Source organism: Cibotium barometz, chromosome 15, assembly GCF_041138505.1.
Source record: "Cibotium barometz isolate CiBa-2024 chromosome 15, ASM4113850v1, whole genome shotgun sequence".
NCBI classification, from domain to species: domain Eukaryota; kingdom Viridiplantae; phylum Streptophyta; class Polypodiopsida; order Cyatheales; family Cibotiaceae; genus Cibotium; species Cibotium barometz.
The window spans coordinates 19,693,879-19,765,967 of record NC_141060.1 but is presented as its reverse complement, the minus strand read 5'-3'; the positions used below and the strand labels follow the sequence as shown (position 1 = coordinate 19,765,967).

The following is a 72,089-nucleotide window of genomic DNA, read 5'->3' as shown; positions in this document are numbered from 1 at the left end:
AACAATGTTATTACTCAATAAGGTGGAGACTTGTGGGAGAATCTTGCAGGGCCCACAATGTGATGGAGAAGCTAGCCATAGAGACATGGGAACCGAGAAGTGTGATGGAGAAGCTCGCGGCGGGAGATGGCTCATTGCAGCTTGTCAATCATTTAATGAGACGACTACTTTATCTCATGTAATAACAAATATGGGCTTGATACTAATTAGAATAATTAGTAAAATGATTGTGGATATGAGTATGAGTGGAGTTAATCATTGTAAATACCATGTGTATGAATTATAAATACCTTGGTATGGGAATAGAGTGGTTTGAGAGTAAAATATTATTGGATTGTATTGGGATGATAGAAATGAGTCATGTATTTAGGGTGGGCCAAATGTCTACATGGACTCAATAAGATACTTAAATAACATGGAGACCACATGCCAAGCACATGAAGGGCATGTGGACGAGTGTGAAGAAGTGTGGGATCAAGAGGAATCCTTCTAGAAATCCTAAGTAGAATATGGAGGATGTTGACATGTGGAAAAGAGAGGGTCCCTATGGGCTCCATGTGAGAGGACTCTTGACTTTTTCAATTTTAAAAGATTCATAAGCATATTTAGATGGAAACTCATCAAAATGTGTCCAAAAGGACAATTAATGGTGACCCATGTCCTTATGTCACCAGGGGTGAAGGAATCTACTGGCTAGAAATGTAACAGGGTGAGAGTTTCTTTATAAAAAAGGCCTCTCTTCTCCCTCTCAAGCACCTCATTTTTTTTCTCCTTGTAGCTATGCCATAGCCTTGTATCCAGCTCCTCCTATGCTTTTTCATCTCCCTTAAGCATTAGGCTCTCCTACTCTATTAGTCCTCTCCAATTGGAAGTCTCTTTTGCTTCATGAATCAAGCTTTTGCTTCCTTTCTCTATCTTTTGGCTCTTCGCTTTAGAGCTTAGTGTGCCCACATGAGTAGCTTGCTTCTAGATCTGTGATAAGAGGATACTCTACTCCCTTGGGCAACCTCAACCCACCATGCATCTTGGAAGTTACTTCTCTAGCGAGGGAAATCATTGCCTCTCCCCATAGCTACAGGCGGGTATAGACAGTTTTGGTGTACTGTTCACTAAAACAGTCATAACTTTGTGCTTGCTTCTCTATTTTTTACAAAACTTATATCAAAATATTTTTTTTTAAAGCTCTATCCACTGATGTTTTTAATACTTTGTTCAAAGTAGCACAGAAAAAGTTATGGCTGTCTAATCAGAGTAGACTGTGTATTTGGGACAGTTTTGACACTTCTCACTAAAATAGTCATAACTTTGTGCTCGCTTCTCCCATTTATATGAAACTTATATCCAAATATTTTTTTTTCTCTTACCACTAATGTTTTTGAGACTCTATTTTGAGTAGTACAAAAAAGGTTAAATGTCTATCTGATCAGAGCAGACTGTGTATTTGGGACAATTTCGACACTTCTTACTAAAACAATCATAACTTTGTGCTCGCTTCTCCGATTTCTATGAAATTTATATCAAAATCTTTGTTTTTTCAAGATCTATACATTTATATTTTTAATACTTTATTTTGAGTAGCACAGAAAGAGTTATAGCTATCTGATCAAAGCAGAATACTCACTTTGAAAAGTTTTATTAGTTTCTTTCTTTTGTTGAAAATGATGCAGCCCAACCATCCGATCCGTCCAAATGAGCCATATCAATATACCCCTTTCACTTCAATTTACATTGTATTGAGCCAAAATATATTCTTCCAGCAAAGACTTTTCCTCACTTTTGGAGCTGATCACTTGGCTCAAATTAATGCTTCCCTAGAGCCTTTCCTATTTCCTCTTCTTCTGGAGTACAATCTCACCTTCGATGTCTACGTATTTGTTTTGATCTAGGGAGATAGAGGGTTAGAGTTTTTTCTTATTGATTTCTTTGACACCGAGACCGCCTCCCCTTCTTCAACTTTTGGGTTTGAGATGTGAAAGTTAAACCCCCAACTTTGTGTCACATCTTTTAGTGGAGATGGCGGGCATATTTTGCTTAGAATCCTTTTATCATAACCTCACGATCTCGCTTGATTGAAAGAAGGGAAGATCATCTTTGAAAGAAAACTTTTATGGCTTCTACTCATCTTTTGGTGCAAGATGTTCAACATTCTAGTGTTCCAGGGATAGGAAGGAGAAGACTCAGGGAATTATCTCCGAGAGTTCAACTGAGCATGCCGCTTTTAACGGGTTGGTCTATGAAGGAGCGGGCTGAAATTCTTCCAAACTTCTTGAGGGCGTGGCCTTAACTTCGCATGAGGCTTTACCAGAAGACACCAAGAGTGATTGGGAAAACTTTATTGGGGCAATGAAGGAGAGATTTAGGACAGTGGAGTCACCAAATGCTTAACTATTGCAGCTGGATCAAATTTCCAAAAGGAAGGAGAGTCAATTTCTACCTTCGGTGAGGTATGAGGCCTTGTTCATTAAGTATCAATAGGCTACTTTACATGATGTTACTTCTTCTACACATCCCTCTAAAAATTCTTTGGCAATGGAGCACCTTAAGATGAGAAAGTTTGTCATGGCTTGGATCCTGGCTTGTATGGAAAAGTTCTTAGCAAGAATCCTAGTAATTTCAAAGAGGCGCTTCGCATTGCTCTGAAAAAGAAGGTTGCCCTTCAAATTGAGGTTGCGTTCCAACCTTCTACAAGTGTGCCAACTCCACCACCTCGGGTAGAGGTAGCCTCAACATCTCAGGTACCAGCTCCATCACTAGATAACAATATTGCACAACTTATGGCAGAATTTGCTGATTTGAAGTTGCACTTAGTCGATGCAAGGCCGCCTAAGGCTCCACGTATTGAGGATAAGCCTAGGAATAAAATCAATGTTATGTGCTCTGAATGTCAAGAAAAGGGACACTATTATCATGAATGTCCAAAATTGAGAAAAAGAGAGGATAAAAGTATAGCACTTCTGGAAGAAATATGTTCAGAAGAAGAAGAAGAAGAAACGTTGATGCCATTGATAGCAAGAAGGAATCCTAGAACTAGGAGTGTTGAAGAAGAAGAAGAAGAAGAAGAAGAAGAAGAGAAAGAGGAGAAACAAAAGAAGAAGAAAAAGTCGTCTAGGAGGAAAATTGGACAATCAAATTTTCCTCTTGGACAAGGATCTCTTAGTTGTGACCTTTTAGCAGACCTTAGGGAGGAGAAAACTACACAAATCACATTTGGGAAACTTTTGGCAGTCGCTCCAAAACTCAAGAAGAATGCGGTAAGTTAGCTAGCACAAGAGAGTCCAAGAAAAAGAAGAAGAAGAAGGATAATGGGATCCCTATGGCTAAAAAGGTAGACATAGATACGGGAGATGATGTTCCTGTGATTGATGTCATCATTGATGGACAAACAATTTCTAATGCATACATTGATGGAGGTGCATCAATAAATGTCATGAGTGAAGAAACAATGAAAGATGTTGATTTGAAGTTGTCTTCTGACAACTCTCCCTATCGCATCAAACTTGCTTATAATACTAGGGTGAAAATGCTAGGAGTGGTAAAGAATCTGGCAGTGGATGTATGTGGTATCTCTATGCCTACAACTTTTCAGGTTATTCCTACAAAGCCAGATGCTAGGGCTTACCCATTGATCTTGGGAAGGCCATGGCTTTGCCATATGAATGCAGTTCAGAAGTGGGAGATAGGTGATCTCATTCTTTAAGGAGAGAATAAGAAGGTCTGCTACAACATCAAGAGTTGCCACAAGAAAGTGGTAAGAGATGAATCTTCAACTTCTGAGAGTTCAAGTTAGAGTCATCCGATGATGAAGAGATAAGTGGCAGCTCCAAGGTGTCCATCTCAGAAGGAGAGGTGGAAGGAGTTGTGTTTGGCCTTTGCCTAGGCATCGATTGGGGGGACACTGAAAGAGAGGGAACCTTGGTGGAAGAATCTTCTTCAATCATGCTCAAGAAAGAGGAACTCGTCAATCTTCACCAACAAAATGAGCTTCTTCTTGATTAATGAGTCCATAACAAGTACTGAGGGAGAATTACTTGAAAATGTTGGATGGTTTTCCTAACCTTTTTGCAATAGCTACTCAAAAGTACACCAAGTTACCTTAGTAGAGCACAAAATTGTTCTCAAACCCCAAAGCGAGCCAGTGGTGCAACGGCTGAGCCGATTGGGAGTGGTGCAAGAAGAGGTGCTCAAGAATGAAGTAACTAGCTTACTTCAAGCTGGTTTTATTTTTCCAATAGAAAATTTAGAGTGGATTTCTGCAGTGGTGGTCACTCCCAAGAAGGGTGGAAAATGGCGTGTTTGTGTGGATCTTCACCCTTTAAATGCATATACAAAGAGGGATTATTTTCCTCTACCCTTTTAAAGATGAGATCTTGGACCAAGTTACAGGCCATAAATTGTATTCAATATGTGATGGATACTCTAGATACTTTTAAATTCAAATTTGGGAGGAAGATCAAAGGAAGACCTCATTTGTTACACCCTGGGAAGTGTATGCCTATAGGGTGATGCCATTTGGCTTAACCAATGCACCAGCAACTTTTCAATGGTTCATGAGTCGGGTATTTGCACCTTACTTGGGAAAGTTTATAAGAGTCGTTTTGGATGCTTTTTGTATTTATTCAAGCCGTGTGGATCACTTGGAAAAGTTGAGAATGGCCTTGCAAAGTGTTGATGATACAAAGGGTTGTCTCAATCCTGGAAAATGCCGCTTGGTGCACGAAAGAAGGTGGTTCTTTTGGGACATGTTATCTCAGAGGAAGGCATAGAGATGGACCCTCAAAAGGTACAAGAAATTATGGACCCTCCACCACCTTCCAATATGTAAGGGAGGTAAGGAGGATTTTGCGTAAAACAAAGTATTACTAACGCTTTGTTGACATGTTTTCTGAGAAGATGTATCCTATAAATTTGTTGACAAAGAAAAATGTTTCCTTCCAATGGGGACTAGAGCAAAATCAGGCCTTTTGTTTGCTTAAAGAATGCATGAGTCAAGGTCTGATTATGTAACCTCCTAGGTGGGGGGATGGCTTTTATGTGAATCCAAGTGTGTCATCACATTCAGTGGGTGCTATATTCTTGTAAAAGGGTGATCAAGGATGCATGAAACTAGTATATTATGCAAGTCGACAACTCACTGATGTCGAGGAGAGATATGGTGAAATAGAGAAAGGAGGTTTGTCTCTTTGGTCTTTGCAGTGAATCCTGCAGGAAAGTTTGCAAAGTGGCTTTGTGAGCTTCAAGAATTCTCTTTGACTTAGTGCAAAAGTTTATGCCCAGCTGAAAGGGATGCATCATTCGGATGGCGTACTTAATTGAACAGCTAAATAAGTATGTCAATCTGAGTATCGAGCATAAATATTTATCAATGTTGACATCATCTCCATTCTCCCCTGTTTATAAAGCATTACTTCTTATGAACTTATGTTTTGCTAGCATGATAGATCGATGAAGAAACTAGTACGATTTTTGCATGCACATGCCATGGAGAGACTAACCTTGAAGGGATCACCAAGAAAGTGCATAGCAAAGTTTGCTTGGGCTGATCTCCCAACATCATTGATACCCAAATAGCTTCACAATGAGGGTGGCATTTCTTCATGGAATATTCATAGTAGATAGCTTGTGGAGTTAATTTTCTAATTAGTAGATTGGTTCTTGTGTGACCAAGGGTGGTTTATGGTCACCACCATTATTGGAGCATATTCCTATGGCCGTGGAGTGTTCCAAGGTGGTTGGCTTTCAATTGCACCATTACTTGTACCTTGGCTTGTGGCTTTCAATTGGACCATTACTTGTCCCTTGGCTTGTGGCTCTCAAAATCTAAGTTGAAGGTAATGCTTTGAGATAAAATTATATAAGAGACTAATCTTATACGTTAGTAAGAACATAGTTTAGTAAGCATACAAGAGACTAATCTTAACTACTCTTATATAAGAGACTAATCTTATATGTTAGTAAGCACATAGTTTAGTAAACATATATATGTGTGTGTAAGCACATAGTAAGCTTTTATATATATATATATATATATATACACACACACACACACACACACACACACACACATGTAAGCTTTCATGTACATATGTAAGCATCTATATAATAAGTAGGTTTACTCTGGTGGTGTGTCTCTCATGTTGGTGGTTACTTTAGTAGTGTGTCTCTCACGTTGGTGGTTACTTTGGTAGTGTGTCTGTGTGTAAGCACATAGTAAGCTTATATATATATATATATATATATATATATATACACACACACACACACACACACACACACACACACACACACATGTAAGCTTTCATGTACATATGTAAGCATCTATATAATAAGTAAGTTTACTCTGGTGGTGTGTCTCTCATGTTGGTGGTTACTTTAGTAGTGTGTCTCTCACGTTGGTGGTTACTTTGGTAGTGTGTCTCCTCCATCAAGAAGGATGCATGGACATAGAAGAAGGAGAGAAGTTTGATCCACAAGAACATAGTTTAGTAAACATATGTATATGTGTGTAAGCACATAGTAAGCTTTTATATATATATATATATATATATATATATATATATATATATATACACACACACACACACACACACACACACACACACACACACACACATGTAAGCTTTCATGTACATATGTAAGCATCTATATAATAAGTAAGTTTACTCTGGTGGTGTGTCTCTCATGTTGGTGGTTACTTTAGTAGTGTGTCTCTCATGTTGGTGGTTACTTTGGTAGTGTGTCTCTTCCATCAAGAAGGATGCATGGACATAGAAGGAGAGAAGATTGATCCACAAGCATTTTTTGCAACTAAAGCTTCATTTTGGAGTTGCCACCTAAGATTAATCCAATGTATACTATTGGTCCAAGCGGTCTATATCTTGGAGGGGCTAATGGTCATCATTTTTTTGCAAGTATGTGTTCTCTTAGCATTGTTTTTTTATCATTTATTTATGATGAATCAATAGTATGTATGTCATTGTATGTATGTGGGACCTTGTATGTGTGGTCTCAAGAGTAGTAGTATGTGGGACCTTGTATATGTGTGGTTTCTCGAGATGAGAGTAGTATGTGGGACCTTGTATGTGTGGTCTAGAGAGTACGTGCGTGAGAGTATATGTGTGTGATCTTCTATGTATGGGAGAGTACTCACATGTGTGAGACCTTGTAGATGTATCTTGTGACCATTTTTTACAGATGGTTGTTGGAAATCTTTACTAAGAAGGATGACATAGTGTTTGATATGCTTGCAAGATGCGAATGCATGGCATGATTATGTGAATTTATGATGTGTTTCTATGTTTGTGTTAAAAAACACAAGGAAATTTATAATAAGTCTCTCAAGGAGCAAGATCCAAAGTGGTAACACATGCAAACTCAAGAGAAATAATCGTCCAAGCCCTAGCACAAGCAAATTGTTTGGATTGTTAGTCATGTGGACAATGTCTTTTTGGGATTGTTAGTCATGGATTGTTAGTCATGTGGACAATGTCTTTTTGGGATTGTTAGTCATGGATGATTAGAGCCGTGGAAGTGCCCCAGTGTTGTCAATGTTCATTAAAACACATGTCATCTTAAATATGCTTATCATGTATGTTATGAGAATTCTATGTTGTTTTGCTTTTAAGTTACAACTACAAGACTGGTATTATGATTTATGGTTGATCATATTACATTTATGGATCATTGTTAATCATATTGCATGAATATATTGATCATATTATGTTTATGGAACTTTTCTTTAAACGGTGTAAAATTAAATAGTAAGTTGTAATACACTAACCATTTATCTAGTTTTGAAATATAATGATCATAAATAGTCTCCTCATCATGTATGTTATATGCCTTTTTCTCTTTATTAGATTTTTTTATCTCAAATTCTAGTTCACTTATATATTCTTTTGCATATAATGGAATGGGTGCGATGAGCTTTTTAAGCACACAGAAATATGAAAGATCCATAAACTCACCATTTTCACTAGAAAATCACATTTGCTTCGAAGCAAGTAACTTCTCAAAGAAGTTTGGTCAAACATATGGAGACTACACAAGGTGGTCACATTGTTACATGTGCTAATAATGCCTCTTACCCATCAAAGGTATTAGCAAGATAGTTATTACTACTATATAAGTGGTGAGAACTATCTCAAAGGTATTGGTGAGATAGTTCTCACTACTATAAGTAGTGAGGATATTTGTCTTCAAAATATACGTTTTGTTCTAAGTATTCAAAAGAATCTATTTTTTGTGCCCACTCTAGAAAGGGGGATCTTAATGTTGAATTTGTTAGATAATAAATGCATTGTCCTGACAAAGAATAGGATAAACATATTATGCTTACTGGATCTTTAACCACAAGTGGTTTGTACAAATTGGACATGTATAATAAGTGTGATATTGCTTGTTGGGCAAACACTTCTAATGTAATTGTGGCATGCTAGGTTTGGCCACACGTTTATTGGTGGTTTGATGCTTTTGCAACAACATAGGATGTTGGAGAATCTTCCTCAACTTGATGATATGTTTGTGAAGGATGCATCCTTGGCAAACTTTCTCACCAACCTTTCCCAAAAAATGTAGCAAATAGAGCTAATCACAAATTGCAACTCATACATAGCGATGTCTGTGGTCCAATGAGGAATTATTTGGGAGGAAACTTATACTTTGTTACATTCATTGATGATTATAGCAAGTACAATTGGTCTTATCCTATGAAAGAAAAATCAAAGAAAAATTAGAGGTATTTTCTCATCTTTAACACTTTGTTGCTATGATTGAAAATGAAATTGGCGTAAAATCTCAAACTCTCCATTTAGAGAGAATGGGGGGAAATATATGTCTAATATATTCAAAGTTTTTTGGCTCAAAAAGGCATTAAGCAGAAGTGTACAACTCCTTATACACCACAACAAAATAGGTTCCCCACTAAAGTGGACATTGAAGATGAAGATGAAGATTCTTCCTAACCATGACCTGTGCTAGGGGGTGGGTGGCTAGGCTTGTGAGATTTCATAAACTCTTGTAAGTCAGGGATTTCCTTAGGATTTATAGTAGGATATTCAATATGGGCGGCATCAAAATTGTAGTGTACATTGGTTAACATGGATTCTAAGTGTTTGTAAATATTAGAGTATAGCTTTAGAATTCCAAAAGGATGATACAAGGTAGACTCACATAAGTTAAGATAATGGTGAGTATTATAAACTTCGAGCCACCCATGACTTATAATCCACTGATAGCTATGCGCTACCACCTCGTAGTTGGCCGGTGTCTCAGGAATGTCATCTGAAACAAACAAGTCTAATTTTTTGACACTGTTGTCCAAAATCTCAAAATTTTGGATTACCCGACACCAACTACAAAGGCTTAACACAATAGGATGTAATGGGTAAGATTAGTTAGGACTATGTCCCCCCGCAAAATTCCCATTATTATTGTAGGGTCAGCATCGCGTTTAGTATTCTGCTTAATAAGGGTTAGTTCACCTAGGCCTAGGTATTCAAATAGATTTATATCGTACTCAAGTAAAGAGAGGGTTAGTGTTCAGTATTCATCCAGACCCTCCATTGTTTCTTGCATAAATTGTTGATAAAAATCGATGTTTTGTAGGGAGGCTAGCTAGGGTATTCTTTCCTCATCTTCCAAATGCCTTCTTTTGCTTGGGCTTGATGGTTTTGCACTTTGTGGTCTTTTGTTAGTATCAGTTTGGGTTGCTCGTTCATGCTCTTGAGCCGTTGCTGCCTCAATGCCTTGTGTTTCCTCAACCTATACTGGAATTGATGCTACTTATTCGGGCTCCAACTCAGCCCGCATTTTCTTCTTTGTCTTCTTCTTTCTCCATTTCCTTAACTCCTTCATAATGGCATGGGTCTCCACTAGGATAGCTTGACCCTCCTGCATTTCTTCAGTTGTTAGTGGTGGTTCCTCTGGCAGTAGTTATAGTTTATCTACTGGTTCAGGTTCTAGGAGAGGCCTTTTTGTCACATGATTAAGGACTTGCGTTAGCAGGTACGGGTTGCAAATTTTGGACTGGTGAGCCTTCATAGTTCTCCATCTCTCTATAAATATAATAGGCCCAGTCCTCCTCCTTCTCTTCATGTACCATTCAAAGGAACCCTGTTGTATCTATCCACCGACTTGACCTGCATTATCAGTGACACAACCCTGCATGCTTTCTCTATAGCCTCATCCCATTCTCATACTCTGCCCCATTGGAGTTATAAGAACTCTTCTTTAGCACTGCGTCCAGAGGCATTTTTGTTGAATGCGTGGGCGCGGGCATGGACTTTGACTGCTGGTGGGAGGTGTAAAGCGTCATGTATGAGTTCTTCTGTGATCAGGAGCTGCTCTGTAGTGCCGTCACCCTTCGTGAGAGAGCCCCGTTTGGTGCCTTTGTCATAGGTCTTTATATATTCAGCGCAGAGCTCCGTGTCGATGCTCCTTGGAAGTATTTGCATCATTCTCCCCAAGCCCACCTTCTCCAGACCTTTGCCTCTTCCAGAATTTGGAGGCACTTTGGGCTGTGGTAATGCAGTGCGACCTTTCCATGGGCCATAAGGGCTTCTTTGCTGGATGATGGCCCCATGGAAGGCTTGGGCATATGGGCCCAAAAAATTCAGTTTGGGTACCCGCACATTGGTTTCTTCTTTCTACTTGCTGGAGAGCCTGTAGCACTGGCTTGAGTGGCAGCTGGGGTCTGTACAGCTTCTGATTGAGGCTGACATCTGTACATGTGTATCAGTCTCCCAATTGGTGGGGTAGGTACCATTTCTTTTTTCTCTTTTTCTTTTTCTTTTTTAAATTTTGTTTAATGGTGAGAAGTGTGTTAGTGTAGGAGTAATCACAAGGTGTGTTAATTGACAAATGAAAGCTATGACATGAAAGTGTAGGGTCTAAGTAGCTTCGTGAACCTATAGGTCATGAGAAGTTGTCCTGTGAATGGTGGTTTTGTGAGATGAGATTCCATGAAAAGTGGTTACGTGAACTCAAGTTCCCGTGAAAGGTGGTTTCGTGAGATTAGGTTTCGTGAAACTATAGTTACGTGAAAGTGGTTACATGAACTGAGGTTCCGTGAAACTACAATTACGTGAACTCAAGTTCCATGAAAGGTGGTTTCATGAGATTAGGTTTTGTGAAACCAGAGTTACGTGAACTATGGTTTTGTGAGATTAGGTTTTGTGAAACCAGAGTTACGTGAACTATGGTTTTGTGAGATCATGTTCCATGAGACTATAGTTTCGTGAACTGTGGTTTCATGGTGAAAAGTGGTTATGTGAGATGAGGTTTTTGAGACTACAATTTCATGAACTATGGTTTCATAAAAAGTGGTTACATAAACTCAGGTTCCATGAAAAATGGTTTCGTGAGATCAAGTTCCATGAAACTACAGTTACGTGAACTGTGGTTTCGTGAAAGTGCAGGTATGGTAGTCCCATGAAACTACAGTTACGTGAACAGTGGTTTCATGAAAGTGCAGGTATGGTAGTCCCGTGAAACTTCAGTGAAGCGTGAAGGTGCAAAATTTTGTTATTGTATCGGTTTTCTCTTTTTTTGTTATTAAGGACTATGATGCATGCAAGTGATGATACCGCAAGGAAAATATACCATCGAATCGGGTGTTATTTATGTACAAAAATTGTTATCGAGAAGATATTGATCATAAACATCAAAAGCAAAATAAAAAAGGAAAAAGAATTCGAAAAAGGAAATGAGAAATGAACCAAGCTTCCACCTTTATAGATGACAATCGATTATAACTAGAAAATCCGGGAAGGACGATGCGTGATGATCGAAAGCAGGAGCTCAAGCGAGTAGCGATAGACACAAAATGCGAAATGACGAGAAAGGAAAGAAATTTTGATTTTATAATGCAGCCTTCAAATAGGGCGGCTGCCTTAATGAAGAAAGACATGGCATCTTTTGATTGGCCCGTGAGAAATGATCGTTACGATGTGAACCTTTTTGAACTAGTTCACGACGTGAAATTTTTAGTGTTGGCTCATGGCGTGAACATTTTTGGATCAGTTCACAACATGAAATTTTTTAGATTATGAATGTGCAAGATTGATACCTTCTATTTTTTCCTTCATGCTCAGTCATTCAAACATGCACGTAATGAGTGAATGATACCCAGTTTACCTTATACCCATTGTGCAACAAATGGATACCTTCATTTTTTATTGCCATGAAAACCAAGGTGACACCTTGGCACTTCTGGGTAAGTGTTGCTCTGCACACGTTTTAGTTTTGTGTGGGAATTTTTGATTCTTCCTTTCACCCAACTGAATAATGTTATTACTGGGTCCTGTGGTTGGGGGCTTTACTGAACTTCTTTGTTTCTACCTTTAGGGCCATTGTTCAGTTCTATGACCAAAGTGGTTACTGACATTGCTTTAGCGATTCCCAACCCATTTTGTTGAGTTATCTTCTTCCTCCACACCAAGGTTGGCGCAATTCCCGCATTGGTTGGGAGTTGATGATGTATGCTTTTACTACTCTTTCCTTTGTTATCGGAACTTCTTGTGATGGTGGACACTAAGTGGGGTTTGGGTACCCATATTGCCTTGGTAGTATCCTTGTACTCGTAGTAAGTCTTTTCGGACCCATTGCTTATGGAAAGCTTGTGGCCTATTGGTATGCCTGGAGTCCTGCTAATCTGTTTGTGTAAGCCAAGTCTGACTTTTGATTTCTTTGTGGATTTTTCTTACTGTCCTCAAATTATTATTCTTCTCCTTCTTGTGGGGTTGGTTTTTGAGTTGAACCTTGGGCACCCACTTCTGTGTACCCTACAATTTTAGGTATTGTTTGTGTAGGCTTTGTGGGACTGATGCTTGTTTTATTTTATGAGTTGATGTTACTGTATTTGGTGTCGTTTTTTAATCAATCATGATCTGTTTCCCTATGTTTGTAAGGCTCCATAAGAGTACGGACATGACCTTGCTGCCCTCGTTCAACAACACTGTCCTCTTCTCCCATTGGATATTACATTTGCTAGCGTAGATCCAGGATCGTCCTAGAATCATTTCCTCTTCCATGGAACCTGTAGGCATGACAATCACTTTCCCAACCAAGGAATTATTTCTGATGGAAATGTTAACACTTAAAAACCCCTCAGCTTTCATAGTTATCAAGTGTACACTACGTACTTGTGCCTCAGTGGGTTCAAGGTGTGGTCATCTAAGGCCTCCCATGTCTCATATGAGATCAAATTATGACTTGATCCCGTATCTATTAGTGCAATGCTTGTTGCATGGTCTTCAGTAGAGAGTTTCACCCTAAGTCATACTGGCTCAATGTTCAATTCCTCTTTGTTTGAGAGAGTCAAGGAAGCCATGTTGACGTGTAACATCCTCTTCTAGAGTAATTGTTTAGCTTTGGCCTCCCTTGCCTTAGCCTCTTCTTGAGCTTGCTGGATTTTTTCCTTTGCAACTGTTTTTGTTATTTTAAGAGATGTTCTTACGAGAGCATCTCTTGGGTCAATGGTCCATAATATTTTTTGAGCTTAGTTCCATTGACGTAACCCTCCATCTGTATGTCGTCAATTGTCTCAATTCTAACCGACCCCTGAGGTGTGATCTCAGACACCCGGAAGGGTCCTAGGCCTCGATATTTGAGTTTCTTTTTCCTTGTGCTTCCTACACCATACATGAGGACAAGGTCCCCCATTTCCAATTCTTTTTATTTCAAATTTTCATCGAACCAATGCTTCCTGCGTAGTTTCTCGACCATGAGTCCATGCGATGCTATTAGCCTGGTCGTCTCATCAAGCTTCTCTAAGTCAATTAGCCTTTCAACTAATGCATTCTCTGTCAAACATTCTTGCACTGCAATCCTTAGGCTCAGAATTAGGTATTCCATAGGCATTACTGCCTCAACACCATAAGCTAGATAGAAAGGAGTGTGTCCCGTCGCTACCTTATAAAATGTTCGATATGCCCATAGGGCTACTGTCAGCTTATGTTCCTAGTCCGTCGTCTGACTTGCTTCCAAGGTTTTTGTCAAGATAGTACACAAAATTTTGTTTGTGCCCTGTGCTTGACCATTAGCCTGTGTGGTGGATAATAAGGTGATGATTTCCGATGGACCACTAAGAATCCCGCAAGTAAATGATCGATCACCTCATTAATAAAATGTGAGCCACGATCACTAACTAATTCTAATGGGCAGCCGAACCTCAAGATAATCTGCTCATATAAGAATTTTGCTGTTGTTTGTGCATCAGCTTGCTTCAAGGCTCTGGCTTCTGCCCATTTGGTGAAATAATCAGTGGCCGCCACAATCACATATCAGGCTTGTGATGGGTGTCTCTAGTGGGACTAATAGGTCCAACAAAATCTACTCCCCATTTTTCGAAGAGTTGTCTTACAATAATAGGGGTGAGTGGCATCTTGTCCCTTTGTTGTGGGATAGCAAAACGCTGACATTCTTCGTACCTTTTGAAAATCTACTCCCCATTTTTTGAAGAGTTGTCTTACAATAATAGGGGTGAGCGGCATCTTGTCCCTTTATTGTGGGATAGCGAAACGTTGACATTCTTTGCACCTTTTGAAAAATTCTATGTCGTCTCCAAATAACGTAGGCCACCATAATCCTGCTTGAAGTATCTTACGAGCCATGATCTCTCCAACAAATGCCCATCTGCTATCCCTGAATGAGCTTCATCCAACATCGTGTGACGAACTCATCTTCTCTCACACATCTTCTTAGCACATTATCTTTACCTATCTTATATAGTTCTCCCACAATCAATTGATAAGGTGCAGCAAGCTTGATAAGCCACCGCATTTTATCTTTGTTCAAAGGTATTTCCTGGCAGAAAACATGAGCTAGATAATCCGATATCTCCTCACTCCATTCGGGTACCATGTCCAATTTGAACAAACAAGCATCTGGGAGATCATCTTCGACACCAGTTGTTGCTGATTCCCCATTTGGAATTCTTGACATATGATTGGCTAACACATGCTATGTTCCTTTTGTTACCGTGACTGTAAAGTTGAATTCCAACAATAATAGCAACCATCGTGTGATTCTTCCCATGGTGCAAGGCTTATTCACTAAGTACAATAAGGCTTGATGGTCCACGAAGAATACGAATTTGTTGACCAATAGGTAATGTTGATACTTCTTTACAGCGTAAACCATGGCCAATCCTTCTCTCTCTATGGTGGTGTAGTTCACCTCTGCATCATTTAATTGACAACTAGTGAAGTAGATTGGATAGTCCAATTTGAACTCACCAAGCTGGGTAGTACGCATCCAATAGCAAAGTTTGATGCATCAATATATTTATGCATATAAAATATAAGGTCCCAATTGGGGGGTCATAGAATCGGTGCGTTAGCCAATGCCTGCTTCAATCGATCCTATGCTTCCTGGCATTCCTTAGTCCATTCAAAGACAATGAGTAACTTGTACAATGGTCTGGTGATTTCAGCATAGAAAATTATGAAGCGACAGCAATACCCTACGTGGCCCATAAATCTTTGCACACCTTTGTAATTAGTGGGAGGTGACAGCTCCAATATCAACTTGACCTTACTATCATCCGTGGATATTCCGCTCTTTGAGACAATGTGTCCCAATATCACACCATGTTTGGCCCAAAATTGACACTTAAAGGGTTCACGGATATACGATATAATCATCGCTCGAACACCTTCCTTAAGCAAGCCAGATGGTCCGCCCATCGAGAGTGTCCACACAGATCATCAATGAATACCTCTAACCACTTCTGCAAGTAGTCTTCGAAGGCTATGCACATCAATCATTGGAATGTTGCTAGGGCATTGGTAGTGAGACCGAAGGGCATAACCTTGTATGAAAATGTCCCCCACATTGTATTGAAAGCTGTCTTATGCTGGTCTTCTAGTGCTATGGACACCTGATTATAGTTGGAGAATCCATCCAAGAAGCTATAAGCTTCTTCACCAGCCACTCTCTCCAAAACATGTTCTGTATAGGGTAATGGATAATGGTCTTTCCTAGTAGCTGCGTTGACCTTTTTAAGATCAACACATACCCTAAGTTTTCCATTCTTTTTTGACACTATTACGACGATTGGTGACAACCAATCCGTGTGTTCTATCTCATAGATGAAATATGCAGCAATGAGCTTGTCTATTTCTTCCTTCATATGGTATGGTTTCTGCCTAGTTGGTCTTGATCCTTCCATGATTGGAATCGTATGCTACACTACCTCAAGCGGTACCCCCTTCATCTCCTTGTAATTCCAAGCGAAACAATCCTTAAATTCCTTAAGGAGGGAAATAAGCTCATCTTCTTCAGCCGAAGCCAAGTCCTTAGCAATGCATACGGGTCTGGCTTCCTCCCCTGGTCCCGCAATATCAACTTCCTTAACTTCCACCGGGCCATCGTATGATGTGGATAGCCCATCCTCCTTAACCCTTGTTGCCATCAATCGGACCACTTTCCGTTCGTCAACAACAGTGTAGGTTTGTTTTAGCCATGACTTTTCTAGTCTCACATTCAGCTTCTGCCAAAGCTTTATTACGTTTTCAATGTGCAGCTTTTGTAAGCTTAGGTGTTTCTGGCTTTTGAAGGGTGACTGCCTCTTTGTGTCTTCCTTCCAGCGATATCTTAACTCCTCACCCCAATCCTTAGAAAACTCATCGTGTACCTTAGTGGCTTCGAGGTATCTGAGCCACTGGGCATCCATGGGTTTTCTTCGTAATAGGGCATTTTGTCAGGCGATATATCGTTTCTGTTTTCTCCATCTTCTGAGGCGTTGAGCATTGGTACGGCCTTGTGTTATGGTCCCTTCTATGCTAGATTCTTCCTCTTCTGATTCTTCCTCAATGGTTTGCCAATTAACCATATAGACAGAGGTCATCGGGATAGTTCCAGAATCCAGCTTTCACTGAAGTCCGGAGGAGGAAGTGATGCATACATTTCCGTTTCCTCTTCCTCCTTGGAATTTTCCACCGTGGGCTGGCATATTTGTACAGTTGTGGTCCGTTTTGTGGAGATAGAATCATTACCTTCCATGGGATGTGCTTTCCATGTTCTCACATCTATCTTCAAAATTTGTGAATCCCTATGCACATACACGTGATCTAATGCCCAATCATGCACCAATTTGGATTCCCTCATGAAGGGTCTCCCCAATATTATGTCATATGAGTCAGGTTGGCATAGGAAGTCCATTACCACAAATGTATAATGGTAGCGAAACGTAAAGAGTTTGAGTTTCACATTCTCTAAGAGTCTAATGGGCTTTGAAGATGTTTCGTTTGCCATTTTAACAATTAGATCTACCCTTTTTAGATCGGGTTTTCCCCAGTTCTCCCAACAACGTTTTGTAATGATGCTAACCCGACCCACCATCCAAGATAGCCAGTGCCTGGTATCCGTCGCCATGATGAATCGAGATTGTAGCATTTGTGTTGTTGCTTTTGTAATAACGTCCCAATTGATTAACTGGTATCTTGACGACTCGGGTTTTCCTTGTGTGTGTTAAAGTTCTTTCTGCCAGAGGTGGCAGAACCTTCTCTATAGTCTCAGCTGGATTTAGTCCACCTTTTACCCATTCCTTTATGTCTGCCCATAGGGTTGGTGAACTGCGTAATAGTTGCCCCAATGGCATTTGTACAAGCGTGGACAATATAGCCTGCCCCGCGAGACTTTTGATATCTCTAGGTTTTGTTGTTACTCTCTTCCACTCTCCTTTCATTTCCCTTAGATTACCTTATTCATTATCTATTCAACTAGACAACACAGAGATTACCACATTTTTATTCATTATTCTTTTCTTAAGGACTTGGGTTAGAGACAAGCCCTTGAGCACCTCCCATGGGTATTCCATCGTCTTGCAAGTGCCTAGACTAGAGAACACCTCATTAGTGGCTTAACAATGGTTCCATTTGTAGAGACTAGTTTGCAAGGAGGGGTCTTCATCAAAATGGTTCCATTTGTAGAGACTAGTTTGCAAGGAGGGGTCTTCATCAAAAGGTTGATCATCACATTGACATAGTGTATTGGTTACGAGAGGAGGATCATTCAAGGCCAAGACACTAGTTGGTGCTAGTTTCTTTCCTTGCACCTATCTCTTTATTGTTTTACAACTACATAGAATAATGATTTGTATTATTGGGTCAAAAACATGGAAGCTATTTTTCGAATAGGCTTTATAGCATAAGAGGCCAGGAGTTACACTTTGTTTGGGAGGGCTCCTTGGCTTGGAGAGATCACCATTCAAAGGTAAGGCAAAGGTCAAGGGTAACACGAAAGGAAAGCACCTAGTTACTTAGCATGGATCTTGCAGTAGTAGGGAAGGGCCACTACCATTCCTTCATGGGGAAAGTTTTGGCTATTTGGGTTGGAAATAATCCTTATGACTACTAGAGATATGGTTGCTTCCCTATGTGAGTCTTTTGGGATAAGACCTCAATGATGGTGTGGCTCTGCAGAAGCAGCAAGAAGGTGATGGATCAAACACTGGTTCATATTACAATTGTGGTGAGCTTAGAGAGGTGGCGCACTCTGAGAGGTGACTATGTGGAAGACATATACAACTAAGGAAATGCAACAAAGCACTCAGGCAGCATCATCTCGGCAAAGCTTCGAGAGGCGGCGGCACTGCAGCAGCAAGGCATCTTGCCTCAGTCGAGCAGAAGAAAAAGAGGAGGCATGCTAGGAGTAGAACGGCTGCATGTTTTTTTCTTCTCACGCAACGGTTTCACATTCATGTGGATCATATGGCCTTGATATTGTTGGTTTGGTAGGAAAGTTCTCTCAGGCTGGATGCTCTTGATGTAGGAATTTAATTTTTCCATTCATCATCTAGGTAACCAACATGCAGTTTGTGGAATTTGTTGTCTCATATCGAGGTAGATTCCTACCATTAAGCATACACTTTTTCATCTTCGCCACACAAAAGCATGATTCTTGCACTCTTCAATACCATTTTGTTACAGAGTGTGAGTGATAGTGAGTTGCAGTTGTACACTCCTTCAATGGTAGCAAATACCTCTATTTCTACATCAACAATACCATTTTGTTACAAAGTGTGAATGATAGTAAGTTGCAATTGTACACTTCTTCAATGGTAACAAACACCTCTATTTCTACAACATGATTGGATTCTTCTTTGGTGTCATTCTTAGCATCTGCTCGCTTTTTCTTATATTCTTCTTTGGTGTCATTCTTAGCATCTGCTCTCTTTTTCTTATATTCTTTAGCTATGTGTCTTTCCTACCATTAAGCATACACTTTTTCATCGCCACACAAAAGCATGATTCTTGCACTCTTCAGTACCATTTTGTTACAGAGTGTGAGTGATAGTGAGTTGCAGTTGTACACTCCTTCAATGGTAGCAAACACCTCTATTTCTACATCAACAATACCATTTTGTTACAGTGTGAATGATAGTAAGTTGCAGTTGTACACTTCTTCAATGGTAACAAACATCTCTATTTCTTCAACATGATTGGATTCTTCTTTGGTGTCATTCTTAGCATCTGCTCGCTTTTTCTTATATTCTTTAGTTATGTGTCTTTCCTTATTTTACAATAAAAGTATTTAACCATTTTCTTTTTATTTGTTGAGTTAGAATCCTTACCCTTCTTCTTTGTATTAATGGAGAAAGACTAGTCTCACCTCCATTGTAACTTTGCATCCTCATCCCAAAGTAATGAGCCAAAATCCTTAAATGTGAAAAGAGTTGGCCTGACACCAACATTCAAAGATGTAACAAAACTATTATACTTAGGCAGCAATACCCTTAGAGACATCAAACAAGCGAGATTCGATGGCCACCTATTCATGAAGATCTTTGATTCCATTTTCCTTCATATTTAGCTTCTCTTATTAAAGCTGATTTTCAAGATTCTGAATCCAAGAGGGATTTGTGGTCTAGTACTAGCTTCGCCACAAAGCTCATGCTTCAACAGTTGTGTGAAGATATGCTAAACCATGGTCAACATGCTATCTTCCACGTTAGTGATGATAGTATAGAGAGTGTGAGGTCCCACTGCCCCCTCTGCGCACCGAAATTCCCGGTTGTAGGAGCAGCAGAAGTAGCTTCCTCTTACGCGAGGTAGGGTTTCCCACTCGGGGCCTCACCCTCGAATGTCCGGGCACGAGACTAATCTGGTGGTGATTCCAAAACCAAAACCGAGAAAATTTCCCTTGCCCGGAAAACGGGGACAATTCCACCTTTTTGAATTTCTTAACGAATTTTCTAACGGGGTCAAGAGATTAAACTAACCTTCATCTGATTAAACCAGATAGAAGGAAACTATTACAGACTTAACTTGAAGAAATCAACGTTTTTTTCCTAATTGAATCAGGCACAGCTGCCGTTGATCTATTCATTTGAAAAGTCTTCAGGCTTTTATTTAACTACTCGAGTTCTAAGCGTATTCCTATTAATCAATTCTATTATTAAAACTCTACTGATTCCAACCTAACCCCATCCGGCCCATGGGTTAGCCACCTCCCAACCACTGGAATTGGTAGAACCAGACAAGTACTCACCCACCCATAATTGAATGCCTTTCTTAACTTTTGCTTTAGAATACAGATACGCACACACTCCCCTTTAAACTTTAACTTATAAAACAATCCATTGACAAACAATTATTGGTTACAGATGTCATAACTCAAAATTTCCATCCAATCCTTGTTCTTCTCAACAAAAACAGTATCACTCTAGACTCTCCGTTGAGACCAGCTGGTCAGCCCAACGAGATCCAGTAAACAGATTACAATAAACATTGGTCCATCATACAATATCTTCCTCGACATACGCATGGGTGTCCTCGGCACCGCGAGCCCATGCATCACCTGGTCAAAACCCTCCAGGATCCTCCTTAGGTGTCCTGGCACTTCACTCAGGGACCGCTTCGTCGGCCCTCGTCCATCGTACTGAAGCGCACCATTTTAACCATACCGAGGCTGGTCAAGACCTGGGCAGGATTTGCCGCATGAGCTGTCCTTTGAACACTCCCCGCTAGCTGTTGCAACCGAACATCCCTTAGAAAAACACATATACCAAATGCTCCCTCCAGCATTCTGGCGTAAGACAATCCTTTAAGAAAACAGGGTTTCTATGCAAGTTTTCAGTTTTGATTTTCAGTTTTCAGTTTTCAGTTTTGATTTTCTTTTAAAAACAATGAGTATATCTTAAATCCGCGTCCCCAAAACTTCTTGATCGTAGGTCTGAATTCCAAAACAGAATTCCTCGAATCCTGTAACCTTGATTCTCATATCAATTTAAAGGGTCTCAACTTGGTTTCAGATTTGGTGGAAGCTTTGAGTGAATTTTCCTCAACCGGTCACATCGTCTTTCCTTGAAACTGACGAAAGAGTTTGGTCTTGGTCATAGTCTGATTCAGGTTTCGAGTCTGATAAGGTTCTTCCTGAACTATCTTTCTAAAAAGGGGGTGATATTTCAATTACTATCTTACTGAATTTCATTAATTGAATATTCACTTAACTGATTTTAAAACTAATCATGAATTTTGATGAGGAATAAATTAATCATTTATCTGAAATTCCGACTTCGATAAATTTTTTGAATTTTGTCATTACAATCCGAGTGAATATAAAATGATAAAAATTTCTCTCTTAGAGTATTTACTTACTTATATCCAACTTCAATGGAAAAAACACTTTTATATAAAAGAAAAATCCTTTTATGTATCTATTTATGCATAAAATCAATTTAATAGGAATAACACTATTAAAATAAAAAATTTTCTTTTATGCATCCATCCATGCATAGAATTTAAATCTAATGAAAGTAACACTTTTATAATAAAAAAAAATTCTTTTATGCATCTTTCCACGCATAGAAATTAAATCTAATGAAAATAACACTTTCATAATAAAAAAAATTCTGCTATGCATCTTTCCATGCATAGAAATGAAATCTAATGAAAATAACACTTTTATAATAAAAAATTTTCTTTTATGCATCTTTCCATGCATAGAAATTAAATCTAATGAAAATAACACTTTTATAATAAAAAAATTTCTTTCATCCATCTTTCCATGCATAGAAATTAAATCTAATAAAAATAACACTTTTATAATAAAAAATAATATCCAATATGCATCTTTCTATGCATAGAAATTGAATCTAATGAAAATAACACTTTTATAATAAAAAATTTTCTTTTATCCATCTTTCCATGCATAGAAATTAAATCTAATGAAAATAACACTTTTATAATAATAAAGATATCCAATATGCATCTTTCTATGCATAGAAATTGAATCTAATGAAAATAACACTTTTGTAATAAAAGAAAATCCTTTTATGCATCTATTTATGCATAAAATAGGAATAACACTTTTACAATAAAAAGAATTTCTTTTAGAATGCACAAACGGTGGGGATTATTCTTTTTGAATAACATAAAGATAAAACTTATTTCCACAAAATTTAAGAAAAATTTACCATAACCTCCTTTGTATGGCTGACCATTTCTCAATTTTTACATTCTAAATTTACTTTAAAATTTATCCCAAGATGAAATAAAGCACTCTAATCTAATCAATTTCTCACTTCTAAAGAGTAATCAATAGAAAAAGTTTAACTCAATTTATTTGTTACTCATTTTAGGATAAAGAAAGGCTGAAATTCTTAATGAAGAGAAGGGAGAAGCCTTTTCATCAAGGCTTAACATCCATATTCAAATTAAAAGCAAAGAATTCAAAAAAACCATAGATTAGAATTTTTTTAAAAAGTAGAATTATTAACTTACATGGAGTTTTGTGAGATTTCCTTTGGCTTGAGGGATTGAGGGTTCTACTCTTGTTTGGATCAAGAGTGGCCACCAATTCTTTGTAGAGGAATTAGTCAAAAACAAGTGATTTATCAAGTGAATTCAATGTTTTTGGCTCTCGAGAGGAGTAGAGTAACAATGCATAAACACTATTAAGCTTTTACAAAGGGGGAGGCTTCTATTTATAGGAAAAAGTGAGCATCAAACCAAGCAAACTGATTCTAGAACTTTCCAGATCATTTTGATCGATTTTTGACCATTTTTGGGTCAGTTTAGCTTACTTTTTGGAACTAGACTTGAATTAGGTCATGAGGGGGAATCCCCATTTTGAGGTATCAAAAATTCATTTTTTTAATATTTCCTTTGGTCCTTAGTCCACTCTTCATCTTATGTGAGTATTTACTCATTTTTGGGGGGGGATTTTCTTTATTTCTTCAATTTATCTCCTCTCTATATTTGGATTAATCTGATTGGCCCCTCAGAACCTTAATCTAAAATTTTTAAAAAATCTGGACCCTTAGGCTAAGGTCTTTTTAGCAGATTATAATTTACTTCTAATGCACCTTAGGAAATTCTTTTTAAACTTCTGTTTTGGGGGAATTTATTTTAATAAGAAAGGATATTTTTCCATCCAAAGATATCTAAAAACTGAGTTATCTCTCTCTAGAATATTTTCTCTCTCTAGGCCAAAACAGGTAGAAACAAGATCTTTTATTATTCTGAAAAAGAGATTGATTATAGGAGAAGATACTGGACATCTTGAGGGGCTGGGGAGGAATCTTACATTCTCTCCCACTTGAAAAATTGCGAGATGTCCTCACCTCGCAAACTAGGGGTAATCCCGCATCAGTTCAGCTTCTTTCTCCCAGATGGCGTCTTCAAAAAGATAGAACTTCCATTTGACTAAGAATTCTCTCAGAATTGTGTTCCTGAGAACCTTCTCTCGAACATCAAGGATTTCTTCAGGTTGGAGTTCCATCAGCCCTTGGGTTGAAGAAGTTAAGAGTTCATCATTAAGCACATGATTCGGGCTCGGTACATACTTATTAAGTAGGCTGACATGAAATGCATTATGTACTTTGAGATGAGGAGGCAGAAGAAGTTCATAGGCTAAGTCACCTACTTTCTTTGTAATCAGATATGGCCCACAGTGTCTGGGGGATAACTTCTTATACTTCAAGAGATAGAGAACTTCTTGTACTTCAAGAGATAGAGAACTTCTTTTGGGGCGTACACAAATGAAGACCATATCTGTTTCTTCAAACTTTCTGTCTGACCTCTTCTTATTTGCATACTGCTTCTGTTTATCCTGGGCAGCTCTTAAATCTTTGCGGATTGACTGCATCTGCTGCTCCATGTCGTCAAGCATCTGTCTGGACATCTTGACCCTAATCAATGGGCGAACCAAGTTAATGGTGTTAGGCAGTCTTGTCCATACAGAGCTTTGAAAGGGCTCATCCTGATGCTTCGGTGATAAGAGGCATTGTAGGCGAACTCGACTAGGTGCACATAGCTTTGCCACTTCTTGGGTTCCCTGCCACAGCATGACCGAAGTATATCTTCGATTATTTGGTTCACCCTTTCAGTTTGACCATCGGTCTCGGGGTGGTAAGCTGTGCTAAGATCTAAGAAAGTTCATAGTGCTTCAAAAAATGCAGTCCAGAATCTTGACGTGAACTTTGGATCTCGGTCACTTACTATTCTCCTGGGTAGGCCATGCAATCTGAAGATTTCCTTGAGAAACAATCTGGCCACATCCACTGCAGTGTAGGTTTCTTTTACTGGAATCAAATGGGCAACTTTGGTTAGTCTATCAACTACCACAAAAATGGAGTTGTAACCTGATTGCACTGAAGGTAGTCCAGTAATAAAATCCATACTGATACATTTCCACTTCATCTGGGGGATGTCTAATGAATGTAACTTCCCAGGCATTTTTACTCTTTCTGCTTTGACTTTCTGAAAATTCAGGCATTGACGTACATGATTAAGTACATCCCTTTTTAGTCCAGGCCAAAAGAAGCTTTTCTTCACAGACATGTAGGTCTTGATGAAACCTGGATGTCCTGCAATAAGGCTGTCATGGGCTTCATTCAGAATTTGACCCTTAGTTCCCTCATCATTGGGAATGCATAGCCTACTATTATAATACATAATTCCATCAACCAGGCTGTACCCTTGAACTCGGTTCAACTCCTGAGGAGTTTTGCTTTCCTGCATAAGTAGGGTAGCAATAAGGCCAAAGAATCTATCCTGCATGATCTTCTCTCTTGCTTCATTAATTAATGGATTTGACACCACTGTGATTGCAAGCAAGGAGTTTTTTCTGCTCTGAGGGCATCTGCTACCACATTTTCTTTGCCTGGGCGATACTTGATTTCAAAATCAAATTCCTTCACGGTTTGCATCCACCTTCTTCGGTGCATGTTAAGATCCTTCTGAGTGAAGATCCACTTTAAGCTCTGATGATCTGTCATCAAAGTGAATCTTTGACCCAGTAGGTAATGTCTCCACAACTTCAGAGCATATACTACTGAAAGTAGCTCCAGGTCGTGGACATGTATAATTTCTCTCATGCGTTCTGAGTTTTCGGGATTCATAGGCCACTGCATGACCTTCCTGCGCATGAGTGCACCTCCTAGGGCAAAACCATTGGCATCAGTTACTACCTCAAAGGGTAGAGAGAAATCTGGCAATTTCAGAACGGGATTGGTTACCAAGGCAGTCTTTAGTTTATCAAAAGCGCTCTGACACCTGGTAGACCATTGAAACGGGATATTCTTCATGAGAAGATTAGTCAGGGGGAAGCTATGAGAGCATACTTAGGTATAAAAATTCTACACCAACCAGTTAGTCCCAAGAATCCTCTGACTTCTTTCACTGTCTTTGGTTCAGGCAAATCTCTGACTGCTTGGACTTTTGCGGAATCTGGAGAAATCCCGTCTTTGGATACCAAAAATCCCACATATTCAACATGGTCGACAGAGAAAGTGCATTTGCTCTTTTTAGCAAAGAGTTGGTGCTTCCTTAGAATCTCAAGAACTTTTCGGACGTGAGCTTCATGGTCAGCTGCATTCTTTGAGTAAATCATAATATCATCAAACAAAACAAGAACAAAATCATCCAAGTATTCTCTGAGAATGTCTTGCATTAGGCGATTGAATGTAGCTAGGACATTTGTCAATCCAAATGGCATGACGGTAAATTCATAGTGTCTATAATAACGAGTATTGATGGCTGTCTTCGGGATATCTTGCTCATTAATTCTGATCTGATAATACCCTGATTTGAGATCTATCTTTGTGAAGATCTGGGCTCTACTTAGCCTGTCTATAAGCTCATCAATTCTGGGGATAGGATACTTATTCTTAACTGTCAGCTGATTGAGACCTCTGTAATCCACACAGAGTCTTAGCGTTCCATCATTCTTTTTCTGAAGTGAACGGGCGCTCCCCAAGGTGAAACATTGGGTCTTACAAATCCTTGTTCTAACAGCTGCCTAAGATGTTCCTTGAGTTCAATGGCTTCAGGGACTAGCATTCTGTACGTGCGTGTCACATGATTTACTTCCCGAATAATCGGAGGCATCTCGGTTAGCTCTGTTGGGAATAAATCATCATATTTACTTAACCATTCTGGTTCTTTAGCTTTTAACTTTGTGTCTACTGGATTCATTTTGACAACAAAAATGAGCTATTTCTTTCTAAGTCCTTTCAGTAACTTAGAAGCTTTTACTAATTGCAGACTTGGGGATCCTGAAATTTCGGTTCCTTGAACTTTGTTTCCATGAAGGTCACGGAAGGAAATGGTCCTATTGTGACAGTGAATGTCGGTTTGATTTTTGTGGAGCCAATCCATTCCAAGGATCTCATCGAAAACTCCCAAAGGTAGGACTCTGAACTGACAGTCAGTTATATTCCCATTTAGATTGAACTGAATACGATCTGTCGCATGGTGAGTGAAAAGGATCTTCCCACTGGCCAATTCAACTTGCATAGGTTTCCCTGATTTCTGATTTAAGACTAGCTTACGCAAGCATCCAGGGGAAATAAATGAATGAGTACTGCCCTTTTATAATTAAAAAAATTCTTTTATGCATCTTTCCATGCATAGAAATTAAATCTAATGAAAATAACACTTTTATAAAAATAAATAAATTCTTTTATGCATCTTTCCATGCATAGAAATTAAATCTAATGAAAATAACACTTTTATAATAAAAAAAATTCTTTTATGCATCTTTCCATGCATAGAAATTAAATCTAATGAAAATAACACTTTTATAATAAAAAATTTTCTTTTATGCATCATTCCATGCATAAAAATTAAATCTAATGAAAATAACACTTTTATAATAAAAAATTTTCTTATATCCATCTTTCCATGCATAGAAATTAAATCTAATGAAAATAACACTTTTATAATAAAAAAATATCCAATATGTATCTTTCTATGCATAGAAATTGAATCTAATGTGAAAATAACACTTTTATAATTAAAAAAAATTCTTTTATCCATCTTTCCATGCATAGAAATTAAATCTAATGAAAATAACACTTTTATAATAGTAAAAATATCCAATATGCATCTTTCTATGCATAAAAATTGAATCTAATGAAAATAACGCTTTTATAATAAAAGAAAATCCTTTTATGCATCTATTTATGCATAAAATAGGAATAACACTTTTAAAATAAAAAGAAATTCTTTTAGAATGCACAAACGGTGGGGATTATTCTTTTTGAATAACATAAAGATAAAACTTATTTCCACAAAATTTAAGAAAAATTTGCCATGACCTCCTTTGTATGGCTGATCATTTCTCAATTTTTACATTCTAAATTTACTTTAAAATTTATCCCAAGATGAAATAAAGCACTCTAATCTAATCAATTTCTCACTTCTAAAGAGTAATCAATAGGAAAAGTTTAACTCAATTTATTTGTTACTCATTTCAGGATAAAGAAAGGCTGAAATTCTTAATGAAGAGAAGGGGGAAGCCTTTTCATCAAGGCTTAACATCCATATTCACATTAAAAGCAAAGAATTCAAAAAAACCATAGATTAGAATTTAAAAAAAAGTAGAATTATTAACTTACCTTTGGCTTGAGGGATTGAGGGTTCTACTCTTGTTTGGATCAAGAGTGGACACCAATTCTTTGTAGAGGAATTAGTCAAAAACAAGTGAATTATCAAGTGAATTCAATGTTTTTGGCTCTAGGAAGGAGCAAAGTAACAGTGCATAAACACTATTAAGCTTTTACAAAGGGAGAGGCTTCTATTTATAGGAAAAAGTGAGCATCAAACCAAGCAAACTGATTCTAGAATTTTCCAGATCAGTTTGGTCAGTTTAGCTTACTTTTTGGAACTAGACTTGAATTAGGAGAGAGGAGAGATGAAATATCTCATTTTATTGATTTAAAATGGAAAGCAATGATGAGAAAAAAGGCACCTCTTTCATGAGAGGGAATCCCCATTTTGAGGTGCCAAAAATTCATTTTTTTAATATTTCCTTTGGTCCTTAGTCCACTCTTCATCTTATGTGAGTATTTACTCATTTTTGGAGGGGTTTTTCTTTATTTCTTCAATTTATCTCCTCCTTACATTTGGATTAATCTGATTGGCCCCTCAGAACCTTAATCTAAAATTTTCAAAAAATCTGGACCCTTAAGCTAAGGTCTTTTTAGCAGATTATAATTTACTTCTAATGCACCTTAGGAAATTCTTTTTAAACTTCTGTTTCGGGGGAATTTATTTTAATAAGAAAGGATATTTTTTCATCCAAAGATATCTAAAAATTGAGTTATCTCTCTCTAGAATATTTTCTCTCTCTAGGCCAAAACAGGTAGAAACAAGATCTTCTAAATCCCTTCTTCTCCAAGCTTGGACAACGTTGGTAGCAGGTGGTATAGGGTTTTTGGTCTCTATCCCTTATTGGTGGGGGGTGAACGTTAACACCAATGACGGCATCCCAAAGCTCATAAAAGGAAAGAATAGCCTTAAGCTTGAACTTCTAGAGGGAATAATTGGTGCCATTAAGATTTCCATTAGCACCGAATGGTGGTTGACGGGTTCTTACAGAAGATGCCATTTCTTTAAGGTACTGGTAGACATTAATTAACAAAGAAGTTTTATATCGACTAGCTGGAGCTTTGATACCATGTAGGAGGAGATAATGTGTGATATATACAAGAGAATACTCACAAGATGTAGGATCTTTCACACAACAAAACTTTAAAACTTAAATTGCACAATAAAAGAGATAAAGAAGAATACTATATTATTATAGTGATATAATAATATAATAGATAGCAAAACCCCAAACTTGTGTGCTCTTGTGAAGGAGCTTCGATTACCGATCTAGAACTACTAAGACAGAGGCTATATGCTAGCAAAAGGTAGGGAATAAACTCACTGATATACTATGTAGAGAAAGAAGCTAGCCATGTTTCTATATAGGCATGTACACGAGGTGTGGCCATGACATGTCCGCGTAGGTATGCAGTCATAGTCAATGTCACCGTCCATGGTGTAAACTCGTCCATCCGGGCTCATCTACCCCATAATGTCAAGATAGGGTATCCAAGAGTAAAGTCTACCTACTCTATATGTGGACCATTATGAGACAACGGTCCAGTATAGCATAGAGCTTATTTGGTAGTGTGCCAAATCTAATACAAGCCATCTCTAAACCATCTGGCCTCCTAGGTCACCTTCACATGTGAATACGGGGATGCTAGGCACCTGGGCTGCTCATGGCCACTCCTTATAAATATGAGCTAGCCGGTGCCTGGGCAAAACAATGTGAGGGTATAGCAACACCTTCCCGGTTCTTCTTCTTCTCTTTGTGGCTTTCTTCTGTCCTCTGCACGGTTTCTTGACTTTCTTTTACTTCTCTTTTTATTTTGTTTTCGGTGCTTGTCTTTTTTTAGTTGCTTCTTCTTCTTGTTCGCTCTTCTCTTGTTTCTTCTCCTTAGTTTATATTTATTTTCTTCTAAGTGCATGACACTCAAATTAAGCTCCAAGTGAAAAAATAATTGTCAAATTTAATTATCAGATCACCTTCACAAAAATCAACCCTAGTCACACACACGCATGCACACACAACCAAAATGCGCACTTATACAAACATGCATAAGAAGGGAGAGGCTGTCAGGGCGAGAAGCGAGAAGCAGAGTACAGCAATGCTGCAATCGTCTTTCGGTACTATTTACTAGCAACAGTGGGTGAGCGACTTCACGGAAATGCTTATACCAGCAGCCTCGCAATCCAGGTTAGTTCTCCTAAACGTACATGTGTGCGCACATGTGTGTGTGTGTGTATTTTTCTGCCCCTCATGCTCTTTTGTGATTTGACTGCACCCGCGCGCTTACACTGTTTCTGCGGGTGTGGGCATGGATCTTTCTACCCATCAATACTCTCGTGTGATTACACACACGTGCGTCCGTGTGACATGTGTGTGCGTGCGTGTGACATGTGTGTGCTGTCTTTTCTGATTGAAATCGCCCTTGCCAAAACAAATTAAACATTTATCATAGTTGTGTGTAAGTATTATCACTGTTTGTGTAAGCATATGAGGGCAAACATCTCTAGTTTAAGTTTATGCTGCAGAGAAGGCATGAGGCCCTCTCATTTGTTGGCACCCTTGTTCGAGGTCGCCCTCGGCTCAAATCCAAACTTAACTTGCAACCTATGCCTAATCATCAAAGAATATTACAACTAATGTCTTGTACTTGCCATTTGTGCTTTTTTTTTTTTCGCTGCTTTTACGGACGTTGAACATTTTACTTGAAGTTTATCACAAATAAATCCTCTTATCTGTCAAGAAAATTCTGAGTGAGTGGGTTTTTTTCTCGGTTGTAAAGTTGCTATGCCTCAATTTGCCAAGCATCCCTATCTGGAAAGAATGCTACCATTGGAGGCCTCAATTTTTGATATATGTCTTTTTTTTTGCAGCCCTCATTTTCAACTGGACCTTTCTCTAAAGCCTAAAATTGTTGTAGTGCCCATCAAAGCCTTCCATTTTCAACACTGTCAGGGGCTCTTAAGGCCGTCACTTGTGAATTGCAGTAAGAAGACAAAGCCAAGGATCGAATGGATATGGGGCCACCATATTTTAAAATGTGGAAGGAGAGTTGAAGGCATGAATAGACAAAGAAGATGCATTGTTGCAGCGGTTGCCCTTTCGAGAGTGGCGTCGATTGCCACCTGCAGTGCAAGCAACACAGTGGACTATCATGGTGCAGCTTTGTCAGCAAGCATTCCTGCAAGTAATGACAATATGTGGGTTGGCACGAATGCACCTTCTTCACTCTCTAGTAGTGGCTCATTCAATATGGCCTTCACTCTAGCATGCCAGGAGGAAGGGCCATCAGGGAGTTCTCTTGAAAAGCATGACCTTGCATTGTTCGCGGGAACAGTCCAGAATGGAGCTTCTTGTACGGCTGCAACGGTAGCGGGAGTTTCCATAGAAATGGGGAAGTTGGCTAAAGAGGAAGCTGAGAAGCGGAGGCGAGAGGAAATGGAGAGATTGAGAAGGAAGAAAATAAGCGAGGCTAATAAGGGAAGAGCTCCTTGGAACAAAGGAAGAAAGGGTAAGCTATGATTACTTTATCTCATCATTCCCCTATGTATTGCAATTTATGCCTTTTCGATGCTTGGACTTTTGGTGGTCTTACTCATAAGATAGTACTCTCAATAACATATACTATTATGTTGGTCTCAATCCTATAGGTGGTCTGAAGGCACTTGACGGAGGACCTGTCACACGGTTGAAAGTAAGTAACAATAGGGAAATACTTGTACACAAGCATTAGATTTTTTTAAATTGGTTGTGGGTTATATAACTATATATTTAGATGTTGGGGTGAGAGTTCATGCCCCCTCGTGGGCAGAATGGTATGATAGTCACTCAGGCAGCAAGTGTCTGCCCATAGCATTAGAAAAATTTAAAGCTTCCCCCTCCCACCGCCTACCCTTTATAGCATTAGAAAAATTTAAAGCATCCCCCCTCCACCCCCCCTCCCCCTTTCAAAATAGGAAAGGGGGGGGGGGGGTTGTGACACCTTTTAAGTAGTCTTAAATTTGGTGTTTTTGAAGGATATTGAATTAATCAGCCCCGAGAAACGAGAGCATCTGAGACGACAGCGGATTAGCGATGCAAATAGGGGAAGAATCCCTTGGAACAAAGGGGGGCAACACTCTCAAGGTGCTAAAGGTTCGGAAGTAGTAGTATACTGTAATGGCATCTTTGCGAATATATTTAGCAAATTTCTCCGGGTATGTTCACAGAGACAAAACAACGCATCAGGGTAAGGGTTATTGAAGTGATGAAAGATCCCAAGGTGAGCAAACAAGGGAAATTGAGCATTATTTGTGAGCATTAACTTTCAGTTGGGTAATTGTTTTTTCATTGGCTTCAATAGATACGTGAGAAGCTACGAATTCAGGCCAAGGCAGTCAAATTTTGGTATGTATAGCAGAACTCACCTTTTAGTAGTATGATGTTTTTTCATAACATAGATATGCCCACATGTTTATCTTTCTATCTACTGAAGTAGTTATCTTTCAAGTCATAACCACGTAGATGGCATGATGAGTATTTTACAAACTGAGTGAACATGCTATCACCCTTACCATGTGACATGTTTTGCCAGAACATCACATATATATCTTGCATGCATTCATATATTGTAGTGTAGACATAACCATTGCTTGAGATCACATGCATGAAAATGATTAAGCAAAATGGTGTAGAGTCACATTTGTGCATTCATGTTACCAAATGATCTCATCTTCTATTACATCTATCCAACCTATCGAGTTTCACTCTTGTACACAACTTCTCAAAAGACTAGTGGCCGACCTACAATATGATCAACTTTGGTACTATATATAGACAAGTTCGGTAGCCTCCTATGATCTATCTCATAATGAGATCATCAGTTGAGATCTATCTTCATTGTGTTGTGCGCCCTTGCTAGTGCATGACATCCATTGTCCTAGAGTTTATCTAGATCACCATGAAAGTCACTTGCTGGAGCACACTGTTGGGCAGATGCCATCGGTTTGCAAACGGTAATTCAGTATTGTTCTTCATCTCTCTTGTAATTTAGTTTGCAAACGGTAATTCAGTATTGTTCTTCATCTCTCTTGTAATTTAGTTTGCAACGGTAATTCAGTATTGTTCTTCATCTCTCTTGCATTAAGTTCTTCGTCTTGTGGAAGGTTCGTCTGTTTGTGTGAATGGCAAGTTGTATTTCCTTACACTTCTGTCCTTAGCTAATGAAACTGGGATCATGGGAAGAGACAAGTCGTCTTGTCTGAATGGTGGACACTGCAACCACCCAAGTTGATGTTTGCAACTCTAGTCGTCGTGCGATGCTGCTAATTAATGATGGGATTGTCCTTATGCATGATGGGATTGCCTAAATGACGTCCAATGCTCCTTGTTCAAAGAAACCCCGTCAGTGGAAGCTCCCCCCGCTTCTCAGTAGCCCTTCCCTTCCCTTCCCGCCCTCAAAAAAAAAACCTTCACCGTGTTGCACCCCTTTTCCTCCAATTCCATAGACCTTGCCCTTGATGTTATTTGCTAATACAAAAGCATGTTGATTGATGCTAATTAAGATGCACAAACTAAATACACACATAGAGGAGCTAAATTCACCTAATGTCATGAATGTGCTGATTGCGTGAATAATCTGGGAGTGTGATTTGGGCGTTTGGGTTGATCGCTCCTTGGCTGCCCAAAAGGTTCCAATTCAGCTAATGAACTTGTCCATGAGTCAGTTGATGCTTGGAGATGTCATCACTTGTTTTTGGTCTTGCATCGGCTGAACAACTTCGGGTTCTGAAAGCTCTCCCACTTGTGAGACCCTTCGTGGTGGACAATTTGTCCGACTACTAGGAAAGCTCCCTCTTTCTCAGTTTCAACCATGGGTGCACATACCACTACTATGGGTTTGAACAAGGCTTTTGCCTTTGCCTTAAGTACTTCAAAGTCTTCAGTGCATCTCTATAGCTGCTTGCCAATCCTTGCAGGCCTTGCATTTTCCCTCATTCTGTCTGTATTGGGATACATGGTCTTCTTATTCATGATGGTATTATTGCTCATGGACCTTAAGTTTTCATTGGTACCAATTAAATATGGAAACCACGAAGAGCAAAACATTGACTCCTTGCATTATGTACAATGAAGACAAATATACACGTGAATCTGTCCTTTTGTACGAAAGGTAACCAAAAGGTAGATCTCTACAGATTTCAGTCCCAATGCCACTATTAGATACTAGTGCTCTTGGCCACGATCACTGCAGATCTGATTTCGGCTCTTCCATGCCTTGAGTCAAATGCTCTTTTGCTGAAGGACTTCCAGGCATATGTGAGATATAAACAAACTTTGAACACTGTTTATATCAGTTTTGTGAGGCATTTCAAAATCGGCTCGTAAGAAATACGTTTTCAACGGTATTGTACTTTTTATTCTTATAAAAGTGTTGCAAACATATAAAACTTGTAGTAAAAGACCATACAAAAACATGAAATTATGGTCCATCATCCATGGAAAATGGCAATGCATGCCGCATGTTGTATAATAGAAAACAAGTATCACAAATGTGCCATTGTCTGGGCCATTGTTTGGATTCTAGACTTTAAATGTCAAAGATCAAACTGAACTAGTCACTACAATTGTATGTATGGTAATTTTACACAAATGTAATACATTTGGCTACAATATTCGGGCTGCCATGTAGTGTAATGGCCTGTAGCTGAAATCTACTACTTTGAAGAGAATTCAAGACTCCATCCTGCTTGAGATTCTCCACCTTGTCTTCTTCTCCTTCATGAGTAGTCTCACTATCCGAGTCGTTAAATGACTTGCTATTAGATTTGCGGATGTGACTTTTATACTTTTCTCTCCAGTCGCAGCATGGAATTGTGTCACTAGCAGGGACCATAATCTTTTTGTACATGGTATATATGTCTCTCCTTTCAAGGATTTTCTTTGATTTGCTGATGTCGATCTTATTTGGATTAACTTGTCAAGGCTCTATGGGATGTTCCTCTTTTCTATCAAATGGAGATTGCAACAGAAAAGCGCAAGCCATTCCAATTGCGTAGTGGAGACACTTGCTGTTGCATGCGCGGAAGCCTTACTGTACTTGATCCAGCCCTAAGCCTACTGATTAGGAACACTAATGCAAAACGCAATGGTATAGATTGTCACATGCACCATGCACTAAGGTGCAGTGTGACACACTAGCTCATCAACAGAGCTATACTTATACAGATGTTTAGGTGCTAGTACCCTTTTTAGGATTAATTGTCGTATGTCGTGGCCCTAGTCTGGGACATGTCAAGCACGAGCTACGTAGGTGAGTCTCCCAACCTTAGCCCACATGGAGAACAAGCATTTAGGTCATTTGAGGTTAGGCATGGTAAAAGTCAGTCTTTCAAATGCATATACAAAGCATGTCAGAGCATTTCATGACATGGATGCATGGGCCACTCGTTGGACAGCCCATGGGGCATTTTATATGCGTTAGCATTTAATGCTAGGCGGCATAAGCCCCTTGTCAAGCCATCATGGAGGAGGTTCCGCATTTTTTCAGCATTTATTGCAGTCAGCCAGCAACAAATGCCAGTTGGCCAGCATTAGTTGCTAGCCAAGCCACTTAAGCTGCATTTATTGCTTCACAACAGCAGGTCGTGGGGTTATATAGCAGGTCGACTGCAGCATGGTTCAACCGACCAGCAACCTAGTGGCATATAAAAGCAGCCCCTCCTTCATTGCATAAATCCATCTCATAAAATCATTATTCTCTTATAGAACACAATGCAGATATGTATGCTTGAAGACCTTGGTCTTTGCAAGCATAAATCACAGCCAAGCACCTAGTGCTTCAGTCCAAAGGCAGCCCCGAAGTTTGCTTCAGCAATCAGCGTTCAGTAGTGCATCTCCCTCAACAGATCTGGGTGTGCATAAGGGTATCCGAAGTGGCTTCATACTGCTTGATGGTTTAGCAGACGTCCGGTCTACAACGTCCTTGCGTTTGGTAGTCTCAGATAGTTCTCTGCATTGTAACAGTTCTGCAAAGTAATATAAGCAAATACTCTTGCTTGCAGGGGGAGCCCTTCAGTGAGTAAATTGGTGTTGTCTCTGCATCTTCTTCTCTCTCTCTCCAGCTCTACCTCATGTGTATAAAGATTGCTTCATGCTTACTTTATAAGGAAGGTCTTGCTATGCGTTACACAATCTAGCCAATTGCATGTTACATAGACAATAGAGAGAGGAGAGAGATGAAGTGTATTTTTAGTATATTTTCAGTTGCATGTTACATTGGTTATGACCCAGCTTGACTACCTAAGTGAGAGCAAAACCGTGAATGGTAAAACTGAGATCAGGGAAAACCACTTAGCCATTCACCATGTCAAGAGAAGAAGAAAGAAGTTACCAAGAAGGCATCGCTGAAGAAGAAAGTGTCCACGAAGACACCACTACAGAAGAAAGTGTCCCCAAAGACACAAGAAAAGAAGAAACGCTTCTATAAACTACAACTATAATCCTTCAAGAGCTAATGGAACAAAACATGTTATGAAACTGGCATTCAATACCACCGACGGGCGGTAGACAAAAACTTCACCACACACAAGCACTTAAAGACAGTTTAAATCACTTATTCTTGACGAGAGAGAGAGAGAGAAAATAGAGAGAGGATGTAGATAGGGGGAGCTAGATTGCTCCTACACAAGAGAAGTGGTGGCCCCAAACCGCTCTGGCGTCCCCACAGGTATTTCTTTGCTCTTCACAAAGTTGGGATTCAACTTCATCAGTCTCACTCCAAGAATCTTTGGCTAGGAGCGGTCCCGCACATGCGCTAGCGCCAAGGGCTTGTGAGTGAAGGCTTCTTTGGCCTCCTCTCAAACTCACATTGTGGTTATGACTAGAGTCCTCCCCCATGCTTCACTTATATAGAGCCAGCTTAGGCTTACTTTTGTTAGAATATGCAGCGGAGATGAAGACAAAATCTGAGAACACAAGAGCAAGTGCACTGCAGAAAAATACAGCAATAGAGGAGGAGAGAGAGAGAGGCATGTAACTCTGCTATATATACACAAGAAAATCTCGAATACTGAATGAATACATGTGTGGGCCAAGGGGCCATATAAACAAGGGGCCATTTTATATGGCCCCTATGGTCCAGTCGGCCTGCAACAAGGACAGCCGACAGCAGCAAACATAACACCCGACTTGCATAAATGACAGTCGGCCAGCTCCAGTCTGTCGGTCACCACACGTGTGGAGTCAGCCAGCTATAGAGAAAGATAAGGAGCAACAGAACCAGTCGACTATCACCTGGACCACTCAGGACAGTCTCCCACACCTGGTAAAAATAGGGAAAAATATGGAGTGGGAAAAAATGAGAAAACACCTAAATCGGGCGGGCACACCCACAGCAGAGGCCCAAGTTTTGCCAACCTGAAACAAAACACCATGACTTCTTCTTGGTCCCTTTGCCCTTGTTATTATTTGTCAACTTGGCGGTCATGTGGAGCACATTGGAGTGACGAAGGCTGCCTTGTCAAAGGAGTTTGAGATGTCCGACTTAGGCTTACTCCACTTCTTTCTAGGATTGGAGATTTGGCAGTCCCAAAGGGGTTTTTTTGTCTCTCAGCAGCGGTATGTTCATGAGTTACTTGAGGCCTTTGGGATGGAGAATTGCAAGCCTATTACGTGGCTGATGGACCCAAACACAAAGTTGATAGTAAATGATCCTTGTGAGCCAGTTGATGCCTCTCTGTATCATCGAAAGCTGGTTGGTTCATTGATCTGGCTGCTGAACACCAGATTGGACTTGAGCTTTTCAGTGGGGCTGTTGAGCTCATTCATGCAGATGCCGTTGAAGTCTCATTGGGACGCAGGATTGCAGATCTTGCGGTATCTGCAGAGTACGAAGGATCTTGGACTCATCTACACAGGAGGGGGATTGATGGATGGAGTCCAACTCCAAGGTTGGAGTGACTCAGATTGGGGAGGAGATCCAGACACGAGGAGATCTACATCAAGCTACAATTTCACCCTCGGCTCAGGAGCAGTTTCTTGGAGCAGTAAGAGGCAGCCAACTATTGCCTTATCATCGACAGAGGCAGAGTACCAGGCTGCTTGTGGTGCTGCTTGCGAGGTTGTGTGGCTGTGGAGGTTGCTTGGTGAGATTGGGTTTCCACAGAAGGAGCCCACAGTCATCCAGTGCGATAACGAGAGCTGTATAGCTATTGCTCGGAACCCGGTATTCCATGCCCAGACCAAGTACATAAAGATACAATATCACTTTGTACGTGAGAAGATCTTGGCTGGTGACATCTTGCTTCTTTATTGTTGGACAGAGGACAATGCGGCGGACCTCTTCACGAAGTCTCTACCTCAGGCTATGCTCCGGCGGCACTCCATCTCACTGGGGTTGGTTCCACATCCAGGAGCTGAGAGGGGGTGTTAGCAGTCATCTCTTGCCTGTATATTTACACCAGGGTCTCTGTTGTGGGTGTGTCCGCCTGATTTAGGTGTTTTCTCATTTTTCCCCACTCTCCATATTTTTTCCTATTTTTACTAGGTGTGGGAGGCTGTCCTGAGTGGTCCAGGTGATAGCCGACTAGTTCTGCTGCTCCTTATCTTTCTCTGTAGAAGCTGGTCGACTCCACACGTGTGGTGGCCAACAGACTGGAGGTGGCCGACTATCATGTATGCAAGTCGGGTGTTATGTTTGCTAATGTTGGTTGTCCTTATTGCAAGCTGTCTGGACCATAGAGGCCATATAAAATGGCCCCTTGTCCCACACATGTATTCATTCAGTATTCGAGTGCAAATGGAACGTCCAAGTTTTGCCAACCTGAAACAAAACACCACAAAGAAAGATAAACACAAAACAAGTGTCATCAAAAACCAAGCATCCACTCCATGCAATATACATGTCTCCAAGTGATGTCCCAATTGCTCCAAAATATGGCTATCCACATGGGACCCATACTTAGCAGTATCATGACAGACAAATACATGCAAGATACTCCACATGTACAAATATTTCCATACACAGTGGTACAAAATTTGCACTATTCCAAGCTAGCATTTAATAACACAAAAGATACACCAAAGTGTGTACAAATATAAGTACATCCATGACCATATGGTAAAGATCAGCATCTCAGTCTTTTTCCAACCATACCCAAGTGATAAAGATACGAAAAATCATGTGACTAGTACACATATCATAGAAGTCTCACAAGCAGATGTACTGTCAACTCTCAATACCTCGGGTGAACCATAAAGAGATCACCAAGCGACTCCTAGATCCTATCTGAGTGCCTTGACAAGGGAGGAGAGGAACCCCCCTCTTGAACAACAAGCAACGCTCCCGACCCACACTCTACTGCTGATGGAGCATCCGGCAATGCTCCATCCCGGCAACAAAACCTTGAAACTGACCTTCAATACCACTAACGGGCGGTAGACAAAAACTTCACCACACAAGCACTTAAAGACGGTTTAAATCACTTAAACTTGGAGAGAGAGAGAGAGAGAGAGAGAGAAAATAGAGAGGATGTAGACAGGGGGAGCTAGATTGCTCTTACACAAGAGAAGTGGTGGCCCCAAACCGCTCTGGCAGCATTGGAGATATTTCTTTACTCTTCACGAAGTTGGGATACAACTTTATCGGTCTCGCTCCAAGTATCCTTGGCTAGGAGCACTCCTGCATACACACTAGCGCCCAAGGCCCGCGAGTGAAGGCTTCTTTGGCCTCCTCCTCTTAGACCCATGCTGTGGTTATGACTAGAGCCCTCTCCCATGTCTCATTTATATAGAGCCGGCTTAGGCTTGCTTTAAAGCAAGTTTTGCTTTTAAAAAGCAATTGAAAAGCAGCTTATTAACTTTTTATGCAATAATTTAACCACTTTGAATTTGAAGATGCTGTAAGAGACGAAGTTGCTCCTCTCAACGAGCTCTTCACGATGTCGTGAACAGATCTTCATTCTGACAATCTTGAAAATTAGGGTTAGGGTTATGGTTTCTGCCGAGGCAAAACATGCATTGTGGTGACAAGTTACTTAGGCTACTTCATCAAGAAGCAAACTCGTGTTGGGCTGTGTTATGGCATTTGTATATGGATAATCCGGCATCTCCCGTGGGGAGAGTAAGGCCCTCAAAGCTTGTACATTATATTATTCTCCTTGATAAATAAAATACTGGTCCCATAGTTTCCAGAAACGCCGTTTCTGGCCCATCGAAACGTTTCGGAAACGTTTCCGTTTCCAGAAACGGCGTTTCCAAGGCCCTGTTTTTCCAGGGTTTAGAAACCCGCGTGCTGTTTTTCGCCGCCATTCTGCGCGCTTATTTCCGCCATTCTGGTCTATCATTTGAGTCTTTGACATTGAACTTGAGCAAAGATGTATTTTTCAAGCTTTTGTAATGTTTTTATTAATTATATATGTATGTATTAAACCCTAAAACCGAAACTCCGTTTCCTCGTTTCTTCCTGAAGGCCGAAACTCCGAAACTCCGTTTCCCGCCGTGCTCCGCACCCCCGTTTTCGAAACTCGTGGAAACTATGACTGGTCCCCTGGGCACCGCGAGTTTCATTTGATGCACACACATGATGTTATATACGGAAGCTTCGGAGAAGAATCGGTAACTTCAATACTTAGAATTCAGCACTCTTTTCGCGACGGAAATTAACGCACAAATTGAAAGGAGAAGTGCAGAAAATAGAGAGAGAGAGGGAAAGGTGGAGAGGACACAGTATTGGGTCCCAATTACCCTCTGTAGGGTCCCCACCACGGATGGTGTATTTGCTTTATTAGAATGATGAGAAATCTGAAAGAAAATACCCTGCCCTTGAATCCTTCACCCGTTTGCTTAGCACTCTCTTGGCTTTGTCTAGCCTCTTATGCTTGAGCTCTTGGTGGAGAATGAGATGAACAATTGGGATTACGGACTCTCCTATCTATACTACCCCAATCATGAGCAGTCGGCCAGCATTAAAGCACTCCCACGAGGTTCCAGCATTTAGTGCTGAAATAAATCACATAAAATGCTGCGTTTTTTTCCTAACTGGCTGGGCATCATGCGCCTGCTTCCAGAGGGCTGGGCAGAGCTTTTGCCCACAATCCAAGGGCTGGGCAGCCTGTATGGGCCCCATACTTTCCCTACAGCCATATAAAGGCTGTAATCTCTGGAAATTGCCTTAATCTTGTCCTAGGGCTGTCCTATAGCCCCTCCATGGCTGGTGGGTTCAGCCCGGGCCTTCCTGGCCCTCATGGGGGTGGTTCTACACCATTCCCATGCCCACACTAAGATCCGGGGTAGCCCTATGGGCTGGCCCCTTGTCCTAACCACTATCTACTCAGTGATCTGGCATCCGGTACCATACCAGATACACAGAACCATTGACATCATTCTAGAGGGAGACTCACAGCGCGGACTGGCACTGTTTCGTGTGCAGGACAGTGCACACCTAACCTTGGACTCATGTGCAGGACAATGCACACCTGACCTTGGACGACTGAGATGGATCCCTGGCTGACTCGTCCCGGACTGGGCTCACATGGGACCAGTTCACCATCCCAGGTCCTGCATCTTCTGTACAGAAATGTCTACGTGGCATCCAAGTGATGCACATGACATCCCCTTCTGCTTAACTTGACGGAAGCTGCATAGCCTCCAAATAATCCGTCAAAAACACCGGATAGTCTTCGAAAAACTCTTTGTCGAGCCATACCGCTTCATGAGTTCCTCGGTCCTGAAACTTTGGGAGGAACTGTCGTAGTCTTCGGCTTGAGCCATGCTTGAAACGGTGCAGGGGGATCTGTTCTGGAACCATAATTTCTGCTTCATCCACAATGTCTGGTTCCACTTCGTCTTTGACCTCTGAAGGGGGTGGACCTGCATATGGCTTTAACCAACTGACATGAAATACATCGTGCATAGTCCAACTCGGAGGTAGCTTTAACCGCATAGACACCTCATTAATCTTTTTCCGGATGGGAAAAGGTCCCTGTCATTCTGTTCGCCTCCGAAGTCGTGGTTAACAACAACGACTGGAAAGGTCTTCCAAACGCTGCCTCATATGGAGTCCTGCCAGTAGCTGAAGAAAAAGAGTCATTCAAAACAGCTTGAACTAAAGGCAAATACGATTCCCACTTACCTTGCTGATCGTGGACATAACACTTCTGCACATCAAAGGCCAACTGGTTGTATATCTCTGTCTGGCCATCTGTCTATGGGTGGAATGCACTGGAAAAATTCAACTTAGTACCAAAATTATCAAACAATGGCCTCCAAAAATAACTGGTAAACTTGGCATCTCGGTCTGACACTATGGTTCTAGGAATCCCGCCAATCGGGTACCAATGCTGAATGAACAACTGGGCAACATCCTCGGCGGTCACATTGGCCCTGCAAGGAATAAGCATAACAAATTTGCTAAACCTATCAACATTAGTTAAGCACTGCGTATTACGCTTACTCGAACTGGGAGGCAGATTCGTGACAAAATCCATCGAAATATCTTGGAAAGGACCCTCAGGAATTGGCAAGGGCTGTAACAACCCTATCTTCTTTCCACGAGGAGCTTTCACCTTTTGACAAATGTCATAGCGTTGTACATATGTAAACACATCACGCCTCATCTTTGGCCAATAGTATTGCCATTCTAATTTCTCCAGAGTCGAATTCATGCCCCCTATGACCACCAGTAATGGTGTCATAGGCATCATGGAGAAGAGCTACTCGGAATGACTTCATGACACATAGTCGGCCTTTGTAGAAAAGCCAACCATCGTGTATCAGAAAATGGCATGGTCCTGTGGCATTCAATGCCTGTTCCCATCGTGTACCGAATTCCTCAGAATCCGCGTACATGTGCTTCGTGTTATCTAGTCCTGTACCAACAAGATCAAGTCTAGTGGTCTGAACTGTAGACACTTGTCCCTTCCTGCTCAAAGCATCGGCCACTGGATTGGCCTTTTCTAGAAGGTACTCAATCATACCACCGAACTGTTGGAATATCTGACTCCAGCGGTGTTGTCGATCACTCCACTGTGCACTTGGTATCATCTGAATCCAGCGCAATGCGTGATGGTCAGTGCAAACCTCGAAGTCACGGCCATACAGGAAATGTTTCCAATGTTTCAAGGCCTGTATAACTGCTAGGAGTTCACGATCATAGACTGAGTAGTTCTTCTCGGCAGGCAGTAACTTACGAGACATGTAAGCTACTGGATGACCATTCTGTTGCAATACACCTCCAATTGTGATGTTACTCACATTGGTGATCACCTGAAATGGGTCATCCCACGAGGCAAGTGCTAAACAAGGCGCTTCTGATAAAGCCACCTTGAGGTTCTGGAATGCCTTCAATGCTCGTGGAGTCATTCGAATCTTTTGCCTTCTTGTTTTCACTCCCTTTAGCAGATCGGTGAGAGCTGCCGAGAGGTCAGAAAACTTGTCGATGTGGGTGGAATATGCCTAGCATATACTCACAAATGATCTGATGTCATAGGCTGTCTGAGGTACTTCCCAGTTGACAATCTCGGCCACTTTAGCCGGATCAAGTCGAATGCCTTCAGCACTAATTATATATCCCAAGTAATGCACCTGGAACAGATAAAATTTCGACTTCTTTTCATTGACGTAGAGCTCGTTGCTTTCCAGCAACTTAAGGACTTTCTCCACATCAATGTCATGCTGCTCAACCGTAGCTGAAAATATTAGTATGTCGTCCAGAAATATAAACACACACTTTCCAATCAACTTCCGGAAAACACGCATCATCATGCGGTTAAATGTAGCTGGGGCGTTCGTCAAGCCAAATGGCATGACCACAAATTCATAGTGGGCCCGTTCCGTATGGAAGGCTGTCTTGGGGATGTCCCCCTCCACAATCCGCACCTGGTGGTACCCACTCTTTAAATCCAGTTTCGAGAACACCTTTGCTCCATTCAGCCTCTCGAGAATATAGTTAATTCGAGGTATCGAGAATGTGCTCTTGATAGTCAGCTTGTTGAGTGCACGATAATCGACACACAAACGGGAAGACCCATCCTTTTTCTTGACAAATAAGATCGGTGCTGCAAATGCCGACACGCTGGGGCTGATGAAGCCAGCTTGCAACAATTCTTGGAGTTGGCGGTCCAACTCTGATTCCATTGCCTTAGCAAGGCGATACGGAAACTTGCTCGAGGGTTCCGAGCCTACGAGGAGGTCAATGTTGTGGTCCTCCGGATTGGATGGGGGGAGCTGGGGAGGGAGGTTGTCCCGAAGAAAAATCTTCTGGAACTTTTCATGGAGAACCGAGTACTTCTCGGAAGCACTGGCCACCGTGTGGGCTGTCTGGATGTAAATCATCGCACACTGTGCGCCTTTCCTGATTGCTCGCTTAGCCTGTAAGTGGCTTATGAGCGGAAAGTTCGGAATTCCTGACTCACACTTAATGGTCACTGGGGCGTTTGACACATTCCGATTGATCTGGAACGTGTGCTTGTCTCACTTGACACCAGGGAGAAACTTGTGAAACCACTGAATACCCAAAATTATGTCCCCTCCTACAAGAGGGGCAACCATAAAGTCACGCACAAACTCAATGCCCTGAATCACTAACTTAGTACTTAGAGCTTCATACTTGACGCTCGTTGTCATGCCTGTGCTAAAACCCTCAACCTGTTTGTCCACCGAAGTCAGATCGAAACGGGCACGCCTAGCGGCCTGTTCCGTGACCACATCCTCCGTGCTGCCGCTGTCAAACAAGACGACGACTCTCTGGCCACCTATGTAGCCAAAGGGCTTGAGCAATTCGTTGCGCTCATACTCTTGGTCATGGGCGCCCTTGTGCTTATCTTCGAGCTCCCGGCTAATAATTGCTCCAACTGAAGCACCGGGGTTTGAAGAACTAGGGTTAGCGGCTGGGGTCTGTGTGGGAGCTGAGCTCACCACGGAAGCTGTGGAGGTGGCGGCGGCCTTTGGAGGCTTCTTCGGACAATCCTGAGAAGTATGTCCTTTTGTATGACAAAAGAAACATCTACCCTCCTCCTTGTAATGAGAAAGTTTCTCAGCACTTAACTTGCCACCTGTCTTACTTGCCTTTGCTTTTTGGTCTGGAGTAAGCTTAGACGCATTGTTCGAGTTCTTGGAGCCAGAGGCTCCCGGGCTTTGTCCTGGGGAAGACCCCGTCTGGTTCTGGCTTTTGTCCCCCGAGGCGGTAGCCCTGGGAGAAGCCGGCTGGGAAGTCTTGGGCTCGCCACCATTATGTTTCATTTTTGCACCCTGCGCAAGCGAGAGTGCGTCCTCAAAGGTGGCTGGCCTAAACATACGCACCTCCCATTGGATTTGCGTTTCCAGGCCATACAAAAACTACCTTCTTGTCCGTATCAGATAAGCCTAATTGTAGACATAAAGTCAAAATTTTATTGGCAAACTGAAGGACTGGTTGCGCGTTCTGACGCGCTCCCCTGAACTCATCTTCGAGTCGCTCAAGGTAGTGGGGCGGTAGAAACCGCTGCTTAAGGTCGCGGACGAACTCGTCCCACACATAAGCTGCCATACCTGCTCTGGTGTGGGCATCCCGGCATGAGCCCACTGAGTCCACCAAGGAATGGCCTCACCTTCCAAGTACCAATTGGCTAAGATCACTCTGTCAGTATCTGTTTTCCTAACTGCGGCAAAGTAAGCTTCAAATTGATGTAACCATGAATAAAGAGTTGTGGGATCGAGTTTACCATTATACTTACTAAAGTTCATTTTCTCGAGAAAATGATTCGAGGCCGCCGTCGGTGTCAATCTGGCATCCAAAGCTCTGAGGTAACGCTCGTGTTCCACGCGTCGTATGGCGTCGTCTTCTCGTTGTCGGATCTCCAATGCACGCATCTGCAACTCAAGCAAGGAGCTTGGCTGCAGCTGTGACTCCGCGAGAGGGTCCCTATGTCGAGGATCTGGTATCTGGTGTACGGAAGGAGAGGGAGGAGGAGATGGAAAACGCGACGCTGGAGAGCGGGTACGCTCCTCCAGAGCCAAGATCTGCGCCTTCTGCTCATCCAACTTGGCTGTCTGTTCTGCGATTGCTTGCATCATCTGTTGGAACATGTATGTGACACTCAAGCCTGGTGCCCTAGCTGGGCTGCCTGGTGCACTCTGGTCCCATGGTTCTTGGTCTCTCTCGTTGTCGAAGCTCGCCATAGCAGGAAAATGCAATTCCTTTCCGGAACGCAATCTAACCATCCACTATCAACGTGACGCTGGAGAGCGGGTACGCTCCTCCAGAGCCAAGATCTGCGCCTTCTGCTCATCCAACTTGGCTGTCTGTTCTGCGATTGCTCGCATCATCTGCTGGAACATGTCTGTGACACTCAAGCCTGGTGCCCTAGCTGGGCTGCTTGGTACACTCTGGTCCCACGGTTCTTGGTCTCTCTCGTCGTCGAAGCTCGCCATAGGAGGAAAATGCAATTCCTTTCCGGAACGCAATCTAACCATCCACTATCTGTGTGGGAGGCTTCCGGAGGCTTCCGGAGGCTAAAAACCAACCGTCCTTCAAGGGACAGGAGTCACTCCGAAAGGCACTGGCGTCTAAAAACCAACCACACGAGCGAGAAAAAATTCTGGTTTCTTTGCTGAATCTTTGTACTTGAAGTAGGCTCCGATACCACTGTTATATACAGAAGCTTCGGAGAAGAATCGGTAACTTCAATACTCAGAATTCAGCACTCTTTTCGCGATAGAAATTAACGCACAAACTGAAAGGAGAAGTGTAGAAAATAGAGAGAGAGAGAGGGAGAGGTGGAGAGGACACAGTATTGGGTCCCAATTACCCTCTGTAGGGCACCCACCACGGATGGTGTATTTGCTTTATTAGAATGATGAGAAATCTGAAAGAAAATACAGCAATCTTGGACCTTTTCTTGGTTGGGAATACCCTGCCCTTGAATCCTTCACCCCTTTGCTTAGCACTCTCTTGGCTTTGTCTAGCCTCTTATGCTTGAGCTCTTGGTGGAGAATGAGATTAACAATTGGGATTATGGACTCTCCTATTTATACTACCCAATCATGAGCAGTCGGCCAGCATTAAAGCAGTTGGCCAGCATAAAATACTCCCACGAGGTTCCAGCATTTAATGCTGAGATAAATCACATAAAATGCTGCATCTGCTTCCAGAGGGCTGGGCAGAGCTTTTGCCCACGATCCAAGGGCTGGGCAGCCTGTATGGGCTGCCCCATACTTGCCCTACAGCCATATAAAGGCTGTAATCTCCTGGAAATTGCCTTAATCTTGCCCTAGGGCTGTCCTACAGCCCCTCCATGGCTGGTGGGTTCAGCCTGGGCCTTCCTGGCCCTCATGGGGGTGGTTCTACACCATTCCCATGCCCACACTAAGATCCGGGGTAGCCCTATGGGCTGGCCCCTTGTCCTAACCACTATCTACTTAGTGATCCGGCATCCGGTACCATACCAGATACACAGAACCACTGACATCATTCTAGAGGGAGACTCACAGCGCGGACTGGCACTGTTTCATGTGCAGGACAGTGCACACCTGACCTTGGACTCATGTGCAGGACAATGCACACCTGACCTCGGACGACTGAGATGGATCCCTGGCTGACTCGTCCCGGACTGGGCTCACATGGGACCAATTCACCATCCCAGGTCTTGCACCTTCTGTACAGAAATGTCTACGTGGCATCCAAGTGCGGGATGCACGTGACACACGAGCTATTCGGTACAAAATTGCAAAACACAACCTTATGAGAAAAAACGCAAACTTGAAAACGCTGATGATGATTGGGTTCTTCACGATGGATCTTAACGCCCTTGTGAAAGAAAAAATTGCAGCCTTTCTACCGTCAAAAACTTCATGCATTGATACCAGTTTAACATGGGTGTTGGGGAAGCGTGTTTATGATTGATTCATTGCATAGAGAATATTTCAATTATCACTTGGATCAATATTACAATGATCTGATACAGTAGCCCTTACAAACACATGAATCCGGCCATGTATTGGACCTTTGAGCTGGCCAATGGGTAGAAGCACATCCATGTCAAAGTCGGGAGAGTGTGTACGTGACATGGACACCACTGTGCATCAACAGATGAACCTAGTTGCCCTTGAGGTGTTAGTTGGGTTAGGGAACTCTTGTGAGACTCGGGCAAGTGTGGGTATAAGTGCTTGGGTAGTGTGGTGCACTATGCAGAGTAATTTATGGTTGTGTTTATGTCATGTTTTCTGGATTAAATCGTATTACTGCTAATGCTTTTCTGAGAAACACTCCTCCCTGTTACATTGACTGTTGCTGATTCCTGTTGTTGTGTTCTTTCTCTTACATACTCATACACAAAAAGGACTTATAGGAGTATGGTACCAAGGGTGTAAAGAAATTTGTATTTTTGACATTTGGGTAGTCTTCTTTCAGTGCTAAGCACTTCATAGGAACTCTTGATACAAGAACAATCAACATAGATTGAGAATAGAGAGAGAGATGGCTGTGTATTCAGTATATTCATATAGTACAAAAAGGTACATGTTTTGTGGCCTTTGGCCTACCAAAAAGGGTCATCAACAACCTATCTATGACCCTACTCCATAGGGGAGTGAGATATCTAACCATGAGCAATGCGGTGCCTTTTATAGGCCTTTGGAGGAATAATCAACCGGCCAACCTGCTGTCGGCCTATTCCATGGACATATATACTGCCGACTCCATCAAATACATGCTAAGCTGCTGGCCAACAGGGTCCTGGTCCCCACATCATGCCTCCTCATGCCTCTGACAGCTAGAACTGCTCTAATCCTGATGTTTTATTTGCTACAAATCAGGGATTAGCTTGGGATTAGGCATGTCCATGTGCATGCACATGACAATATTATACATGGACTGCTGCTGTAATGTTGAAAATTTACGGTGTTTTTTTTTTCCTGTCTAAAGTTATGGTTTGTATAGCCCATATTCAAATTGTCATGCATTTTGTATGCAGCCCTGAAATCAGGTTGAAAATAAAGACTGGATTATTAAGTGCATGGAATGTAAAGAGGAGGATGAAAGCAAGACAAGACATTTGTCTCATGGAATGGAAGGAGATGATTGCCGAGGCTGCGAGAAAAGGTGATGATGGGGATGTGGTGTATCAGTGGAACAGTCATGCCACCATAAAGCAGCAGTTACGATCTGCATGGAAGCTGCTGCTGCATGTAAGAAGAGAGCCTGTTCCCAGGCATGGTCTATCAATAGAACAGAGGATGAAAATATCTGAAGCAATCAAAGCCAAATGGGCTGATCCTGTAAGGTTCTTTTTTTGAGGCCTGCAAGAATCTTTCCTGTTAGGGGTGCTTTTGTTTTAGGTTTTTATGCCATGTCTACTTTGTATGTGCACATGCTCACCTTCGGGTATTGCATGGGAATGGGCCTGGGTGTGTTTGTGGTGTGGTTGTTTGTTGCTTGCACATGTAGTTGTCCAAGCTATGAATTTGCCTTGCAGGGTGGCAGAATTACAGGATCAGTGTTAAACAATGCATGGGATGACGAGTGTGTGCTACATATGCGTGCAGGCACATCATGTGTGTGTGCATGTAATGATGTGCATGTGAGTGTGATGTGAGCGTGTGCATGTGGGCATGAATGATGTGGGGTGTGTGCATGTAATGATGTGTGTGTGCGTGTAACATTGCGTGGGAGAAGCTTGACTTGATCAACACTAATTACTCTGATTAAGAGCTAATTAACGCAAATCACTTAATGCTGCAAATACACAAATAGATTAGAGGGTTGACCTACTGTTTATGTTCAAATCATGATCATGTACAATGCTGAACTTGGATGTAGACTAAGATTGGACTCTTATCATGCTAGCATTAATGCTACATTCATGAACAAAAGGTTTCTGCTGTCCCCAGGCTGAATCTTGCTCCTTTTAGTGCATTTCTTCTGGCTCACTACTCACTTATGCTCTGAGGATTGGAACTTGGACATAACAGTGCATGGATCTTCGGATATCCACATTTTCTCCTTTGCCGCCTATACATATTATCTGTAGGGCTGGCCGGTTGGCTGTTCTATTGGTTGGCCAACACATCGACCCAATAAAGGTGCTTTTCCAACTGGCCAACCTGGCTGCGGATTGCCATAAGTGACCTAGCGCTCTGATGCCAATGTGACACTGCATTGCAGAAGCATCTCTTGATTAACACAAATTGAACGCTGAACTTGATTAACACTGATTAAGAGGTAATGAGTGCTAATCACAAAATCACGTGAATACACAAATAAACAAGAGAGTTGACCTAATCTAATGTAAACATTGCAAAGCATGAATAATTACAATGCTGAACTAGACTCAGATCCCAACTCGTACCATGCTAGAGTTAACACTACATGCATGAGCAAAGGTTACTATTCCAGCTGAATCTGGCTCCTTTGGAACACCCTTCTTGTGACCCACTACTCGCCTCTGGTGCACTGAGGACTAGCACTTGCAGATGTCGGCATATGGACCCTTGGATATCTTCATGTGCCCTTTAGCTTCCTATTTATATGCATCTGGAAGGCCGGTCTTTTGATGTAGGGCTGGTCCATTGGCTGTCTTGCGGGGCACATGAAGATATCCAAGTTAGTTCCCAACTTGTTCCCAACTGGCCAACTGTCAACTGTGCCAAGTGGCCAATTGTCTCCACACTCGGGCACTTGCCTTGATTTTTTTAAAGGTGCCTATTCTTCTTCTGAATTTGCTTGTTGGGATCATCTCCACATGGCACACGTAGGTGATGCACCTGACAGTGTGCAAGTTACTACTTTTTACTTGTCTGATGTTACACAATGCATGCGCATGTGCATGGCATACACATGCTTGTGTGGTTGTCCAAGATATGACTTTTTCCTTGTATGGTGACAGAGTTACAGAATTAGTGTGGAGAAGGGCATACAGGACTCCTTGGTGAAACGCGGTCTAGCATCCAATCCAACTTCGAAGAAGTTGAATGCCAGTCGCCCAAACACAAAGAAGCCACTTACTAAAGTATTACATGATAATGCAGGCAGCCAAAAAAAACAGCCCATTTCTTTTAAACCAGCCAAGGAACTTCCCGCATACAAAGATCCTCAGACTGAGACGAAGCTTGAGAAGCTCCAATCAATGCGAGCTCATCGCCTCTCTGTGGAGGAGCAAAAGCGGAGGGAAATAACCGAACGAGCCAGGTGAAGCCCAAGTAATTTTTAAAAAAAATTGTTGGGATGTATTTTGAATTCTATCTTACTGCAAGAGTGTGTTTCTATGCAATCAGGGTCCTCATAGCACAAGCGGAGAAAGCAGCGAAGGTTCTTGAAGCCGCAGCAGTGAAAGATAAGAATGCTCTAGCTCACCTGTTAGAAACACAAAGACTGCTGGCAGAGGCAGCGCGCTCGTTTGAGACCCCAAGTCTGGGGAACTATAGCTCCAAGGCTGCAGCATTATGGGGTGGAGATGGAGACTCTGTAATTTCTAGGGATGTTGGGAACGGAGCGGCACTTTCTTCCCCATGGTCAGGAGCAGACAAAAAGGATGGAAAAGATCATGTGCAGCAAATGGCCCGTTTATAGAACTGGAGCCAGGCATGACAGTTGAGATTTGGAAGAGCTTTTGCCTGGGCATGATGGTTCTGAAGAGAGACGGGGCTTCCAACAGCTGGATACTGGGTTTTGGCAGCTATAGTATGTGAAGGCCGGCTGGGGAACAGTTCCAAGGAAGAGACGGGATGATGATGCAGTCACCCTCTAAATTGGTGTAGTTGTAAAATACAGGAAGTGGTGATGAGCAGCGAAATCACCCTCACTTTTGCATCTGGTTTGGCTTGAGTTTAATTCTTTCTTTGCAGTGTATGTGCATATGTTCTGCATTTTCTGATATTTTCCTTGTATTATATGAGATGGGTGTATTAGCAAAACCATGACTAAAATTATCATTGTGTGAGCTATCGACAGACAGACAATTGCAGGGTGGGCTAGAGGAATTTTGACAAGTATCAAGGCACAACAATTTTTGAAAGAAATAATGAAAGAGAAATTGGAAAAAGGAAAGGTGAATCTCTCTCTCTCTTTAACAACTTACCCTTGGCAACGCAAACATTAAGCCAAACAAATACCTCATTTCATGGTGTCAGTAAGGAAACACTCATTGATTGGCCTTTCCCCAGTAAACTGAGCCACGAGACTAGAATGGCATTAAATACACACTTCACTCCATATTCCCAGTGACATAGGGCTAAGTCTTCCAAAGCAATGAAGGTTTTTTTATTGTTGCATGGTTTTGTTTTGTAGTGGCCAAGCTACCTATTTATTCATGCTAATCTAAGGCTCACTATAAAGCCCTAGCTCTAGCCATGATTTTGCTTGCAAAAGTACCAATTCTCTTGGACTAGTAAACACAAAAATGCAAATGGGTTGGTAATTGTTTGACTGAATCGTGTGCTTTTCTAGCCTTTCCCTTTACTTGCTCTCTTTTTTTAATTCAAGAGTGGGTGTTGAAAGTAGATGTGATTAAGGTATAGATTTGAACTTAGTATCTCTTCTTTGGGAGAGCTATGGACTATACCTTTATTTAGTGCTAGGCTTCATTATGGTTGAGTTTGCCTTGCATCTTTGGAGGTTTGATAGAAACTCAGTACGAAGGGCTTTGTGTGAATATATGCTCTTATGTGTGAGTGTGTGTGTGTGTGGAGTGCATGTGAGAGCATATCTGGATACAAAGTTCTCCACTATTGGCCATGCTACTTATTTGTTGTACTAATTCTTTGTATTTGCCACCTCTCTTAGTGCTAGGCTTTATTATGGCCGAGTCTGTCTTGCATCTCCGGAGGTTTGACAAAAACTCAGTACGAAGGGCTTTGTGTGAATATATGCTCGTGTGTGTGTGTGTGTGTGTGCATATCTTGATACAGTGTTCTACACCCACTATTGGGCATTGATGACGTTAGTGGGGATGTTGTAGTATCTAGTCCATACTATACATAATGGAGTTGATAGTTATATAGTCTTGTGAGTTAACTACCATGAGTATATAACATGCACGTTCCTAAAAGGTGAATTTGTTCATGTTCTTGGATTTATCTAGATATATATATACTCCTCATCTTAAAAGTGTCTCTTTAATGCACTAAAAGAATTCTCATGCTCACCAAATATCACAATGTAAGGTACAATGATATCTAGGAAAACTTTTATGATTTGAAGGTCTAGTTTAAATTAACACTATCTAACAAACTTTAGTTCTTTTGTAAGATTGAGCAATCTAAAGCCTTATATTAAATTTATGATCTCACTAATCTTGCTTTTCATATATATATATTGATAGATATTCTTGTGTAATGCATGCACTATACTATTTAAGTTAAGAGCTTACCTTAGCTTTGTGTAGTTAGGTCTAATCTTCGAGTTGGAAATCCAACTTTCCATTCTGGGTGTGCTAGTTGTCCACCACTTACTCATTCCATTGTCACACAGAAACTCCTTGCCAAAGACATTAAGGGAGAACTCTCAATGCTTAGATAGAGGTGAGAAGAGATATTCTTATTAGTATACACTCAATGCTTGCCTTTAAGCATGTATCTCACATCTATGTTTGTTGTGCATGTGTAAAGGTTCTCATTATGAGATGCCATTGTGGTACATAATCTTTGGTGGGAACCTCGATTTAGATGTTGATGGGATTATTATTGTGACCATTGATGGTTAGGAGATGGAAAGGGGTGTAAGCGTCAGTTGGGGTTCAACAGTGTAGAGAATATTCTTGAAATATTTTTAAGATATCGAAGTTCATTATTAGTGGACGGTGGATGGTTGGTTGCATTTTTTTTTGTTATGTCTCCGTTGTATACGCATCTACCACACCACCTGCAACACGATATATATAGAGACGCAATTACCACAAGGTAAGGTATCCAATGCTTGTGACTATCCACACTCTCCATACTTAGTACTTCCTCTATCTAGAGTTTGTTTAGATCGTCATCTAAGCTCTACTTGAGAGCGCATAGATGGACAATACCATTGCATTGTTTCCATCTAAGAATTTTTTAAATTCTCTATCTATTACTTTGTCTATTGTACTTTATTCATAGAATACTAAGAGTGATGGTCTCTATCTCTGTTGTTGTTGCCACTGTGGTGTTGCTGTACTAGTTCTGTGTATTCGTCCACCAGCCTTCATAGAAGGCAAGCTTAATGGGACAAACTACTCTCAGAAAAATCAAAATCAATGTCATTCTAGACTTATGAGTTTCTAGAAACTGTTCTGGGAAAAAATGTAGAACCAGTGAGAATTGTTGACTCTAATAATAGTGCGAACACACTTTCATCAGATGCTACACTTGTTCTGGCATGGAAGAGGCGCAATGCTAATGCACTTTGTGCTATTGTCACTAGTGTAGTAATTATGTTCTTACTCCGATTCAAGACACAACTAAAGCATTAGAGGCTTGGACCATACTGAGAAATCAATATGAGACTTGGAATTAGACCATGATTCAGAACTTGAAAAATTAGCTTACCGTTGAGAAGTTTACAGTAGGAGAAGTTGTTGAAACATTTATCACGCAGATCAAAAATATACGGGACCAAATGGTTGATGTGGGGATTATAAAGACCAGTGAAGAACTAGCTCGGAGGTGCATTTGAATTCTTCCACAAAAGTATAATGACTTGGTTACAACATTAAATACTCAAATTAGAGTTCTACCTCTATCATTTGAAGAATTTAGTGCTATGTTGCTTGAGGAGATGCGGTTGAAGACCCGTGATGATGGCGGATGATGTTGCATTTTCAGCCAATGCTAAAGGAAAAGGTGTGGCATCTTATAATGACGAGAAGAATTTAGTGCTATGTTGCTTGAGGAGGAGATGCAGATGAAGACTCGTGATGATGGCGGATGATGTTGCATTTTCAGCCAATGCTAAAGAAAAAGGTGTGGCATCTTATGATGACGAGAAGCAACAGCTAAAGAAGAAGTTTCAAGGGAACTGCTATTACTGTAACAAGAAGAGTCGCACTGTCAAAGACTGTAGAAAGAAGTAGACTGACGAGAAAAAGCATTTTTGTCACAGGCATACTCTATGTACCTGAAATAAAGAGAAATTTGTTGTGTTGACAGATTGTGGACTTGAAGTTTGCTTCAAGAAAGCTAAAGCAAAAATTCTAGATGTTGCTCGTAAGGTAGTCAATAAAGAAGTAAGACGCAACAATCTTTATGAGTTGAGTGCCCTTACAACAACTGCAGATAAGAGCACGAGCATGCTTTGGCACGAGCGATTTGGTCACATCGGATTTGAGGAGATGTAGAAAAAGGGAGTGGTAGCTGATTTGCATGCATTTTCAGAATTATAGGAATCATGTGAGGCTTGCATGATGGGTAAGCAACAACGCAAGCCATTTCCACACAAGAGAGCAGCAATAGGACAGACTCCTCTAGAGCTGGTACATGCTGATCTTTGTGGTAAGATGTCTTTATTGGATTGGTGGGAGGATCTTCTTCCTTTATGCTATTAGTCAACGATTACAATAGGAAGATGTGGTTTTATTTCCTTTGGGATAAGACTGAAGCTCTTGGCAAGTTTAAACAATGGTATAAGCTTGTGGAGAATGAGTCAGAAAAGAAGATCAAAAAGTTCCATACAAATCGAGGAGGAGAATTCCTTTCAACGGAATTTGATAGCTACTGTAGGAGATTGGCATTAGGTGCCAACTCACAACTGCTCACACATGTTAGCAAAACGGTGTTGTAGAATGCCGTCGGACCATCGTGGAGATGGCTCGATGCATGCTAAAAGGAAAAGGGTTACAAGACACTTTCTGGATTGAAGCAGTAAGCACAACAATTTACATCCTCAATCATCGGAGCTACATAGGCACTTCAGGTATCACACTGCAAGAGGCGTACTCTGGTAAGAAACCTTTAGTGTCTCATTTCAGAACATTTAGTTGTGAATGTTATGTACATGTACCAGATGCATCCAGAAATAAGCTTGATGCCAAAAGCAAGAAGTGTATCTTTCTTGGATACATTTAAGAGAGTCAAAGGCTTATTGATTCTATGATCCAGAGATGAAGAAGACAATCACCAGTCTGAGATGTGGTGTTTGTGGACCAGCCACCACAGAGTGAAGAAGATAAGTCCATCCACTCTATCATCAGCCAAAGAAATAATCCACTATGAGCCCAACCCACCAGCTAGGTTTCCTTCAAAGGAGGAAGAGTTTTCAGAGGACGACTCTTACACATCACACCAGCCTGCTGACTGCTACACCACATAATGAAATAATCCACTATGAGCCCAACCCATCAGCTACATTTCCTTCAAAGGAGGAAAAGTTTTCAGAGAATGACTTACACCACACTAGCTTGCTGCTACACCACACAAAAAGCCACTCCCAACGTGGAGACAACAGCTCTTTGATGAGCGTAACCCAATATCTGAGATGCCAGACTCTTCAGCAAATGGACCACACAGATCAAGGAGAATAGAGGAGCAGAGAAGAGCATCTAATCTCATTGAGAACATGGCCTTGATATCTAAGATAATGGGAACAATGAAGGAGCTAGCCACCTTGGACGAAGCCTTAGTCCATTCAAAGTGGAAAGCTACGATGCAGTCTTAGTATGATGACATCATAAAAATAATACCTGGGAGCTAGTTGACCGACCACCAAACAAAAAGGTAATTGGTAACAAATGGCTTTGGAAAGCTAAGTATAAGGCTAATGGCTCACTTTAAAAATATAAATCTAGGTTGGTTGCACATGGATTTTCACAAGTGGAGGGTTTCGAGTTTGCTAAAACCTTTGCTCCCACAGCTCATGTGACGATTGTCAGGGCGGTTGGCTGCTCATAAACAGTGGCTAGTTTTTCACATGGATGTCAAATTAGCATTTCTAAATGGACATCTCAAGGAGGAGGTATATGTGCCTCAGCCACTAGGTTTTGAGATGCTCGAATCAAAAAACAAAGCTTGTAGGCTAAAGAAGGCATTGTATAGACTGAAACAGGTTCCAAGGGCATGGTATCACAAGATAGACCAACTTTTCAAAAAGATTGGGTTTACTAGAAGTTCTTTCGATGCTAATTTGGATATTATAAAAAAGCATGGCAAGATTTTTTTTGTTTTGGAGTAGCAGATAATGAGGCCTTACCTACTATAAGAGTCGTTGGGCTTTTGTTCAAAGTACGACGTGATAGCATTCACCCTACGAGGATCTTCTTTTATATCTACTTGACATTTAGAGCAAGTTGCCTTGGCGGGACATTAAGAGTATATCTTTTTTCTGACCATGGTAGAGTAGAGATAGAGATGGTTTTCGGGACAATGAATCATGGCACCTTGCACAGCTAGAACAAGAGGTTGTCAAAGAACATTTTTCTCGCTCGACGATGATACTCATAAGGTTAGATGTCATAAGAGGGGTAGCACTTATGGAACTCTTATGTCGTGATCTCACCATCAGATGTTTAAGATTATTAGAAACTTTATCCCTCATCATATGATTATGTTTGGTAGGCATACTTCTACATGTTTTTATCATGGCATGTCTACTCATATGTATCTCTGCACCATGAGAGAGAGACTTGACCATTGATGGCCTAAAAACAAACCTCATTGTACATAAATAAATACTTGGAATGAAGAGATATTATTTTGTTTTTTCATGTTTGTAAATTCATCTTTTATTATAAGTACTAATGTAAATAAAACAGCAAAATGGCTCGAAACTAGCCTTCCACTCAAAAATGACAAGCTGTTCAAGTTGCATTTCAACATATGGCCAATGATAGAGTAATGGTTGTAACCTATTACCTCAAATGTAGGGAGTATTATTTTGGTCAACCCTACTAGCCCCTATAAATGTGGCAACACAAGTGGAATGAAGATCAAGAGGAGCAGTTTATTGTGGAAATAGATATAGACTATCTTCCATATTATGCTTCAAATTTGATTCCAAAAACTAAAATCAAGATTTACATTTTATTTGGATAATAATTTATGCGTCCTTGCTCGTAATTAATGGGATAATTAATGACTTTCTTTCTCTAAATCTTACATAACTATTTATTTATTTACCACCAAAAAACTAATTATTAAATCACTTTAAAAATCCAATTTTCTCTGAAATGATTTATCCATTTTGAACCCTAAATTATTATTAATATACATGTGCATGTTTATTAAGATTTTTTCTCTCTAAATTTTTGTTGATTCAATCCTAGGTTACTAAACCTAATTCTAAGACCAGGGAAAATTCAACTTTAGCTTAGATTAATCTAAGTATCAAACATAAAATTATATATGGTATCTAAAATAATTAATTCTTCAATTAAATCGAAGGTTAATGTCTTAAATAAGAATCAATTAATGGGATATGTGCAGAAACCTTATCCCTTCTCAAAAATTTAATAAAATATTGAACCTTCATCTAATTTATATCCTTTTATGCTATTAAAACATTTTTTAATAAAAAAATTACCCTAAGGTGTAATTAGTGTATTGTGTAATTAGGTCTACCTAGTGTATTGTGTAATAACTAAACTGAACATTAAACCTTTGAGAAAAAAGGATCAATTTAGATTATTAAAATCTTTCTAATCACACAACCTTAATCAAATCTCACCCTAAGGTGTAAATAGGTCTACCTAAGGTATTGTGTAATAATTAAACTGTGTAACAATTAAATCAAGAATTATTAATTTATTTAATCAATTTGAATTAAAATGAGCAACTCAATTTAAATGCCAAAAAATAGCAATTTTTGAATATAAGAATTGATTGTACCTTTTTGCTTGTAGAGCCCAAAAATGAAATAGATGTGCAACATAGACCCCTATAAGTCCATGAGTTTCTCTATAGGTTGATACTTCACAAGTCCTTCTTGATGTACAATTGAGGTGCCCAAAGTGTTTAAAAATGATTGTACTAGATAAAATGACATGCATGTGGTGCTAAAATTGATACAAAGTACTCTCTCTTTTCTCCCTAGATAAAAATTTGTGTATTCCAAATGAGCTAGGGGGTCCTTTTATACTTGAAAATGATAGTTGGACACTCCACATGCTCCCTTAATTAACTCAAGGTACCATGGTAGGCCACCATATCTCATGCAACTAGAGCTAACTATGCATGCAACCATCCATTTTCCATGCAACTAACCCTTATTCTTACTACAACTAATATTCCACATAGATATCTCCTAATTTATTTCATTTCCTTGGCCCCAAAATTCAACCTTAGCCGATTAACCTTAGGTAATTTAATGTACACATTTTAATTTACAAAATGCCAAGGCCAATATTTTACACACCCACATACGTTTAATTTTTAATGTGCATGGGAAATATAGTAGTAATGTCCATGCTAGTGGTGGCCAAGATGGTTGCTAGTTAACTAAAATGTATGCTAACTAGCATCCTAGGAGGCCAAAGTGCATGCTAGTGGCTACTAAGGACCCTTGTAGACTCCCTGCAATGGACAGAGTGTCAAGGATGAACTAGGAGAATTCCCCACCCATGATCTCCCATTCCCATCCCATCATGGGTTTTGTAAAAAATGGTAGCTTTTTTAAAGGTTTGAGACCTTGCTAGTGCGTATTGTCTCTACTAAAGATAACTAAGCAACACCTTAGGAAACACCAAACTACCTTTACTTGTGCTTCAAAATGCCTCTGGTTGCTAGCAAGCTTCATTCTGGTCATCAAATGCTTATAAGATTTAAGGAGGTTCATAAAAAAATAGATTGAAAAGCATAAAATCTCACAGCGTGCAGTGAAATCTGTCAATTCAAGATTGCTCATCAGAAGAAAACCCTGGTTGCTAGTCTAGCTTTATGACTACTAGCTAGCAAGTTAGGAAGCCAATGGACATACTACTGTGTAGTTAGCTGCTAATAACCCCAATCCGTAGTAGCAACTACTATGTAGCACCTTGGGAAGCATCAAACCATGTTTTTCTTGTGCTTCAAGTTGCCAACTATGGTGCCATATGCTAAATGGTTTCTAGTGGAAACAAACACCAATCTAGTCGAACATATGAGCTTATGGTTGATACTTCTTGCTATAAATGCATCCAACTACTAATTAGCAACAAAAAAGCCCATATAGCCAATATGATAACTAATAATCCATGATAACTTCTGCTAGTTTTAGGCTAATATACTAACGCATAGCCATGTTGCATTCACTCCTGTTCTCACTCAAATCCTCCATTTAAGACAAAACATTGCACTATTAATACACGAATTACAAATATACTATGCAAGAGATACACAACAAAAGTAGAGGAAAACGTGAAGTAAAGGATCTTTATTTCGGATACAAGAGCTGTAGTTTTATGTGTGTGTGTGTGTGTGTGTGTGTGTGTGTGTGTGTGTGTGTGTATATATATATATGGGTGCTTCAAAAGCAAAATTGTACGGTTCTTTAAGGTCTACACAACTGCAAGTTTTGTGAAAATATCATACTATGAGCAAGTCTCTCAGATGACTCGGCACCCCATCACATCATCACAAATCTTAACAGTTACATAGAGCTCAAAAAAAACACCAAACTTTTGATATTTGAAGCTCCTCAATTCAAGCTATAGCTTGAGAGAGATGGATCATACTAGATTGTAACAAGGAGAGGGTTATGGGATGTATATAGAGAGAGATGGGTGCAAGATTGAGTCATTGAATGGTTTTTTTGAAGGAATTGCAAGAGAGACCGAAATATCGCCTATGGGAGTGAGTAAAGCATATACCATGAGAGGTCAACTAATTATATATATATTTTACATATGTATAGTCAAGTCCACTTGCATATATTTGAGAGAGAGAGAGAGAGAGAGAGAGAGAGAGAGTTAGAGTTACATTACAACGTCTAAAAAAAGACCCAAAGGGGAGAGAGAAAGTTATAGACCCAAAAGGGTCTGTGAGACCACTAATTGTTAGAATAAAATACATCAGAGAACATGATCACAGGAACAAAAAAATAAACTAGATACATTAGCATATACAGCACCATGGGAAGCAAGTGTGAAAGGTATAGCTCCATATCAATACAATACAAAAAGAGCTCATGTGGGTGTGGTGTCATCCTCATCCATCTAGAATGTCCAGGGGAGAGAGAGACCCTGATGTGCCTTCACAATCAGCTATGCACCATTTTGTTATGAAACGCCTTTAAAAGTCCAAAAACCAAATAACCAAATTATGATGTGCTTAAAACAAGGGAGTCTGGTACCCTTCCTTCAGGTTTGAATTCTTCAGCCACCATAGACCAGACATTTGCAGTTTTTTCTGCATATCCAACCTGGAAACCAGCACCAAAAACATTGCATCCTCTCTCTCTCTCTCTCTCTCTCTCTCTCTCTCTCTCTCTCTCTGCGCACCAAGTCCATTCAGAGAGGAGTATGGAATATAAGAACAAGAGATGTATGCCATTTTTCTTGATAACTAATGATATATTTTTGCAATCCTAGCTTTAAACGTTGTGCAAGTGGATGGCACAAAGTAATTTTTTGCTAACATCTTTTTTTACAAGGCTTTCTTGCAAACTGCTCACTAAGTCCTGAAATCACAAATAATTGACTGATCCGTAGCTTTATTTTAATGAAACTAGACAGGCCAATGTCTAATTCAAATTTCCAGCCAAGTCACCCCAAACAAAAACATAAAAACCAAATTATTTATTATTATAAAAAATTAAAAATTTAAAAATAACCTAGACAGGTCAATGTTCTAAAAATAAACAGAGAAAATAAGATAAGAAAATGAAAAAAGAAGAAGAAGGAAGGCTTATGATAGTGGTTGCAAACCTGATTACGAACAAATCCATTTAGCATTTCCAAAAAATCTCTTTGCCTTTCAGAATCAAAACGTTCTAGCTCAGTTTTATTGATTTCCTGCAATGCCAATCAGAATTGCATAAGCTTCTGTAAATTTTGTTGGTAGTTTGCCTCACATCATACACAACTACAAATGCAATAAAAGCTGGGCTACAAAATCCAAACAAAATTAATCACATAAAAAGCAAGTCTCGACCTAAGTTCCCTGAACATGGGCCCTTGCAGCAGGTGCAGGTTATCAGATTCCATGGTTACTTCAGACCGATTGAACCCTGCCCCATCAAAAGCCACAGCCGACGACCCCTCTTGGTGACTTCGGATATGGAAAAATCCACCCAAGTAAACGTTTTCACCCCACAGCTCGAACAGGGTGCGAGATTGAGATTCATGATGAGGGCTCTGTTATGACCCTTTTAATTGAGGTTACACTTACACCTGTGGGTGGGAGCAATATGTACATCCCTAAAGCAAGGTATAAAAAAAAGAGTAAGGATGGCTCCCTCTCTGGCTGGCAAGGTATAACAGAAAAGTAAGAAGGGGACCCGCTCTTAGAGGGAGTCTATATCAAGAAGGGGGGGGGCTGGGCTGTCTTGCCATGTCAGGCAGTCCAAAACCATAGTGAGAAATGGGCCATCGCTCCACGTGACTATTTCTCAAGCAGTTGCAACACCTGGTCCACAAGCACTTACTCTAGATCAAAGAAGGTGGGATTCTCGTGATGCCCAAGCCATTTGCCCTCGAGATCTATCATACCCCACATCTGGTCATGCGGGACATCAAAAGCCGCATGAGAGGTCCTCGATGCCATGTACCAAACCCATAATGAAGCCAAAGTACTTTTCTTGTAGCAAGAGTTGGATAACCTCAAGATGAATGAGGGAGATTCAATGGCAGATCATGTGACGAAGGTGAAGGATCTCAAAGAACAGCTCCTCAACATTGATGAAATCATAGAGGATAAGCAACTTGTGACTACTACCCTCAACTCCTTACCAGACTCTTATCTCAATTTTCACACATCCATCAACCTGTCCATGAGGGGTGGTGCAAACCCTTTATCTTTCGATGAGGGTTGGATTACTTCTGCAACAGGAGGAGACAAGGAAGAACAAGCTTAAAAGAGGGGAATGTCCTCTCTTAAGGCAAAGTGGATTATGGATCATAGGGTGATACATCCAAGAAGAAGAAAGGAAATGTCACTACTGCCACAAAGTTGGACACTACATCAATTGAGTGTCGAAAGCGGCTTGCCAACGAGAAGAAAGAAGCTACTAACTCAACCTCGGAGGAGCACAAGAAAGATGAAGCCCAACTTCCAACTGGATTTTCTAGACATGTGAACATAACCACTAAGGAGGGAAAGTTAAGAAAAATGTAGGTGTAATGTGAACATAATCTCACATTAAATATTGTTAGGGATAGTGCACACATGCACATAAATAAGCGCTAGGGGCACATTAGATGTTAGGATTAAATGAATGGTTGTAGACCTTAGTCTAGCACATAGCACCTTTATTAGTATAGGTACACATAGTGCACACATGGCATGAGAGCATTTAGTTGCTATATCTTTTGTACACGTGTCATAGTTGCTATATGGGCCTAAGACCATATTATATAACTTGTAATAAAAGAACGCATCAACATTAATAGAAATCATGCTTTCCAAAATCTTCACGACTCCTATGTGATTTCCCTTAATTCCCTAATTAATCGTGTTTAATCATATTGGTCATCATCTTTCCTTTCTCTCTCTATGTATGTACGAGACCAACACAAACCGCCTGCCTACCTACAATTACTCTGGTCTTGAGATCTTGCACGCCTTGGTAGACCTCTCTACCGCATGGATACCAGCCCCTCTAGCTAACATGGTCAGCCCTAGAGCCTGAAATAGGACACCAAACAGGAAGCCAGCAACAAGAAGATGATGTCTAACACTAGGATGTACTCTATTCTTGGCATGGGGAATCTATTCTTAACTATTAGCTTATGTAGCGCCCTATAATCCACACATAAGCGTGCGGTCTTATCCTTCCTTTGGACAAACAGAAATGGGAGTGGCAAATGGGGAGGAGGAAGGCTAGATAAATCCAACATGGAGTAGCTGGGATAACTATTGCTCTAGCTTGCTCTATAATGCCTTAGAAAGGCGGTAGGAGAACTTGTTGGGAGGCTCTGAACCAGGAACCAACTCTATGCGATGGTCCTTAGGTCTACCGGGTGGGAGGTCGTCTCGCAACATAATGTTGCTTTGTACTGAGATAGGAGACCAACCATCCTCTGCTCCAATGCAGGTGCTGTCTAAACTGCATTAGACTAAGAGCAGACATAAATCTCATTGGGCCTAAATGTGAAAAATGAGTGGTATTCTAGGAATGCTCCTATCCCTGCAAATCATGATAGGCTTAGGAAAACCTTCAACAATAGTAAAAGTGTCCTCCCTCCAATCAAGAATGGGTGCATACTCTCTAGACCATTGGGTCCCGAGGATCATGTCAAAACCCTAAGAGAGGGAAGGGAATGAAATCCTGCTGGAAAGTTGCCTTCTGAACCTAAAACTCAAACTACTAAGCTTTATGAGAGAGATGTGCATGTAGACCAGGTGTAAACCCGTCCATATCTAAATGATAAGGAACCAAGGTACAGCTCATTTTGTTTGCCAACTGCGGAGAGAGAGCATCCTCAGAACTGCCCATGTCGAAGAGGACAATGAACTGTTGTCCCCTTGTAGTGCCACATGCACGAATAAGAGCCTTCTTCTGTCCTTCAACCTCACGCTCCTACTTATCATCAAATACCACAAGTGGCACCAAATTCAAAGCGGGCAATAGTTGAATAGCATTAGAGGCTTATGGTGAAGATGTGGATGAGGATGCTACGATCACTACTGTGGAAGTGTGTGCCTTGGCAGACTTTTCAGCCTACCGCTTAGTGCAATCGCTCTTCCCGTGACTCATAGTGTGGCAAAAGAAACAACGGTTCTCTGCCTTGTACCCTGTCTGTTCATCCGACTAGAGGTAACCTCCAGTGATGCCCTCCTTAGATTTTTCCTTAGGAGTCTTCTTGGGTGTGGAATCTTTCTTATTGCCCAAGTGACCTTGAAATTTTTTCTTTTGGTCCTTTTGTTGTTCTAAGCCCCCTTACCCTAGGTGGATGACTATTGCGTAGATGACTGCTGTTGGGGCTTAGGACTAGACTGTACTTGCTTGGACTTACCTCTGTTCAACATCGGCTCTTGATTTTGCCCATGCATAATTCCTAATTGGGTACCTAATGTTTGCGTCTACACCTCTAATGAACTGTTTTAGCTTGTCTTCTTCTGATATACCCAACTACTAGGCCATGGTAATGACCTTGTTGGAATAGGTTAAAACAAGGGAACCACTTTGAGTGAGTTTGTAAACTTGTTCTCAAGATTGGTCATATACTGTGGTGGAAGAAAACGGGCCTTGAGGTTAGCCACAAAAGTAGCCCACTCAAACTGATATTGGCTTGTTAAAGGGTCTGTCTTGTGGATCTATGATTTTAGCTAAAGGAAAATGTGCTTCAAACTGATGAATAGCAACATGATCCCACTTAGCATCATACTTACTGAAGTTTGGTGAAGTTTGGATGACAGTGGTGGACAAAGAAGGATTTGGAGCCATTTTGGGAAGGAATCCCAAAATCTGTGTCATCGTCTACTAATGCTGGAGTTGCATAGCCTCCGAGTTGAGTCTTTGCTGGTACTCTCGGTCGGCTTCTTCTCGACGGCGTTGGTCTTCCTCATACTTGCATGTGGCTTCCTTATCCCTTTGTTCTTCTTTCTCTTTTTCTTCTTCAGCTTTTCTTCTTGCTTCTTCACATCTTTCTTCTTTGTTTCTCCACACCTAAGAACATTTTTGCCAAATCTGAGAGACCTTCTTTGGGCTTCTCTTTTTCTGTTGCAAGTTGCATCTTCAATGAATTTATTTGCTCCATCATTATTCTCAGGACCTCTTTCGTGCTTGGCGGAAGTGTTCTTTCTTTGGGTGTGTCACTTTGGAGGCTTTGTGCCTCCACAACTTCTTGCTAGCTTTCCTCTTGATGAGATGTCTCTCCCGACATGGTGGAGGCCCGGGTGATTTTTCCAAACCATAGTATAACCATCCATCAGATGCACTCAATTCTTTAGGTAGCTGAGTTGGGTCACCAACCTAATGCTCTAATACCAATGTTACATGCACTAAGGTTGATCGTGGTAACGCACAACAAGCCTTCTTTAAACCATTACTTTGGTGAGATCTTTAGCATCCATTCACTGAATAGAGAGAGATAGAAGAGAAAGTATACAACATAGTATTGGGTCCCATATATCCACTGAAAGCCCCCATCCCCATGTTAAAATTCATCTCATGTCTGTACCATACTATACTGTAGGGAGTGAGGGCCTATGATGTGGATGTGCTCGCCCGCGGGAGGAGTCCCTATTTTTTCCTGTTGTTCCCAGTTTTGTGGTTGTCATGGGGGCCGTTTTTTTCCCTGGTCAACCTGTAGGAGGCGGCTGGCAATAGGGGGCCCACTTTGATGCTAGCCCACCAAGTTATTCTGGTCGTGGGCCAGCCGACCAGCCTTGCATGGTCATGGGTCCATAGAAGGGTTGTCGGCTTGTTTAGACTGGGCTAACTGGCAACCCTCTCACATATATATAGGGGCACTTGCCCCTGTTAAAAGACATAGTGTGAGCTTAAGCTTAACAATGATTGAATGAATCAAACAATGGAAATGATCACATAAGCAAACTCACACCACTAGAGCAACACATGCCACCACTTAGATAAGAATGAGATGAGTCTTCTTGTTCTTGACTGTAGCGGAATAGGCATGCTCCACTAGAATTGGTGTTGAAGAAGCTGAAGCTTTGGAGCCCTCCATGCGGGTTTCCTCCGGAATGAGGGCACAAGTCACTGAGGTAAGAGTATGATTGGTTTGATTGGCTATCACTGAGACACACTGTTCATAACAAGGAGGCATGCTGGAGAGCAACACATAGATGGCCTCCTCTTCATCAATGGTAACACCTGCACCACTAAGTCAATTATACATCGTATGTCATTGACATGAGAAACAACACTGGCTTTGTCATCCTTTTCCATCCTGTAAAGTTTCTTCCTTAAGAAGAATCTAGCAGTTGCATTGGTTTGTCCAGAGATGGACTTGAGCCTAAGCCATGCTTCATTGGAAGTCTTTGCTGAGCTCACTTGATGGATTTGGCTATCACCTAGCCCACAAATGATGAGAGATAATGCTTTGGAGTCTAAATTGGTCCACTTAGTGATGAGATATGGATCTCTATTTGGCCTCTTCTCAATCCCATTAACCACTCCCCACATGTCTTTTCGTCACCAATTTGGTCCACTCACCAATCTTGAACACTGTTTGACACTCTGTCGGGAACCAAGGTGTGAACGGGGATTTTCCATGGAAGAAAGCTGAAGCACTGAAAGATGACTTCTGAGCAAAAGTAATCTCTCAAAAGATTAAATGTGAATTTTTCAATCCATCATCTTTTCTCCCAAAAAGTAAGGTGTATCAAGCTTGCATTTGATAGCGAGTCTTGGGCTGTACAAGCTGATTAGGCACTCCACGAATCACTTCCATGGTGGTCCAAGATCTTCTACTTTGCTTCATGGCTACATCAAGTCTTGAATGGCAAGCATGTTCTCCTTCTAGCATGTCCCTCTAGTTGGGTCTATCACTCGTGAGTTAGCATTCTGCTTCCATTGCTTCATCCTAATGGTTCCCTCAACTTCCTTGGGGTAGTATATCAATCCATTCCTCTGAGGTTTCGTTTCCACGCCTATCTTCTTGCAAGAACTCCCTCTCTTCTTCCTCTATTACCCTTCTTCTTGTTGTCTCTTTGAAATCTTGCTTCTTCCATTAATTTTCTCTTTTAGTTTCTTGTTCCATCACCTTTTCTTGCGGATCAATTTTAATTCTTTCTTCCTTCAAATTCATGTTTTCTTTCTCTTCTCTTCTCTTCTTTCAATTTTCTATCTTCTTTTGCGACACACCTACAAGCATGCAAGGGCACAGCTGAACTTCAAATAGCAACCAACATGCAGAGTCAAATACCTGGCAATGGTGGCATTGCCATGTGTCATTGATCATGTGGTAGTGGTGACATGGCAGATCCCTAACTAGGAGCCAAGTATCGCCTCTTATAGGGCTTTGAAGGACAAGTCACAAGTGAACTGGCCGAACTGCTGTCAGCCAATTCCATGGACCTGAAATATTTTTTGTTGCTGACATCAACTGTCAGATGCTCTTCGGCTGGCCGACAGGAGTCCTGGTCCACCACTATGCCTTCCATGCCGATGACACTTGCTAATGCTCCAAAATCTAGTCTTTTATCCTATGACATGCGAGGGATTGATCGTAGTAATCACTACCTTAGGCTAAGCTAAACTTCACTTAATGATGCTTAAGAGATAAGACAAAGTTGTCAATGCAGCTATATTATATGCAATGGTTACAAATGAGATCTATAAATAGATCTATGCTGTCCTAGATGAATATCTATCTCGGAAAGAGAGAGATATGATGAATGTTGATGATGATTGTTCCCATCTCTAATGCTGAGGTCCACCCTTGGAATGCTGGCTTCCCTCTATGTAGGAGGTAGGAGATGACTTGAATGCTGATCTGCTTCCCTCGTCTCCTAGGAGAAAACACAAAGGAGAAGATGAGATATGATGCTGACTGTATGCTGAAATGTATCCCCTTGTCTCCCAGGAAGGAAAACGCTGAGAAGATCCAAATGATCTAAACTGAATTGATGCGATACCTTTTATATGCTGATCTGACGCTGGTCGGGCAGATAGGCTGCTGCCAGCCAGGTGTAAATGCTCACGACTACCAGAAATGCTCTATTAAATGTTGTCGGCTGCTGCTACAGCTGTCGGTTGGTCACAACAATCCACAAATTGATGTATTTAAATGCCCTAAATGCTCATGAAGACTTATGTGCTGATGATGGTGCTGACACAGCCCCATACACATGCTTATGCTATGATTAATGCATGGATTATACTTGGATTAATGCTTATGGATGCTAAGATATGCCATGTCACTGGTACACCTGATGGGTGTGCACGTGACATTCCCCTCTGCTAAACTGTTGCTAGGTGGTACACTTGGCAACCTTCAGTCTCCTCTGCTGATACTCCTCCACTGAAACCACTACCCCTTTTGACTTCTTTTGCCAGGACTGAGGTCGACTGCCTGCAGGAGTTGAATCCTTTGAGCCAAAGACTTTTTCGCTGCGGAAACTGAGTGGCAAACGCTGGTAGATCTCCTCGGAAATACCTGAGTCACCCCTAACCTATCTGTGGAATCCTTTCACCCACCATCTCCATCGTTCCTTAACCTCTGAACCTCCTAAGGCAATGTTAGAGCAAACTTCCACCTTCTTCTGTGGAAGAGAACCCCTTGTTGCCAGTTGAAGCCCAAAACTTCATTTACTCCTTTGATGATGGATGTCATTCTTCCCCAGAGAACTCATGGATAAAACCTGTATGCCTTGCAAATGCAAAAATGCTAGACTGACTGCTAGGATGACTACTATGCTGATGCAAGCCCTAAGCAACCCTATATGTTGTGCAAGAATGGAAATGGATGGGTTAATGATGCATGCCTAAGGGAAAAACCCTAAGGATGGCCTGCAAGATCTTGAAGATTGGATTTAACTGAGCGGAAGTGACTAACATGCTGACTTATTGAATGACTTTTGGAATGAACATGAACTAAGGTTGCTTACCCCTATAAAGCTCTGATACCAATGTGACATACGAGGGATTGATTGTAGTAATCACAACCTTAGGCTAAGATAAACTTCACTTAATGATGCTTAAGAGATAAGACAAAGTTGTCAATGCAATGCAATGCACCTATATTATATGCAATGGTTACAAATGAGATCTATAAATAGATCTATGCTATCCTAGATAAATATCTATCTCGGAAAGAGAGAGATATGATGAATGCTGATGATGACTATTCCCGTCTCCAATGTTGAGGTCCACCCTTGGAATGTTGGCTTCCCTCTATGTAGGAGGTAGGAGATGACTTAAATGTTGAATATGCTGAATATGCTGCTGATCTGCTTCCCTTGTCTCCTAGGAAGGAAACGCTGAAGAGAAGATGAGATATGATGCTGACTGTATGCTGTACTGTATCCCCTTGTCTCCTAGGAAGGAAAACACTAAGAAGATCCAGATGATCTGAACTGAATTGATGCGATACATTTTATATGCTGATCTGATGCTGGTCGGGCAGATAGGCTGCTGTCGCCAAGGTGTAAATGCTCACGACTGCCAAAAATGCTCTATTAAATGCTGTCGGCTGCTGCTACTGCTGTCGGTTGGTCACAACAGTCCACAAACTGTTGTATTTAAATGCCCTAAACGCTTGTGAAGACTTATGTGCTGATGATGGTGCTGAGATAGCCCCATACGCATGCTTATGTTGTGATTAATGCCTGGATTATACTTGGATTAATGCTTAAATGTCCTGCTTAATGCTTATGGATGCTAAGATATGCCATGTCACTGGTACACCTGATGGGTGTGCATGTGACATATCCGCTTCAAATCAGGGATTTAGCCCTGGGATTAGCATCATGCACATGACATCCCCTTCTACTAAACCTGATGAGGGGATTCCAACTTATGACCCTGGATGACTGTCATCATCCCCTGTTTCCCAAATGGTCTCCCAGACCAGTCATCCTTCCCAAACTGGCAACCTTTTCACTGAAAACCTTGCCTTAGGTATATATACCTAGATGAATCCAAGAACGTGCCTAAATTCACCTTATAAGAAAGTGTCATTTATAACCTCATGGTAGTCACCCACAAGACAAAGTCTAGTCTAGATCTGTGCATCTGTTCCACTTGTCCCCTGGCCCTTCATGCCCTGTCCCTAAACTCTTTCTTTGGTCTTCTTTTCCTGAGTATTGAGTCTAGCATGCTCACTATGGATGATGATCATCCCTTGAAACCGCTTTCCTAAAAGCCTTTCTTGGTATGCCCAAAGTGGCATCCGACTCAGAGGGCTGCCATTCCCCTTGGGTCTTGTGGACACCACCAACCAATAAGTGTCCTGTGGTACTCTCCTTGGACCCACCCTAAAAAAAAGCTATGTTTGAAGAGTCCATATGTCCCAAGGTATAGACTATTTTCAAACATACTAATAGTCTCAAGCCCCCTACCCTACAATAAAGCTATCTTTGGAGAATCCGACCTTTAAGGTCTCAGAATCCACTTTCTTGGAGATAAATGGTTGTGTCAACTAGACTTGTATCCCCTGAAGCCTATGACTTGTCACATGAAGGAGCAACCCAATTCGGTATGTATATCATCATAATCCTAATGTTGGTTTAAAGACGCTTTCTAGGCTTCTGAAGACATAATTTTTTTCCATGTATGAAGGAGGACATCCAAAATTGTGTCATAAATGTCAAATAACAGAGCCAAAAGAAGGACATGCATGTATGTCATCATAATCCTAACGTTGGTTTAAAGAAGCTTTCTAGGCTTCTGAAGACAATATAGTTCGCCGCCATGTACAAAGGAGGACATTCAAAATTGTGTCAAATAACAGAGCCAAAATGCCGAAAGATGGGCCCATTCGGAAAATGAGATAGTATCTCAAGGGATTTTACTGTGAATGGGCACCACTCCTTATGAGTAGTAGTGACCAATTAACAAAATTAGCCCGTTTTACTCCAACAAGGAAGAATGTACGACCTCCTGGTTCGCAGAACTATTTGTGGAGGGTCTATGTGCTACCAGCCATGTCAGCTAATTTCAAGTGATGTATGAATTTCATAAGAAAGCACCAGTTATCAATAGCAGCAGTAGAATTAGAAAAGGAAAAGATAAAAAGCAAATAAAGACTTTCTTGAGGATACGGACCGACTGGTTAAGGTGGCTCGAGACAACGTACAAGGCTAAAGATATATTCTTAAAACATTGGGAAGGATTAAAAAATGTAGATAAAATAGAAATCACCTTAATACGTTCATATTCTCTTGCAGCACTATCCCGTGATTCCTCTGTGGTCATCAGAACCTCTTTGAGCTCTTCTATTTTACGATTCCTTGTTTTGTCACCTCCAAATATCTTAGAAGACGCTATATTGAGCTTTTCAATTCTGGTGTTCAATGAAGAAATTTCTGTCATCAATGTTTGCACAGTTAGCAAGGCAGTCGACCGGTCGTTGAAGGCTGTACTAACAGACTGAATCAAACTGACATATTCGTGCAGCTGATCCTGCCACATCAAGAAAGCCAGCTATCGACTTCAGTTATTCACTTCTCTCTTCTTTTAAAATCAAAAAGATTTCCTTGGCATCCTTCTGAGAGCTCTAGATGCTGCATGGGTGCCCAACCAACCATGGAGAAGTGGCTTCTGCAGCTATGACAGTATTCAGTTATTTGCTTTTATATTGAAGGACTGT

General features: G+C 41.0%; 2 protein-coding genes across 5 annotated transcripts in view; one reads left to right on the top strand and one right to left on the bottom strand.

Moving 5' to 3' along the window:
- The first annotated feature begins 29,830 nt into the window (after positions 1-29,830).
- Positions 29,831-51,821, top strand: LOC147631041 (uncharacterized). Its single transcript, XM_086809372.1, has 9 exons — positions 29,831-30,018; positions 30,702-31,339; positions 31,479-31,522; positions 31,845-31,953; positions 32,037-32,089; positions 32,171-32,214; positions 48,756-49,059; positions 50,667-50,968; positions 51,055-51,821. The coding sequence occupies exons 1-9, from the start codon at positions 29,990-29,992 to the stop codon at positions 51,347-51,349; spliced, it is 1,818 nt and encodes a 605-aa protein (XP_086665498.1). The 5' UTR covers positions 29,831-29,989; the 3' UTR covers positions 51,350-51,821.
- Positions 51,822-60,659: 8,838 nt separating this feature from the next.
- LOC147631040 (sorting nexin 2B-like) overlaps positions 60,660-72,089 on the bottom strand; it is a 13,608-nt gene continuing 2,178 nt past the window's right edge. For all 4 annotated transcript variants that reach the window (XM_086809370.1, XM_086809368.1, XM_086809369.1 and 1 more), the window contains exons 4-6: positions 71,642-71,902; positions 61,578-61,664; positions 60,660-61,072 (exon numbers count right to left, since the gene is read on the bottom strand). In XM_086809370.1, coding sequence (XP_086665496.1) covers positions 60,971-61,072; positions 61,578-61,664; positions 71,642-71,902 — 450 coding nt within the window. In that variant the 3' untranslated portion in view covers positions 60,660-60,970. The remainder of the gene's footprint in view (positions 61,073-61,577; positions 61,665-71,641; positions 71,903-72,089) is intronic.

Bases quoted from the DNA above. Each gene is read 5' to 3' on its own strand.
- LOC147631041 (XM_086809372.1), top strand. From the start codon at position 29,990: ATGCTTATACCAGCAGCCTCGCAATCCAG. The intron at 32,090-32,170 runs GTGAGCAAACAA...TGGCTTCAATAG, and splicing joins AAGTGATGAAAGATCCCAAG to ATACGTGAGAAGCTACGAAT. The intron at 49,060-50,666 runs GTAAGGTTCTTT...GTATGGTGACAG, and splicing joins AAGCCAAATGGGCTGATCCT to AGTTACAGAATTAGTGTGGA.